The 72,089-nt window shown below is 42.1% G+C and overlaps 1 protein-coding gene and 1 long non-coding RNA gene across 5 annotated transcripts; one reads left to right on the top strand and one right to left on the bottom strand.

Annotated features, from left to right (window-relative positions):
• Positions 1 to 29,126: 29,126 nt before the first annotated feature.
• On the bottom strand, positions 29,127 to 53,848 carry LOC109260897 (uncharacterized). The gene is made up of 3 exons (XR_002077192.2): positions 53,682 to 53,848; positions 32,212 to 32,431; positions 29,127 to 30,912 (listed from the first exon to the last, which is right to left on the bottom strand). It is a non-coding gene; the product is annotated as an uncharacterized LOC109260897 (long non-coding RNA).
• Positions 46,171 to 48,790, top strand: LORICRIN (loricrin cornified envelope precursor protein). 4 transcript variants are annotated; one of them, XM_053900650.1, is made up of 4 exons: positions 46,171 to 46,300; positions 47,574 to 47,777; positions 47,814 to 47,924; positions 48,045 to 48,790. In XM_053900650.1, the coding sequence occupies exons 2-4, from the start codon at positions 47,597 to 47,599 to the stop codon at positions 48,554 to 48,556; spliced, it is 804 nt and encodes a 267-aa protein (XP_053756625.1). In that variant the 5' UTR covers positions 46,171 to 46,300; positions 47,574 to 47,596; the 3' UTR covers positions 48,557 to 48,790. The 4 variants fall into 4 exon arrangements, with proteins under 4 accessions (XP_053756625.1, XP_053756624.1, XP_053756622.1 ...); XM_053900649.1 differs by having other exon boundaries at positions 47,574 to 47,924; XM_053900647.1 differs by having other exon boundaries at positions 47,574 to 48,790.
• Positions 53,849 to 72,089: the final 18,241 nt, after the last annotated feature.

Raw genomic sequence — 72,089 nt, 5'->3', positions numbered from 1 at the left:
CACAAATAGAGTCCAAGCTTTGAGGTTTTGTCAAGTCATTTTGACCTTTGTAAATGTTAAGGTATAGCTTCCCTGGGGTCCCAAGAACAGGACCAGCAAATTTTGAAAGTTGAGAATTTCCTTTATCATTTTTAAGTCCCATCTACTCTAGCATTTGAATCACTTACAGGTTGCTCTAAATATAGGGAAAACAGCTTTTTCCAACCAATCACTGAAGAGACATTTTTCCCAGAGTCCTAGGAACATGCAACTCAGGTGCAGAAAACTGGGTGTTGTATACAGAACAAGTTTTTGCTCAAACACAGGGTAGACCCTGGCAAAGATGAGAAGTGGAAGTCTTCATCTCCCCTCTGCTCCTTGCCTCCTTTTTCTGTCACAGCACTGGAGACAGGTGAGAACATCCTCCCCTACAGTGGTCTGAGGAAACAGTAGTCCAAACTATTCAAGGAGATATCCTAGTCTTCCTGAGTCTTGAAACTTTTATGTTGCACTCCCTAATAATAAAAAAATATTTGTGCATGACCTATAAACATATGAAGATGGTGTTCAGCCTCACTACTCACCAGAGAAATACAAATTAAAACCTCAGTGGAATACCACAACCCACTGGAATGGCTGGAATTAAAACAATGGTTGGTGAAGTTGTGGGAGTGATGTGGTCTGAAGTGCTGTGTTAGGATTCAGAGCTGACGTCTTCAGTACAGAAAGGTGGTTTTATTAAAGCACAGAGACAGGACCCATGGGCAGAGGAGCTGCCTCAGGATTGTGAGGAGTGGCTGATTATATACTTGGGAGTTGGGGAAAGTAAAGACAGGGAAGTTTCCAAAAGGACTTTTATATGTTCAAGATTTGCAGGATCCTGGAGACTAGCTATTGTCAAGCTAAGGTTGTTTTTCCCTCTAACAAAGCACTAACATTAAGACAGTATGGAGTTCCTGGAGGAGTGCTATAATCTTCCTGTCTTAAGTACTTGTCAACTGGCTGCAAGTTATAAGGAAATTTAATTTTATCCTGATTTCTTTCTGCCTTTGTTTCCCACATCAGGAGTACAAATTGGTGAAGCCACTTTGGAAATCTCTTTGGTAGTGATTACTGAAGCTGAGTTTGTGAGTAGCCAATGATGAAACAACTCCTCTCCTAGGCATACACCCTGTTCTAAGGGAAAGAATAACATGGAGTAAACATTGCTAAGAGGGATATTTCAAATGGAGCTGGGAGCACACTGAGGAGGTGGGATTTATGTGTATCTCCTGTCTCAAATTCTCACAATTGTTGCTGAACTCAGCTAAAAGCCAAGGCATCTGTTGCATGTTAGAATGGACAAAAATGAACTTTCTGCCCGGCACTAACCCTAGCAACCAATCACGCATAGATTAGGGTAACTGTATAAACCAGCACTAATCATATTTTGCTGAAAACAATGTAGGTAAATTCTCTCTTTCCTCTTTGAAAGCCCTAACCTCCTTTGTCTTTCCAGAGCACACTCCATTTCAGTCCACTCTATCTCTTCCAGACTGCAATCCTTAATATGATAGGAAACATAGGATAAGACAGGAAGAGAGGGAAAGGTTAGGAACCTGAGGTCCCTGGATGGGGGGAAAACACATCTTGGAAAAATGCTGGGAGCATCTGACCACAGCAAACTCTCTTGGGTGTAAGGTCCCTCTTAAGAATGTAACAGACACCACCTACTCCCCCTCAGGTTCCCCTCAGGAATTTTGCAATCAAAATACCTAAGTATATCATAAAATTTACATTATACGAGGGCAGTAGGACCATAGCCTGACTCCTCACACAATGGAGTCAAGCCAATAAAGAATGGACAACCCAGCACCTAGAGTTATCAAGTCAATAAGGGTAGAACCTGAGAAAGAACAAGAAACAGGAGGCTGGGAAGGGGGGGGTGGGTGTCGACCAGAACTGTATAAAACAAAGACCCTTGCCTATAGTCAGGGTGGGGGGTGGTATTCACTTTCTAATACCCCCTTTCTGCAAAGAAAACTTTTATATTATTCTTTCTAATATTATCCTCTAATAAACTTTTGCCTGCTGTTCATTTTGTGTCTACCTTTTCATTCTTTGAAGTGGCAAGGCAATGAATCCTGAGTATTGAGGTAAAAAAAATCCTGCAACACTGAGACCCAAATAAATGTACACCTTTTATTCTGCAGCTTGCAGTTTTATCTTTGGCTGGTCAATATCCACATATGATCCCTAAAAGTCAGATATTAGAATGTTCATTCTAGTATTAGTCATAATAGCCAAATATCAGAAACTACTGAAATTATAATCAATGAATACACAAATTTTGGTATATTTGAATAGGGAAAGGGCTAACGGTAGGCAGGGATAGATAAGGGACACCCAGCGATGCTGACTGCAGCTGTGGTGGCTCCACCCGGGCCATGCCCTAGACTTCAAGGCCCACCAAAGTGGCTGGCTTTGGCCCTCCTATTCCTCAGCGTGTCCATTGCGCCCTGCCCCCACAGTCCCTGGCTGTAGATGCAGGTGGGTTTGGGAAGAAAAAGGACAAATGCATTCCAGACCTGTCCATGCTAGCTGCCATGAATAGAATCTCACAAATTGTTGTTAAGCTGTGACAAGTAAATGAGATGATTCATTTTCAGAAATACTAAATAAAAGCTGTGCTGTCTAGTTAACAATAGGTTTACAACCTATTGGAAATATGTATGAACAACCCCCACCCCATAGTGGAGTCCCAAACCCTTAGACACATCACTTCCTGGTTCTTCTTCCCCCTCCATTTTGCATATTTATTTTTGCAGGCTTTGCAATGGGCATGCACCAAAGAACAAAGGAGGGACCGAAAGTCTGGGGCATGTCAGGAAATGTACATTTGTTCCAATCAGACTACTTTTTGCCTTACATAGGCATAGGCAACTCTGGGTAAGGCTGTAACCTCTGTAGTACTCAGCCAATGAGGAACCAGAGGAGGGACTTGCATTCTAGGAGATAAACTGCCTGGTGTAACTGCCTTGGGTGTGCCTGTTCCTCAGACACCCACTCTTGCAAGAATGTTGATTAAAGCCTTGCTTTACTGTGCTCTGGGTCTCTGTGTCCCTCCTTTGATTGGGTCAGTGGGCTTATTTCTCATACAGTTCCTGATAGGTCTCAATAAAAAGCCAGGGACAAAAATCCTTGGTGGCAACCCAGTAGAGAACCCACTCACCCTCAAGAGCTTTGTACTTTCCCTAGATAAACTCTATCAACTTACTCATTCTCTTTTGTCCTCAAGATTCATTCTTTGAATCTGTGAGACAAAGACCAGTGTCTCTCCTACCCTCCTGTAAAATATTCATATACTAGAACAACATTATTATAGTGGCCAGTGAATTGGGCAGCAAAGAATTGTGAAGAGTAGAGTGACAAGCAGGAGAGAGTTTATTCACTCTCCAAGGGAGGAAAGGGTCCAGACATCAAGAGAGATGTTGGCCCTGATCCTCTGTTCAGCTGGGCTTTTAACTTAATTTCTTATTTTCTTAAGGGTCTGAGAGTGTTGCATCTGTTCTCATGGGGGTGTGGGGAGGGTGTGGACTCTTGGCCAGGTGGAGCCGCAGGTGGCATGTTTCTCAGCAGGATTCTGTGCGGGGTTCCTCTGGGATGTGAGTTGTGGTCAGGCTAGAGAAGAACATGTTTTCTTCTTGGGGACTATTTTCTGAAAATGTAGGGCCCTGTGACCGAGCAAAATGTAGGATTAGGGTCAAGTACAGGCAGCTGTGAATTTTGTCTGTAAGCTTTCCTGGGGGGTGAGGGGAGCTTTGACTAGATTCCTTTCAAGCATACAGTGATATCACCAGTTGGACCCCAAGACATTACACTTACTTCCTACCTACTTGTACTCACTAACCATTGCCTTACATTTTTCCTTAACTCTTCTTTCTAGCTTACCTCTTGACTCAGGCAAATGAAACCAGAAAACACTCTTCAGGTGATGGTGACTGCCCTGACAAGACCTTCTGCTGACCCAGACCAGCCAGACATTTTGAGCTGAACCCCTGACTCATGCCTGCACAGATGTACCATGGAGTGACCTCTGGAATGACCTAACATTACCTTTACCTCATTATTATGCTAAAATCTCTGTTCCAGCCTCATTTGTGGTAGAGCCCCTCCCTAAGAAATGTGGTGAAAACCTCAAGACAAGGGAAGCCAACCTGGCTATGTGTGCATGCCTAAGATTCCTCATGACTCTGTAACATAGACTGCCCATTCAGAATGAATGTTACCATATATGGGAGACAAGGTGAAAAATGGTACAAAAGGGAACCACCTCCCCCCGCCCCCCGCTGCACTTGGGGCTCATCCTTTTGGGTCTTAGCCCACTGAGCCCGTGCTGGCACAAATAAAGTGGCTTCCTCAAAAAAAGAACCTCAGTGTCCTCACTCTCTGTGTGTGACTCACCACTACATTTCATGAAAGCTCTCCCCAGAGACAAAGATAATGTTTCACCTCCCTGTCTCCAGGCTATGAACCTTGGAGCACCAGGAGAGGAGACCTCACCTGGAGGCAGCAGGCCACTTAATCCATAGGAGACTATCCCCTTCTGGCATGCCAGGGTGAGGGCCCTGGATGCACAAAAGAACTGGGTGAGGCCCAGGAACCAGCTCAGGGAGCACTTCCCATCAGACTGGTAAGAACCCTGGTTTGTTCTTATGCCCCTAGAAGGCATAATGTGAGCTGATCACCTCCTAGAGTCACCTGAGTAGTTCCATAAGGAACAAAACCCCAATTCCAAGGCTCTGAGAACTGGGCAGAGGTTTGGAGTCACTGTGTGGCTTTGTGTGAATGAGATGGACAGCAGAATGGTTCCCCCTGACCAATGGGTTGAAGCAAGTGTTGAGTCCCCATCCATGGTTCTGTGGCGACCTCATATGGCTTAGGGTGGCATCAGACTTCTCAGGAATCTGATCCAGGTCAGGGCTTGATAGTCAACCTGCCAATGCTAAGAGGCACCTGAAATATCTCTGAGAGGAGAGCGACTGGAAACGGAGGAAACAAGTGTGCATCCTCAACAAATCAGTCCCTCCCTTCCCCCTTTTTCCTCTCTTGTGCATGAAAGTTGTCAGGGGCAGGAAATGGGTGGAAAGCAGAGTAAACCGGCTCCCCTAGAGTGTATGTAGAGGAATTTCATAAAGGGATATTCACAAGATTATGGTGTGAAATTAACTCCCAGAAAGTTCCAGACTTTCTGTGAAATTGATTAAACATTGTTTCGGGTGGGCTGGCCCTCCAAGGGCTCACTTGATAAGGAACTAGTTGGCCAAGTGTTCAGGGTTGTTGTAGGGGATCCAGACCACCTTGACCAATTTCCTTACATTGTTGGCAAGGCCTGGTCCTCCTATCCCAGCTGCCTTGGCTAAAAGTCTGTGTTGAGGAGAACTGTAAACTTATGATGCCTCATGTCATGGCTTCCTCCAAATGCCAGCCAAAAACTGAAAAACCATACTTTCAGGAGAGCCTGAGGAAACCCCACTACCATATGCCCCACTGTACCCCTTACTGCCATCTGTGTCTCCAACCTCTCCAGCTGCCAAAACCCCATCAGAGCCTACCCCTAGTCCCAAAGCCTTGCCACCTCTAGCACCACTGGCCTCTCCAGATGGACCGTCTCACCCGGATCACCAGTCCTAACTCCATACACCTCTCCTCGAAGGTGATTAAAAGATCAGGTCAGTGGAGACAGTCCCTCCCTGCAGCAACACTTGGAAGCCCTACAGATACCACTGAGGGAAACTGGGGGACTCGTCTATTATGATCAAGAAGGCCAAATCCAAGGAGGCCAGTGTGTTTTTGTATACCAACCCTTTATCACTACAGACCTCCTAAATTGGAAGCACCATACTCCCTCCTATATGGAGAAGCCCCAGGCTATTATTCAACTAATGCAGTCCATAATTCAAACCCATAAACCTACCTGGACAGACTGCTGCCAATTCCTCTTGACCCTCTTTGACACAGAGGAGCATCACCGAATTACCCAGGCAGCCCTAAAATGGTTACAGAATTGTCCCATTGGGACACTAGACACCAAGCTTATACTCGGGCTCACTTCCCTGGGGAGGACCCCAAATGGGACCCAAATGACTCAAGTGTAGATGGAGGGCTTGCAAGGACTTAATGGTATCAAGAAGCCCTTCTGAATGGCATGAAAGAAGGGTGGGGGGAAAGGCCATAAATATAAGTAAAACATCAGAAGTGCTCCAGGAATCCAAGGAGAGCCCAAGCCAGTTCTATGAGAGACTATGTGAGACATTTCATCTCTACACCCCTTTTGATCCAGAAGTGCCCATTAACCAGCAGATGGTCAGTGCAGCTTTCATAGGTCAGGCCCAAGGGGACATCCAGGGCAAGCTTCAAAAGCTAGAAGGTTTTGCTGGCATGAATGCCAGTCAGTTGCTGGAAGTAGCAACTAAGGTGTTTGTCAACCATGACCAGGCGGCGCAAAGGGAAGAAGGCCAGAAGATGCAGAAAAAGGCAGACATGTTAGCTGTTGCCTTGGTGGAGCAGTTGAAACGCTCCCAGAAAGGTGCCTCACAGAGATGAGGTCGGGGCAAAGAGGGGAATGGCAAGGAGGATCATCTCACATAGGACCAAAGTTACGACAGAACCAGTGTGCTCACTGTCATCAGGACAGTCAATGGAAAAATGAGTGTCCCCTGCAGCTGGGTAATTCTCAGCAGGGCCCCAAGCAGAAGGACCTGTGTGGTCCAGGGCCAGTACCAACCATCATCATGGCGTCATAGGGCCCCCGAAGATGATTTTGTGGGGCTAGTTGCCATGGAGGACCATGAGGAGGACTAGGACAGACCAGGTTTATTTTGTTAGGCCCCCAAGAGCCTATGGTTTGAATGAATGTGGGGAGCCACATTCAACTTCATGGTAGATACTGGGGCAAAACACTTGGTGGTGAACCAACCCGTGGGCCCCCTCTCACACAGATAAACATGTGGGGACCACAGACAATCGGACACACCATCCCTTCCTGCTGCTGTAGCAATGCAATTTAGGCTGCCATGAAGTCATCCAAGATTTCCTGTACCTCCCCGACTGCCCCGTGGCTTTAATGGGTTGGGACCTGTTGAGGAGCTGGAGGTTCAGATTACTTTCATCTCCTGCAGACAAGCTGCTCTGACCCTACAGAAGCTGGAAACAAAGATTATGACTCTCACGATTCCCCAAGGGGAAGAATGGAGCCTCTACAGTCTCACGGAGGAGCCAAAACAGGGACCTGAGCTGCCCTTCAGAGTACTGGGGGTATGGGCTGAGGACAACCCACCAGGACTGGCCTGGAACCTATATCCAATAATTGTAGAACTAAAGCCATGGGCAGAGCCCATCCACCAAAAACAATATTTCATCCCTTGTAAGGCACAGATGGGGATACAGTAGTACCTGGAGAGACTTCTAAAATATGGGATCCTCCAACCCTGTCCCTCATCTTGGAACACGCCTCTCCTACCAGTCCACAAGCTGGGCACCAATGACTATTGGCCAGTCCAAGATCTGCGTGCAGCAAATCAGGCTGCTGTCACCCTGCACTGGTTGTCCTGAACCCATACACTCTCTTGGGTCTCACCCCTGTGGAAGCTGCCTTCTTCACATGCCTAGAATCTACACCTTCTGCATCTACCTGGCCCCCCCAGAGTCAACCAATCTTTGCCTTCCAGTGGGAGGATCCTGAAAATGGTGATGAGGGCCAGTTGACTTGGACCAGATTTAAAAACTCAAGGTTTTAAAAACTCCCCATTTTCAGCACTGCATTAGCCTCAGACCTAAGAGCTTTCCCAGCAGATCAACATGACTGTGTCCTGCTTCAGTATGTAGATGACTTACTGCAGCTTGAAGGTCTCAGGAGGACTGCATGGGAGGAACTCGGCAGCTCCTTACCCTCCTATGGGAAACTGGCTATAAGTTCTCAAGGAAAAAGGCCCAAATCTGTCAAAAGAAAGTCAAGTACCTTGGCTTTCACCTCTCCCAGGGGCAGTGCCAACCTGGCCCAGAGGGAAAACAGGCCGTTTGTTCTATCCCAGTCTCATCAATGTGACGTCAGGCTTGGGAGTTTCTCAGGCCACAGTTTTCTGTAGAATATGGATACCTAACTTCTTGGTCTTGACAAAACCCCTTTATGAGGTTTTGTCTCCCCCCCCCACAAAGTGGGAGAGAGTGGGAACCTCTGTGATGGGAGTAAGTACAGCAAAGGGCCTGTAAAGAGAACAAACAGGCCCTCACCTGGTCTGGGGCCCCCAGACATGTCCAAGCCCTTCATCTTGTACATTCATGAAAGTACTGGCATCACAGCGGGAGTCCTAACCCAGACGTTGGGGTAATGGCATCTCCCATTGGGGTCATGGCATCTCTTCAAGCAGCTTGACTCTGTTGCCCAAGGCTGGCTATCCTGCCTATGGGCACTTGCAGCCATGGCTCTCTTAGAGAATGAGGCTGAGAAATTAACTATGGGACAAGAATTGACAGTCCGAGTGCCACATTCAGTATTAACATTAATAATTCAGTATTAACATTAATAATTCAGTATTAACATAATAATTAATTAATTAACAAGGGACAATATTGGCTAACTAACGCCCAGATGATCAGATATCAAAAAATGCTATGTGAGAACCTGCACATTCACCTAGAAATAGTGCTGACCCTGAACCCTGCAACCCTACTCTCTTTTGGGCCAGGTCAAACAGATCATGACTGCATTGAAGTCATGGATGAGGTATTCTCCAGCCAACTAGATTTGAGGGACCAGCTCTTCAAGGACTGTGACACTGAGTATTTCACAGACAGTGGCAGTTTTGTGAAAGAGGTGGAACACCTTGCAGGATACTCTGTGGTGACCCTGAATTCTATCATTGAGGCCAAAGCCATGTCAAAGGGGATTTTGGCGCAGAAGGCAGAGCTCATCACACTAATTCGAGCCCTCCCACTGGCAGCAGGGATACATGTTAATATATACACAGACTCTAAGTATGTCTTCACCACCCTCCACATACATGGGACTTTATATAAAGAGAAGGGTCTAATAAACTCAGGAGGAAAAGACATAAAATATGGTAAGGAAATCCTCGAACTCTTATATGCTGTGTGGGCCTCTAAAAGGGTGGCAGTCATGCATTGTTGGGGACATCAAAGGGGAGACACCTCAGCTGCACAGGGAACCCATAAGGCAGACCAAGAGGCAAAGCCTGTAGCCTCCAGGGGAACAGCAGAATCAGTGGCTTCTGCTGCACTGTTCCCTAGTCCACTGGCAGAATGGGACCCTAATTACTTACAACATGAGAGTACCTAGTTTAAGCCTGAAAATGGAGCTACTTCTCAGGTGGATGATGGAAATTTGGAGATGGCCAAGTAGCGATTCCTGAGGCCCTGGCTCCAGCTTTTGTCAAGCAGTTTCATTAGGAAACCCATATTGACTGGACAACTCTCGAGACTACATTGAGCCGATATTTCTACATCCCTCGACTCCAGCATAGCTCAAGCAGTATGCCACCAATGTGAAATGTGTGCCTGGAATAACCCATGTCAGGGACCCATGGTCGCCCCTGGGGTGCAGAGTGTCAGGGGAGCCCCATTTGAAAGTATGATAGTGGACTTCACTGAGCTTCCCTGGGTCCGAGGCTGTAAATATCTGTTGGTCTTTGTGTGTAATTTCTCAGGCCGGGTGAAAGCCTTCCCTACTTGCACAGGAAAGGCACATGAAGGGGCCTGAACTCATTTCTTGATTTGGGATCCCTATAACTATGGGATCAGATAACAGGCCAGTGTTCATGGCTGAGGTGGTGCAGCTGGTGGCAAAGGGGTTTAAGATCATCTGGAAATTACAGATAGCATATTGACCCCAGAGCTCCCCAGAGCTCCAGGAAGGTGGAATGAATGAACTGAACCCTGAAGCTGTAATTCAGTAAACTATGTCAGGAGACCCACCTACACTGGGACCAGGTGTTGCCAATCGCCTTGTCAAGAATCAGGTGTAGCCACACTAAGCAGACAGGTTCTCCCCTGATTAAATCCTGTATGGGCACCTTCCCCCCATTAGCAAGGGTATAAGGGGGGGTCTAAATGAGATAAGCAATCTAACCCTAAGGCAACAGATGCAGACCCTTGGCTCTACCCTAACCACCTTACACCATTGGGTTAGGGAGGGACTACCTGTGAGTCTGACCACAGACACTCACTCCTTTATTATACAGGAGATGCTGTATGGGTGAAGAAGTGGAATGTCCAAACCCTAAAACCCTTCAGGAGGGGCCCGTTCAGTGTCATTTTGTCCACCCCTACTGCAGTCAAGGTGGCCGAGGTGATCACCAGATTCACCACAGCAGTATGAAGCCAGCATCTTGAAATTGGGAGTGTGTTACTGATCCATCAACGCTGTGCAAGCTGACCAAACCAGAAGAAGCAATCTACAACTCCAGAGGTTCTGGGAGACTGCAGCCCTGCTTTAGTCACTCTGGAAGCTGACTAATCTATGCACAGCAGAAGCTTGAGGAATCAACCGTCCGATGAAACAAAAGACTGTCCTTATTTGTAAATCTGTTTCCTTACTGTGATACACTGTCACCGCTTGTCCCTTGCTGTTATTGTGATTCTTCCTCTACTCTTCACCATAGGATTGGCAGAGGCTGCCCCAGCTGGCTGGGAGTGTGTTGAGAGGTTTCTGTTAGTGCTCACCTTCCTTTTGTGGATAGGATGCTTCATTGGTATTGGCTGCTTCTAATCCGGACCCCTTCTGTAGACCTAAATTCCTCATCATGTGACTCATGTGTTTGCATAAACCAGGTCAGGCCAGGGAGTCACTTGGACCTTACCATACCATACCCACTTCTCATGCCAAAGAAAAGTCCTGGGGCCCTGCAGACACAAGACCACCTATTCTAACTGCCAATGGGAGATTCAAAACCCTCATAGGTATTACCCTCTTGATTTTGGGAGTTTGCTTAATCCTACCTTGCCTAGCTCCCCTGGTTATAACATCATCTCCAGCCTCATTGAGGTAATGGTAGAAAGGAAAATGGCCATGCATGTGACATATAAAATATATGAAATATATGATATATAATATATATGAAATATAAACCTCTAAACCAAGATGATGCTCTTTGACCCAAAATAGGAGGTCTGTGCATCAAAGGGGGGAATGTAGTAAAGCCCCTCCCTAAGGCATGTGGTGAACTGCTCAAGACAAGAGAAGGCAACTTGGCTATGTGCACGTGCATGAGATTCCTCACGATTCTGTAACATAGACAGCCCATTCAGACTATTTGTTACTATATATATAGGAGATAAAGGAGCAAAAATTGTACGAAAGGCAACCCCCCCCCCCCATCCGGTTCGCTCAGGGTTCAGCCTTTTGCGTCTAAGCCCACTAAACCCGTGCTGGCACAAAAAAAAAAAAAAAAAAAAAAAAAAAAAAAAAAGCTGCTTCCTGGAAGGAAAAGCCTTGGTGTCCCAACTGTGTGTCAGTCACTGCTACACATTTACATAGCATAAAATATATGTATAGGCACAGTTCCTTAAGGCACATGTGTGACCTTATGCCCACCTATATATACAATGACAAGGTTTCCCTTTTTAAATATTTATCCTAAGTCTAAACAAAAGGAGCCCATTCACCCTCTCTTGGGGAGTCATTGCTTTGGAAGCCATTCCCTGATCTTCTTATTTGCTGCAAATAAAAGTTTTCTTGGGGCGCCTGGGTGGCGCAGTCGGTTAAGCGTCCGACTTCAGCCAGGTCACGATCTCGCGGTCCGTGAGTTCGAGCCCGGAGTCAGGCTCTGGGCTGATGGCTAGGAGCCTGGAGCCTGTTTCTGATTCTGTGTCTCCCTCTCTCTCTGCCCCTCCCCCGTTCATGCTCTGTCTCTCTCTGTCCCAAAAACAAATAAAAAGCGTTGAAAAAAAAAAATTAAAAAAAAAAAAAGTTTTCTTTGTGTGACAACTCAAACTGGTGCAGTTTCTGACTCACTAAGGAACTCAGGTTGGTTTGGTTACAATGTGTGTGAATGATATACAGCTGCACACAGCAGTATGGATGACTCTCTTAAATATAAATTAAGTGGAGGAGAGTAAATAGACATGCAAAAACACTAGAGTGAACTCTATGAAGTTGACTTTATGGAGGTCAACAACTAGAATATTGACAAACTTCATGGTTCAACATAAAACATACTGTAAGGTTCCATTTGTATCATTTATGGTGGGGTTTCAGAGTGGTGGGGATTTGGAGCTGATGGCCAAGGCACTGTCGGTGCAAAAAGGTTATTTTATTAAAGCATGTCGATAGGACCCATGGGCAGGAAGAGCTACACTGGGGTTGTGAGCAGTAACTATGGAGTTGGGGGAGGTAAAGGCAAAGGGAGGCCTCCCGGACTTTCATATATCAAAGAGGATTCCTAAGAGAGGACTTGCTATTTTCAAGTTAAGGTTGTTTTCTCTCTAATAAGCTATTAACATTAACATTAAGAAGTAAGAAAAATGTTACTATCTGTATTTGCCTCAAGTATTTGCCAATAGGCTGCAGATTATAAAGGAATTTAATTTTACCTGCCATTTCCTTCTTGGCTTTGTTCCCCACATCACTGTGGAGGGGAGGGTGACATTAGGGGCTCCAGGAAATTGAATCTATAGGTTTCTGGAGATAAGTCTATTGATAAGATTGCCTTTTTCTTGTAATTTACTAAGATATTTGCAAACTGATGGAGACTCATGTCCTGTATGACTGTGATCTCTATCAGTTAGCCATTTCTTTGCTTTCCTTTTTTCTTGGGTAGCCAGGAGTGCCTGAGGAATGTCACACACATCCCACCTGGGGTGGGGGGGGGATTGCAGGGTGTCAGCTTGCCTTATGGTCCCTCATCAATTTATATAACCTACAGAAACTGGCAAAGCAAACCTATACCTTAGAGGTCAGGACAGCGGTTATACTTGAACTGAGGACAGGATGGTAGTAACTGAAAGGGAGCAGGAGGGAGGTCTGTGTCATGCTAATATTCTGTTTCTTACTTACTTAGGGTGGGGGGGCTGCTGGTTACAACACAACCTGGTTGTGTTATCACTGAAAATTTTGTTGAGTTGTGCACTTAGGATATTTATACTTTTCTGAATGTATACTTTAATAAAAAGTTTGAATTTTAATTTCATCATATAATACATATATATAATTTATAAGTAATAGATTTGTACAATCATCCTAATATTTTATGTTATAAGCAAACAAAAAACATAAATAATTTTAAAGAATGAGAAAAAGATAAACACAGAAAAACATTCAAATATTTTGTTCTGGCCCCAGTGGATGGTTTTATGCCTCTTCAGGGGACAAGCAGCCCCTGCTGGAGATTTTTTGTAGTGGAGTCCTGGGTTACCTAGCAACTGCATGACAAGGAGCAAATCTCCTAGTTTCAGTTTCTGCATTGGTAAAATTGAAACATTGATCACCTCTCCACCTTTCTCCTACATGGCTATCCTCAGGATCAAATGAGATATTTATGAAAACACACTGTAAATGGTAAAATGTGAGATATCATTGATTATTACTGTGATATTGTGATTTATAATAAAAAATACATATTTGGTCTTCCTTGTCTCTTACACAGAGCTCTCACTCCTTGTCAGTTTCTGAGTAAGAAAGATCCTAAGGATATCTTTTGTTGTGTTAATAACCTGTGACTTTTGGACCACATCTAAGAATGCCTTTGCTCCCCATATCACTGAGGGGTGATGTTGGGGTTCCAGGAAACTGAGTCTATAGGTTTCTGGAGATTGCCTTTTTCTTGTAATTTACTAAGATATTTGCAAACTGATGGAGACTCATGTCCTGCATGACTGTGAACACTATCAGCCATTTGTTTTCTTTCCTTTCCTTTGTCCTTGAGCAGCCAGGAGTGCCTGAGGAATATCACACACATCCCACCTGGGGAGTGGGGGTGGGGGTTGTTGCTAGCTTGCAGTTTGTCCTCAGTCTGCCCCAGGCTACCTCAGAACTATGCACCCCTTCCATCTGGCTGTTCCTGAGTTACAGCCTTTTATAATAAGCCAGTAATCTAGTAAGTACAGTGTTTATCTCACTCTGTAAGTCACTCTCCCAAATTAATCAAACCCAAGGAAGCGGTTGTGGGAACTTCTGACTTATGGCTGGTGGGTCAGAAGTACAGGGAACAATCTGGACTAGCTACTGGCTTCTGGGGAGGTGGGGAGGGGTACAGTCCTGGGGGACTAAGCCCTTAACCAGTGGAATCTGATGCTATCACCTCCAGGTTGATGGTGTCAGAATTGAGTTAAATTGTCAGAACATCCATTTTGTGTCTGAGAATTGCTTGTTAGTGTGGGAGAACCTGGACCACGTTGGAACAGGGATCCAGAAACAGCATGGAGTTAGCATTAGCAGAGTCACTATTAGCATAGTGTTACATGCTAATAAAGAAGCAATCCTACAACAAATCATTGTGAATTGAGTTAGAAGTAGCTCAAGATTTCAGGAAGAGCTTTCCCCATCACTAGCCTTGGCAAAACTACCTGCCAGGAATGTTGCAATCATTTCTTTTTTTTTAAGTTTATTTATTTATGTTGAGAGAGAGAGAGAGAGAGTGCAAGCAAGGAAGGGACAGAGAGAGAGAACCCCAAGGGGCTTCACAGTGTCAGCACAAAGCCCAATGTGGGGCTCGATCTCAAGAACCATAAGATCATGACCTGAGCCAAAATCAAGAGTCAGTTGCTTAACCAACTGAGCCACCCAGGTGCCCTACAATCATTGCTATACCAAGTAGAGAGCAGAGATAGATTAGATAGATAGATGATAGATAGATAGATAGATAGATAGATAGAAATAGGAAGAAAGAAAATTGTAATACTGGAAAATACTATGTAGCAGATATTTTTGAAGCACTTAATGTATATAAATAAATCTATTATAAATAAATAAATCTATTATAACCCTTATAACAACCAAAAGAAATAGGTCATCTTATTATCACTATTTTATAGGTAAGAAACTAAGGCTCAGAGAAGTTAATTAACTTAATTAGGGTCTCACAGATAATAACTGAGAAATCTGAGCTTCAAATCCAGGTTGCCTCGTTCTGGAGTCTGTATCATACTTAAAAAAGATGTCTTCCATATTATCTTCTAAAGCTGATGCTAACATTTGTAATCACCTCTCATTCAATAAAGCTTAGTCTGATATTAAATAAACTTCCTTCATTAATCTATTATTCAAAAAATATTTGTGGACACCAGTTACATACCAGGCACTATACTTTGAATTGGGTGTGTCAAACTCTGATGGGTATCTGACCCATCCCTGACCCAAGGTTACCTTGGTGTGTGGATATGATGGCCGGGATGAATATGTACATGCATATGTGAATACTTGTTTACATGAATAAGCATGCACCTACCTGTGTGTCCCACTACACTTCAAACAACGTGTATATGGTGTTAGATTTTATCCAAAGTGCAGTGGGAATATGAACTAACATGAGTTGGCTTCTTCATGAGTCACAGCAACTGCACCAGGTGAGCTGTTGCACAAAGAAAACTTTATTTGCAGCAAAAAAGGAGATCAGGGAAATAGTTCCCAAAGCTGTGGCTCCCCAAGAAAGGGTGAAAGGGTTCCTTTTGCTTCGAGTTTCGATGAATATTTAAAAAGGGAAGCCTTGTCATTGTATGTAGAGGCAGGTATAAGGTCACATATGTGCCTTAAGGAAACATTCATATATATATGTATATATATATACATATATATATATATATAGTATGTTATGTAAATGAGGCTGGGTCTCTTCCTGGGGCAGAGCTTTTAGTATTATAATGAGGTAAAGGTAATTGTAGGTCATTCCAGAGGTCACTCCATGGTCCGTCTGTGCAGGCGTGAGTCAGGGGTTCAGCTCAAAATGTATGAGTGGTCTGGGTCAGCAGGAGGACTTGTCAGGGCAGTCACTATCACCTGAGGGATGTTTTCAGGTTTCATTTGCATGAATTAAGAGGTAAACTTAAGCTGGAAAGAAGACCTTAAGGAAAAATGTAAGACAATGGTTAGTGAGTCCTAGCAGTTTGACAGTGTCAGGTCTTGAAGTCTAGCAGGTGACAGTAAGACCCTGAAAGGTTTTTTTTTTAACGTTTATTTATTTTTGAGACAGAGAGAGACAGAGCATGAACGGGGGAGGGTCAGAGAGAGGGAGACACAGAATCTGAAACAGGCTCCAGGCTCTGAGCTGTCAGCACAGAGCCCCGACGCGGGGCTCGAACTCAAGGACCGCGAGATCATGACCTGAGCCGAAGTCGGACGCTTAACCGACTGAGCCATCCAGGCGCCTCAAGACCCTGAAAGATTTTAAGCAGAGAAGTGACATTTGATTTGACTCAAGACCTCAAAACATGACTCAATCTGCAAAATGGATAAAGGAAGGATGATAGAGCATGCCTAAAAGGACATGTAGTTATGAGTAAAGACAATGGATGGCAGCAGCAGAGACAAAGAGGATGGACCTGAGAAGTGTTTTGCAAGAGAAATTAACAGCATTAACAGGTGGATTCACTATGTGGCACAAAAGAGGGAAAAACACAGAAGTACTCCCAGGTTTTTATCTTGAGTAGATGGTAGGGCATTTACAGACAGGTGAAGACTAGGAGATATCTGGATATGTAATTCTCAAGCTCAGAGATGTTTAGGGCAGAAACATAAATTTCAGAGTCGCTGAAATCACCCAAGGAGAAGAACAGGGGACCCTGCAGGTCTCAAGTTTGAACAGTGGAGGAGAAGAAGCCTGTTCAGCCAGCCAGCTAATAAGGAGCATGCAGTGAAGGCAAGTGAAGTCTCAGAAGACAGGAGAATAGAGGAGCGGAAGATATCAAGGAGAATCAGTCAGTTGATTCAAACATCACAGAGGTCTCTGACACCTTTGACAAGACTGGTCTGAGTGACAGCAGAGAAGCCAGGATAGAACGTGGTGCTGAGGTCTAAGGGACAAAAGGGAGATGCCAAGATGAAGATGATCTGTGTGGACTGTTCTTTCAAGGTTCTTGGCTATGAACATGAACAGAGAAAGTGGGTGATAGCGAGATGGAAAATAGGAGTCAAGGAAACTTGAACTGTTTGGTTTTTCTTAGGGTAAGTGACACTAAGAAATGATCCAGGAGAGGGGGAAGATTGAGGATAGAGAGGGAGGAGAAACTGAGGACTGAGGTACTTAAAACAGATACCTGGCAGCCTCACTGTTTAGGTCCCAGCTCATGCTAATTCTTGAGAAATTCTTACATGCCTCCTAGCTGTACACACACATACACGCACACACATGGCTGTCACCATCACCATTATTACCATCATCATCATTCTGTTTTCTATGTGTTGAGCTTATTTTCTTCTTAGCACTTACGTAACACAATAATAATATAGGTAAAAAAACTTTCCTATCCCCTCATCCACCTCCCCTGTGGCAACCACCAGTTTGTTCTCAGTATTTAAGAGTCTGGGTTTTTTGTTTGTCTCCTTTTTTTTCTTTGTTCATTTGTTTTGTTTCTTAAATTCTGCATATGAGTGAAATCATATGTATTTGTCTTCCTCTGACTGACCTATTTCATTTATCATTATACTTTCTGGCTCCATTCATGTCCTTGCAAATGGCAAGATCTCACTTTTTTATGACTGAGTAATATTCCATTGCATATACACACCACATCTTCTGTATCCATTCATCTATTGATGGACACTTAGGTTGCTGCCATATCTTGGTTATTATAAATAATGCTACAATAACCATAGTGGTGCCTCTGTCTTTTGAATTAGTGTTTTTGTTTTCTTTGATAAATACCTAGTAATGGAATTACTGGATTGTACAATAGTTCTATTTTTAATTTTTTAATACTGTTCTCCATAATGGCTGCACTAATTTGTGTTCCCACCAACAGTGCATGAGGATTCCTTGCCCCCCACCCCCACCCCACATCCTCACCAACACTTGTTATTTCTTATATTTTTGGCTCTAGCCATTCTGACGGGTGTGAGATAATATCTCATTGTCATTTAGACAATGGTGATTAATGATATTGAGCATCTTTTCATGTATCTGCTGGCTAGATAATAATTCTTTGTTTGGATGTTTATTCTGATTTTTCCCATTTGAATATGAACTCTAAGAGGACATGGATTTGTCAGTCTTATTCATGACTGTATTCATACCATCAGAACAGTAAGCTACACAGCAAGTATCAATAAGTATGTGTGAATTGAAGGGTTCATGTGGAGAGAGGGGAGGAACACTGGCTCAGAGGTAACAGGAGGGAGGATGGAGAAAAGGCAGCTAGGCTGTTTGACTTGGTGGTGAGGAGACAAGGCAGTTCCCAGCTGAAAGCTTCTGTTTTCTCAGTGAAGCCCACGTTGAGGTCTACAGTCATGGGCTGGGAGTAGAAGCAAGGGAGTATAGGAGATAGAAAGTATAAAGGACTTATCCAGTAGGCAGTACTTGACAGCCATAACTGTTCCAAATCATGGAAGTTCTCAAAACATATTCGACTTTACATATGTTCTTCTCTCTCCTGGGAATGGCCTTTTCCCCACTTGTTGCCAGGCAAACACTTCCAAGATTTAGCCGAAGTATCACATCATCTGTGGGGCTCTCCAGCAGAGCTTCTTCTCCTGACAGCCTGAGCTTTGCTCACCTATTTTGTGTCCCCATTTGTACCTATTCACATAAAAGTCATCCCTTGGTGGTGGTCCCACTGGATGTAATGGTTTGTAGGCATGATAGTCTCCCCGACCTGCCTGCAGGCCCCCAGAAAGCCAAGCCTATCATTTTCTTCCCTTCATCCCAAAGTTCTGCATGGGGACTGCCACACAGTGATGTTAAATACAGTATCTCTGGATTTAGTTGGATTTGTTTGCTGTTCAAAGAAAATTGCAGACCAGAGCTACCTTGGGACATAACAGGCCTTAATGAAAGATGTGTGGCTGTGGGTGTCAGGTGTGGACAAGCTAATGGGCAGGATCATGGCTGAGCAGCCTGCTTCCCAAAACCAGGGGAGAAGCCAACCCTGAAGCCTGGGCTCCATTTATAGGGCTTTCAGGGTGGACCTGGAACTTGCATGAACACTGTGCCCCAGTTATAAATGCAGCCCCACCTGAGCCTTTAACACCATAGAGGCTAAATCAAGTACAAATGGTGAGTGTGCTTCAGGCCATAGATTCCACATGGAGCTGTACCATGAAGTTCACCCTATCCATCCCTGCCTCTCAGCCCCCACCATGTCCTAGAAGAGGGAGCACCACTTCCTTTTTACCCTTTAGAGCCTCATGCATACATGAGGTTTACACACTGTACCCATCACACCAAATGCCATGACACATGTAAACAAACACACACACATCCTCCATGGGCACACACTACACTACACACACATGAACATAATACACATGCACCCACATACATAACACATGTGCACTCACATACATAAACATAACACATAGGCATACACATGTGTATAAAATACACACACACACACACACATACATACATACACATAGCTGGCTCTCCTCCAGAGCCAGTGCAGGTAACTCTGGATGCTGGCACCATGCCTGCCCCCTTGCCCTTTGTCTACTGCTTGAGCCTGAAGCACAAGCCACGTGGCCACAGAGGCAGAAGGAAAATTATGGTTCTATCATTTGGTAATGTACCTCTATCATTTTTGTCCATCACAGCATCCTCAGTTGAAGGTCTGAGTGTCTACAGATTCCATCCAGCATTGGAGGAATCATTCCATCTGATTATCCAGCCCTTACCACCAGAGACCCCCAGTTTAAAGACAGAACACAGCTAGCCTCAGAGAGACCCCAACCCTACCCTCTTGAGCCTCCAGAGAGACACACCCAGTTTGAAGGGCAAGGAAAAACCCCTGGCCTCAGAAGTCCCCCACATGCTAGTGACTGTACAAAGTTTGAGAGTACTCATTTCACATACCTCCACCTCACGTTTTCCAAACTTTTATTTTTTTAATGTTTATTTATTTTTGAGGTGGGGGGGGGGATTCAGAGGATTGGAAGCAGGCTCTGTACTGTCAGCACAAAGCCCAATGCAGAGCTCAGACTGAGCCAAAGTTGGATGCTTAACCGACTGAGCCACCCAAGTGCCCCCAACTTTTTCTTTCAGAAGACATTCTATAGGGGCACCTGGCTAGCTCAGCCAGTAGAGCATATGACTCTTGATCTCAGGGTCATAAGTTTGAGCCACACCAAGGGCATAGAGCTTTAAAAAATTATAAAAATAAAAGTATTTAAAAAAAAAAAAGACTATAAGAAGCATTATCAACAATAGCCAAACTAAAGGGGTGCCTGGGTGGCTCAGTCAGTGAGCGTCCAACTTCAACTCAGGTCATGATCTTGCAGTTTATGGGTTTGAGCACTGTGTCAGGCTCTGTGCTGACAGCTGTGAGCCTGGAGCCTGCTTCAGATTCTGTGTCTCCCCCTCTCTCTGCCCCTCCCATGCTCATGCTCTGTCTCTCTCTGTCTCTCAATAATAAATAAATGTTTTTAAAAATAAAAAAAAAACAATAGCCAAATTATGAAAGAGCTCAAGTGTCTATTGACTGTTAAATGGGTAAAGAAGATGTGGCATATATGCACAATAGAATATTACTCAGCCATGCGGGCACCTGGGTGGCTCAGTTGGTTAAGCATCTGACTTCAGTTCATGGCTCATGGGTTCAAGCCCTGCATCAGGCTCTATGCTGACAGCTCAGAGCCTGGAGCCTGCTTCAGATTCTGTGTCTCCCTCTCCCTCTGCCTCTCCCCAACTCGTGCTCTCTCTCTCTCCCTCTCTCTCTCAAAAATAAATAAAACACTAAAAAACATATTATTCAGCCAAAAAAAAAAAAAAGAATGAAATCTTGCCATTTGCAATGATGTGGATGAAGCTAGCATATATTATGCTAAGAGAAATAATTCAGTCAGAGAAAAACAAATATTATATGATCCCATTCATAAGTGGAATTTGAGAAACAAAACAGATGAACATATGGGAAGCGAGAAAAAAGGGAGACAAACCATAAGAGGCTCTTAACTATAAAGAACAAACTGAAGGTTGCTGGAAGGGTGTTGGATGGGGGAATGGACTATAGGGGTGATGGGTACTAACGAGGCCACTTGTTGGGATGAGCACTGAGGGTTATATGTAAGTGATGAATCACTAAATTCTACTCCTGAAACCAATATTATACCATATGCTAACTAGAATTTAAATAAAAATTTGAAGAAAAAAGACAAAAACATGGTATAAAAAACAAATGAAACACACAAAGAGAAACTTACTAAATTATGCATGTTTAAAGAACTGTGTAAAATCTGGCAAGCATTTTTCCACCTATATGTTGAATACTCAGCTGAGGTCCAACCCAGGCTAGGGTCAGAACACGGATTCTGACATTCCCAGTCTATATATAATTGCAGCTTAATACACTACTACCAACACCATCACCCACATTTACCTTGACCCAATTTTAAACTCAAGAATTTAAATTGCTCTCCAAATCCCAGGTGACATTCCCAAGACCAGATCCACTTGACTGATGACAAAGCTCACTACGTCTGACTCAGAATGAGTTGCCTCATGCACATTTGAAAGAAGAGGACAGTTATGCAACATGTTTTGACAGACTGTGAAGAGGGCCGGATGTGTGGCAGCAAGAAGAAGAACCAGCTGATAATTATCACTGCTTCTACTGGAATAACCAGGTGACAAATCCACCTCGGTGCCCATAGACCCAGATGTTGTGAAAGCCAGAAATGGGTGAGTCTTATTGGCTAATCCATCCATGGACTCACATAGCATAAAAGGATTACTCTGTTTCAGCTTCATCTGGGATCAAAGCATCAGATCCATTTGCTGCCCTCTTTTCTATCTCTGGGGTGGGTAAGAGCCAAGGATATAAATAATGTTGAGCCTCTTACCTGTGAAAAGAAGAGATTGTACCAGATGCCCTCTAGCCACATCCAGTGCTCTAAGCAGGAGTCAAGAACTCTGGAGTGGGAAATCACCCATACATATATGAAGTATATGAAACAAAGGGGGACCTACCCAGAGCACCTTAATATAAGGTCCCAGGAGAGGAAGGCTGGTCTCCAGCTCCACACTGCAGAAGAGTGGCAAATCCCTGGCATAACGAGTGTTTGACAGCTAACAATCTTTTGCAAAGATTGCTCATGAAACTGGCATGGTGTGTTCATTGGTCTGTGCATTCATTCAATACACATCTAGTGGGAACCTTCTGTGCCTGGCTCAATGCCCTCGGAATTCAGAAAATAAGACAAAGTTGCTGCCCTCAAGGGGCTCAAAGTCTACTGGAAGAGGCAAACATATGAACAAAGAAACAAATACAATATGATGAAAGAAATACAATGCTAGAAAAATGTCTAGCTTAGAAGGTGGCCAGAATGAGCAGGTGGATAAGAAAGTTATTTCATAAAAGCAGAGATAATTGAGCTATAACTTAAAAAAATGGACCTGGGACCCCTTTAGCTTGACCTCAAATTCTTGGTACTTATAAGCTATGTGGAAGTCACCTGTGTCCTCAGTGTCATAAAAGGACAGGTTTATAAGATGAGGGTATGCCCACAATGCTCTTATCTAGTTCATAAAGTACTGAACATCAAAGAATCAATACAGTGACTCCAAGTGCAGGTAAGGACCCAAAACATAAGTACGATTCAGTCTCTATAGGCCAATGTCAACCATGAGCTCAGGCCCTAAATAAGTTTCAGGTAAATGCTCAGTCCTTAATGTTTGGCAACATTCAAACCTCAATCTAACTGCAATATCATAGGTGTCATACATCTTCAAACATTGGTGAATATGGCGATGTTTTAGCATCCCCTTAATGCCTATCTAATAATGCAACAACACTTTGGGATATAATAAATTTATGCCTTCAAGCCATGTAGAATTGGAAGGTGAGTGATACAGTTCTATATCATGGTTCAGGTAAGGTCTCAAGGGACCAGGTCTAGACTATAATTACCTCCAGAGCATATGGATCAATAGTAATTGATCATTACTGAAAATAGCTATCTTTGGCAAATTTTCTCTAAAATTCAGTTGACTCAGTAATTCCATGAAGCAAACTTGTACATTCTGCCAAAAATGGTAGGAAACCATTTTGCAGCTAATTCAAAACCACGGGGTCCTGAGAGAAGCCTCTTGGCTCAGGATCAGGGGAATCTTGCTAAGGTATTCCTGTAATAAAACTTTTTGTTTTCAGAACAAATTAATTCTGCCTGTGCTGTGGGGCAGAAGACTGGGGCCTCAGTCAAGGACCTCTATAAGGGTTAGAGCTGAGCCTAAATTCTTCCCAGAGAAAACTCAGCCTTACCAGCAGGTGGCCCCAAAGCCTGGCTCTATACAAACACAGGCCACCTACCATGTAGGTTTGAGCAGTGGTTTGACTTCTCAGTTTTCATAACAGATTATGAAGCCTGCTTCCTACTCCCCTGTTTCCAAATCCTGTATTTGCACAGTGCACAAGCACTTCAGGCATTTATCTGAAATGGTACCTTCTCATTCAGTGCTCCAGAATCTACTAGAAGGCTCAACCAAGAGTAGGGTGACCATAGGCAACATTGTTGTCCATGTATGGTATGGATATCATCCACACCACAGCCCTCTCCAGTAGGGCCTATGCTTCTTTTACCTGAGACTGGGACTCTGAACTTTAAAGATGTCAAAGTCAGAAAACTAGTGAGGAGGTGGAGCCAGGACTTGAACATGGGCAGTTTGTCAGCCTTTACTTCTAACACTGAAAAGAGAGTCAAAGGAAGCTGCTATCTAACCACTCTTGTCCTCTAAATTCTATGTAGGAGACAAGTTAGACAAGTTAAGACTCAAAAGTCAAATGCATTAACTTAGATGCTCAAAAAGTGACCTTCCTTGGACCAAAATGTCATTTGCTGACCTAGGATTTTATGCAGGTTTTAACAAAAGGGGGCTATGGGAAACTATGTATGTTACCACACTCTTACTGGAGACTGGGTGCTCTGGGTCACCCAATGCCTCTTCTGCAAGGTCCCACTGATATTTCTTTTTTAATGAAAAGTTTCCTTTGAGGAAAACAAGACTTCCATAATTTATTCTGATTTTCCTTTTTGCTCTAGCTACCATGACCTAAAACACAATGTTTAGTATAATCATGAAAAAAAAAAAAATCAGACAAACCCAAACTGAGGAACATTCTGCAAGATATCTGACCAGCACTCCTCACAATGGTTGAGGTCATATAAAACAAGGAAAGTCTGAGAAAATACCACAGTCTAAAGACATGGTGACTAATGTGGTATCCTGATGCTGGGGCAGAAAAAAGACATTAGGTGGAAACAAATAGGTGGACAAATTGAGTATGGACATTAGTTGATAATAACACATATTGATATTTGTTCGTTGTGGCAAATGTATTACAATAATGTAAGATGTTAGCAATAGGGAAAACTGTGCAGGGTAAACAGGAATGCTGTGTTATCTTTGCAACTTTTCTATAAATCTGAAGCAATTTATTTTAAAATAACTTGATTAAATAAGTTATAAAGATAAGAGGTTATCTCCATGTTTCTAGGTAGGTAAATAAATAAATAAGAGATAACCTCCATGTTTCTAGGTAGGTAAATGCAAACAGTAAAAATATCAATTCTCCCCAAATTAATTTATTAAATGAATACAATGCTAATCAAAATCAGTATTGTCCTTAGAAGTGACAAATTATTTCAGAGTTTATTTATGGAAATAATCAGATGATAATAGCCAAGAAAACATTTCTTTAAAAATTAGTGAAGAGTGGACTTGTGTCAACAAATATTATTTTATAAAGCTACAAAAAATTTAAAATACAAACATGGGAAAAGAATAGACAGCCAAGAAACAAACCAAAAGATATAGTTTAGTCTATAATAATTGATAATTAAACAAAAAAGTGGGGAAATTAACTATTAAAATTCCAAATTAATTTCATTTGAATTCAAAAAGTAAAAGTAAAAGTAAAAATTATAAAAAAAGAAAAACTGGAAAAATACAGGCAACTTATCTCATGGTAATCTTTTCAGTATGCAAGCATAATAGGCAAGAACAGCAAATAAAATACAATTTCTGTGTCTATAAGTAGAAACAAAATTAAATTGGGGAACCTGGGTGGTTTAGTCAGTTAAGCGTCCAACTTCAGCTCAGTCATGATCTCACAGCTCATGAGTTTGAGGCCCACATCGGGCTCTGTGCTGACAGCTCAGAGCCTGGCACCTGCTTTGGATTCTGTGTGTCTCTCTCTCCTCCTCCCCCCACACCCCCATTCATGCTCTGTTTCTCTCTCTCTCGAAGTTAAACATTTTTTTAAAAAGAAACAAAATTAAATAGCACAAGAAAAACTGAAAACAATACATTTATAACATATGACCAGCAAAAGGTTAATATACATTATTAATAAATTAAAGAAATTCATAAAGAAAAAGATGAACAATTTATCCCAAACCAAAAAAAAAAAAAAATCATGAATAGAAAATTCACTAACAAATAAACAAATACCAACAAAGACATCAAAAAGAATGTTTATCACTAGTAACCAAAGAAGTAAAATTAAACCAACATGTTTGCTTATCAGGTTGGCAAACAATGAAATAATAAGAGGAATGATAATACCCCATGTTGACAAAGGTGTGTAGAAATGAATGCTTTCATACAGTACTTGTGGGAGTTAAAATTGGGACACTCTCTCAGAATGATAGGTTGGCACCCATAAAAACAATAATGATAATGATGATAGCCAAGAATTTTGTGCTTACTGTGGGCCAGGCCAGGATCTAAGGACTTACTATGTATTAGGCCACTTGCCTAATTGAGTCATGGCAACTCAATAAAGGAGGTACTGTTAATATCCACATTCACCAGGCAGGAAAACGCTGGCTAACAGGGTGGAGGTTGAGGGAGGTGGGAGTGGCTAAATTAAGTTCTTAAAATAAGGGAACAATGGAACTGCTCTATCAACTGACTTCCTTTCATGAATGATTTCTCTGTAGCATAGGATGCTATTTGATAGCATTTTACCCACAGTAGAACTTTCAGAATCAAAGTCAATCCTCTCAAACCCTGCCGCTGTTTTACTAAGTGTATGTAATATTCTGAATCTTTGTTGTCATTTCAACAATCTTCACAGCATCTTCACCAGGAGTAGATTCCATCTCGGGAAACCACTGTCTTTGCTCATCCATTACAACCCACTCCTCCTCCATTCAAGTTTGATCATGAGAAGGCAGCAATTCAGTCCCATCTTCAGGCTCCACTTTGGCATTCTCTTCCTATTTCTACCACATCTGCAGTTACTGTCACCACTGAAGTCTGGAACCACTCAAAGTCATCCATGAGGGTTGGAATCAACTTCTTCCAAACTCCTGTTACCTTTTGACCTCTTACCATGAATCATGTATGATCTTAATGGTATTAGGATGGTGAATCCTTTCCAGAAGGTTTTCCATTTACTTTGCCCAGCTCCATCAGAGAAATCACTATGGCAGCTATAGCCTTAGGAAATGTATTTCTTAAATAATATGGCTTGAAAGTTTTTTCACTTTAAAACTTAAAATTACTCCTTGGTCCAGGAGCCACAGAATGGATGTTTTTAGCATCATGAAAACAAGATTAATATTATTGTATATCACCATCAGAGCTCCCGGTTGACCAGGAGCATTGTCAATGAATAGTAACATTTTCAAAGGAGGCTTTTTTTCTGAGCATTATGTCTCAACAGTCGGCTTAAAAATGTTTTGTAAACTATATTGGAAACAGATGTGCTGTCACCCAAGCTCTATTGTGCTATTTCTAGAGCACAGGCAGAGTAGATTTAACATAATTCTTAAGGGCCCTGGGGTTTGTGGAATGGTCAATGAGCACTGGCTTCCACTTAAAGTCACCACTGCATTAGCCTCTAATGAGAGAGTCTGCTTGTCCTTTGAAGCTTAGAAGCCAGGCATTGACTTATGCTTTCTAGTTATGAAAGTTCTAGATGGCATCTTCTTCCTATACAAGGCTATTTTATCTACATTGAAACCCTGTTGTTTTTTGTAGCCACCTTTGTTAGTGACCTTAGCTAGATCATCTGGATAACTTTGCAGCTTTGACATCGGCACTTGCCTCTTGGTCTTGCACTTTTATGTTATGGAGGTGGCTTCTTTCCTTAAACCTCATGAACCAACCTCTGTTAGCTTTAAACTCTTCTTCTGCAAATTCTTCACCTCCCTCAGCCTTCACAAGAATGAAAAGAATTAGGGCCTTGCTCTGAATCTGGTTTTGGATTAAAGGGAGTGTTGTGACTGGTTTGATATTCTATCCAGACCACTAAAATTTTCTCCATATCAGCAAATAGGCTGTTTCACTTTCTTACCATTTGTGTGTTCACTGGAGTAGCACTTTTAATTTCCTTCAAGAGCTTTTCCTCTGCACTCACCACTTGGCTGTTTGGCACTAGAGACTTAGCTTTTGGCCTATCTTGGCTTTCAACATGCCTTACTAAGTTTAGTCATTTTCTAGCTTTTGATCCGTGACTCTTCCTTTCATTTGAACACTTAGGGGCCATTGTAGGATTTTTAATTGGCCTAATTTTAATATTTTTGTGTCTCAGGGAACAGTGAGGTCCGAGGAGAGAGACAGAGGCAGTGGAATGGCTGGTCAGTGGAGCACAAACACAAGTCAGAACACATATTTATGATTGTTTGAAATTTTTATATGGACGTGGTTTGTGGTTCCCCAAAACAATTATAATAGTAACATTAAAATCACTGATCACAGATCACCATAACAAATATAATAATAATGAAGTTTAAACTATTGTGAGAATTAAGCAAAATGTGACACAGAGACATGAATTGAACAAATGCTATTGGGAAACAGTGGTACCAATAGGTTTTTTTCCATGCAGGATTTCCACAAACTTTCAATTTATAAAAAATACAATATCTGCAAAGCATAGTAAAGCAAACTGCAATAAAACGAGGTGTGCCTGTGTCTGAAGAACCAAAGAAAGTGTGAAAGGCATCCTACTTTCCTTAACTCAGAGGTGTGGCTGCCTACAGAAATGCCAAGACCCAGGGTCCTGATGCAGCAGGAGACATCAGGGTGGGGTAGGGTTGCACCATAGCACCATCAACCCACTCATTCTTACAGCTGAGCACTTAAGAAATCCCTTTTTCTTGTCACTGAAACATTGCAGAAGAAAGGGAGCACCTGAGGGGCCAAGGTGCCCTGCTAAGCTCTGTTGCCAGTCAGTCATGTCCTGGGAGCAGTTTTTCCAGAAGTGATGATGGATTTGTGTTGGTCCAATCATTCCCTTGTGATGAGAGTCACAGGCCACTTGTCCTTGCCAGCCCTTGGAGGTCTCACCTGCTGCCTCCACCTTGGGAAGAGGGAACTGTTGGGAGAACATTTAGCTCTTCAGGTCCCTCACACACCTCCTCCTCAGAGGGATATCTGGCCATCACCTCACATACCACATGGGGCCCTGCAGGGCCACTTTACCACAGAAGGCATCAACTCTGGGCACTGAAGCTTTCTGCAGCCACACAGAGTGATGCCCCATTCAGGAACTCAGCATAATAAACTCTGTAGTCACTTCCCTGGCCTTTGGGGACACTCCTGGCAGCAAGGGAGTGCTGAATTGTGCTAAATGAATACTGGCACTCACACACTACAGGTTCTGAAGCCACTTTCTCAACTTCTGTGAGCCTTCATTTACTCAGCTGCAGGGTGGGAGTAACAATGATGCCAAAATCACAAGTTATTTTAACGATTAAATGAAACAATTCTGTAACTACTGATCAGGGTAAAGGTATTCTCTGATTTATTTGTTTGTTCCATGTGAGACTATCAGACCAGCCAATGTAGTCAGTCAAACTTGGTCATGGTTACAAGATCCACCTTCTAACATTTTCCCAGGCTGCTGCCAGCCCCTTCCTGGACCCCATTCTTGTTGTGCTCTCTCTTCCACAAGTCTGCTCCCACCTCAGGGCAGCCCAGCTTTTCCTCAGGGTGCCAGTATTTTAAGAAATACCTTGTGCAATTAAGATTTAATCAAGTTTTTCTTTCTAAAAACAAAACAAAACAAAAACCAAACAACAACAAAAAAAGACAAAAAACCTTTGGTGGCTGCCCATATCCTTTAAGATAAAAGTCAAAACTCCTTGACATGGCTTTCAGCCTCCTTCATGATGCCTCACCCCTCCCTCCTCACGTGCACCACACCACACAGCCATCCTTCCTGGTCCTGCAGTGCCCTGCACACACCCTGCTGTGTTACACCCATGTCTTCTCACACGCCTCTCCCTCTGCCTCAAATTCCTGCCCACACTTCTGTTCCTATGACATATTCTGGAAGATTCTAGATCCCACCACACTTTGTATGCACCTCTAGACTATGTTCCTGTGTGTCACCCATGGTGCAAACATGCATCAACAATTCTGTCCTCTGGAGGTCAAGGGCTGTGTTTTCTTCATCTTAGTAACCACATCTTCTACCCCTTAGTAGTGTTTAGTGCATTAATATATGCCATTCCCTCCAGAAGGGAATTGATTTCATAGTCTGCTTCCAGTGTTCCAGCATCCCAAGCCAGCTGACCTGTCCTCCTCAAGGGCCAAGTATAGGCCTCCATTATTACTCTCTCGTGTGCATCCAGTGCAACTCTGCTCCCCACCCACTGGCTTCTGCCCCATCACAAATGAGAATTTATGTGCATCCACACTTTATATTTAACTATATGTGTATGTATCTTATCTGTGGGTAAACACCAGGGTGCTAATTATGGCAACTTTCTCAAACTTTAAGCATGTAGTTTGTGGCTATGGAACAGAATAAACTAGATTGGCCAACCAAGGCTTGAAACCACAATTCCATATCATTTTGTTAAGACAAATGAAGTGAATTCCCCAGAGATAAGCTTTATCACATTCTGAGAGTAGTAAAGTAGTGATGGTAATAATAATTCTACAGCCCTAATTATCACCAATTAATCCTAGAATAACGCTAACATCGATTGCATGTTTTCTGTATGTTGAGCAGAATACTAAGGAATTTTACATGTACTGATTCAATGTTCACACCTGTACAAAGGATCCACCACTTATGGTTGTGTGACCCTGAGTAATTATATTGCTTCTTTTTGCCTCCGATTTCCTAATGAGTAAAGTGGGGAGAGTCATGCAGTCATTACTACCTCATAGTAATTAAATAAATTACTGTATATAAATGCTTAGTAATCTTCAAAACATGACCCCCTTACCCTCAAAATTCATCTGAACCTGAAGTTATCAGTCTTAACCAGTAGGGTCTATTACTTCGGAGCTGCTAATATGGCTCAGGCTGCCCAAGGGAATAACTAAAACCAACAGGTAGAAGAAAGAGAAAGCAGACTCATAATTTTCTAATAAAGCCTTTAAAATTATAAATGCAGCAATTTTACATCTTCTCTATCTTTGAGAAACTATTCTTCATGTGTAAAAGGAAGCATATATAAAAATACGCGTGGAAGCCTTATTTGCAAGAGTGAAAAATCAAAGCAATCTATATGGCCATCAATTTAGAAATGGCTAAATAGACTGTGGCAGAACCAATACATTACTAAGGAATAGGGACAAGCAACAATGTGACTTTATGCCTCTCTACAGTATGTGCAGGGCACATACTGATCTAAGTGCTTACATAAATTAATTCATTTAATCCACACATGAACTTAATGGGTATAGGCCCACTATAATCCCTTAACAAAGGAGGAGACTGAAGCTAAAGGAGGGTCAATAATTTAGATCATGCAAATAACAGATGACAGAGCTGTGATCTGAATCCATGCAGTCTGGCTCCAGAGTGCATCCTCTTCCCCATTCTACTAATCTGTTGAGTGAAAAAACAAAAAAAAAGCAAGGGTCAGACACAAAAAGTATGTGTACACACAAATGTACACACAATGCAATACTACATTGTTCCTAAATATGTACATAAATTCAAGAGAATGACTTACTAAAAAAATCATAGCAAATTATAACATTGGCTGCCTGTGCAAGGCAACAAGACTTATGAACAAGGATTGGAAATGGTGTCCAGGAGGAATTTTACCCTAATCTAAATTTTACCCTAATCTAATTTTACCCTAATCTTAGCTTTTGAGAAGACAATGTATTTCAGTATTGTAGAATGATTAGAAACTTAATATAAAAATGGCTAGAAGGAACCAGCTACTTCAAGTTAAATGAGTTCCCTAATCCTAAAAGAATTGGTCATTTACAGCTTAGATTGCCACTTTTAAGGAATTCTTTAGAGAGGACCCAAGCATCAGTGAGTGAGTGGGATGCAAGGCCACCTACTGGCCCAATCCAGGTGGTTGACACCTTAGGCAAATAAACTTAACATGCTCCAAATTACTCATTATCTTTTATCATCCAACTTCTCATCCTTCTTGTCTGCCCTAGCTCCATGAAACACCTTGCTTATATTCACCAAGATTAAATTCTAATTCCTTTTAATTTCTGTCCATTTTTCTAACTTCTTTACCCACGCTACGTAACTTTAACTATTCTTCTACAGACTTTTAATCATTCAAAGATGACTATTCATTAACCCCTAAGTCTTCTCTTCCACATGCTAGTTGTAATAGTGGTGGTGAAAATAAGTAGTGATGGTGATGGTGATGGTGGAGGTGGTAAGGGTGGTAACGGTGAGAATGAATCACAGTGGCAGTAGCAGGGGTAACAGTGATGGTGGTGGACATAGTGAAGATGGTAACTGATGGTGGTGGTGGTGGCAATGACTGTGGTGTCAGTAGTAAAGAAGATGGTTGAAGTGACGATGCTGATGACAGTGGTAGTCCTGCTAAAGGGAGTAGATGTGATAGTGGTGATGGCAGTGGGAATGGTGGAAATGGTGACATTGGGGATGACAAAGTTGGTAGAGGCAGTGGAGCTGGTGGAGGTGATAGCAGCAGTGATGATAATGAGCAGAATCAGCAGGAGTAGTAGTGGGGAAGGTGGTAATGATGATGCTATTGAAGCACTTTAATATTGAAACTACTAGCACTAGTATTGAAACAATGCAATATAGGCATGGTGGCAATGGCATTGAAGATGATGGAAATAGATATGTTGAATTCAAACTAGGCACAAAGCAAAAAGCACCTCTATATGTAAGGCTGGTTACCTGGCTGCTTAGACCCAAGTCCCTCCTGCTTTATTGCTGCCATTTGGCAGGACGGGCAGAGGGGAAGCACATGGACTGAAGTTAGAGCAGCAAAGGGGATGACACTTCCCAGGAGGGGTGGGCTGTAGGATAGCACTTTCTCCTTCCCAGCCATAGCAGTTTTTTCTGCACCTCAGCCTCCACGTCCACTTCATTTAGGGTTTGTCCAGGATGGCAATTTCTGTGTGCATTTGAGAGAAAGAAAAATGGGAATACAGAGTAAGGTAAGCCCACCAAGGGAGGCTTTTCAGGTGTTTCTACCATGGGCTAGACTTGGCCAGACCTGTCAGAGCCTGGCCCTACTAGTTGTCATTTCCTGTGGGGAGAGGTCAACAGGCAGAAGTGTGAGGTCACATTCCAGTGGTGTTGGCAAGGCCCCACCAGCCACACCTGGCTCAACACCCGCACAGACATGGAGCCCTGCTGAGGGACACTTGGCCTGTTTTGCAACAGATGGAAAGGTGAGCAATTAATCTCAGGAATCAGAACACAATTTATTCTAAAGGAAAAAAATGCTGTGCCTATAACATCTTGTGCAGAGTAACCACAACAGCCATGGCATCTCTGGAATTCAGTGGCATTTCTGAGACTCATTTCAGCAAAGGCAACATGTAAGTTGGACTCATACCAAGTTAATTCCATCCCCATCATCCAAGAGTTTGGCTGAAGCACCTCTATTATCTCAAATTTGATTTCCTGAGGGATTAGGCACACTAGGCAGCAATTACCATCACCTTGTTCTCATCTCTTTTTGTGCTTTCCCCTGAAATTACTGGCTTGCCAAGATCTGACATTTACTGAGCAAGGCTCAGGGTTAAGTGTGGCATCCATATATCCTGTCTGTAGCCAAGTCTTAAGTAGTGATGATAATGATGGTGGTGGTAGTAGCATCAGTGAAGGCTCCAAACAAGGACTGGTGACCCACTCACCATGACAAGCTCATCTTCCAATGAAATAGCATCCTTCTAGAGCCCCAAATGCCAATCATCCTTAAAATCTTACTCTTTCCTCTTCTTCCCCTTCTCTTAAAGGTCTGGTTACCTGCTCCCTCGTGGGTACAATCACCTTGGTTATGACATTTCTCCACATCTATAAGACACCACTTCATAACAGACACTGCACTGAGTACTAAAAATTGGATGCTCAGTAAGTTTCAGTTCTACCCTCAATTTCTTAGCCCGGCAAGGAAGATAGACATTAACAAATAATGTAAACACAATATGGCAGGTGGTTTTTATTTTTATTTTTTTTTTAATGTTTATTTATTTTTGAGACAGAGAGAGACAGAGCATGAACGGGGGAGGGTCAGAGAGAGGGAGACACAGAATCTGAAACAGGCTCCAGGCTCTGAGCTGTCAGCACAGAGCCCGACGCGGGGCTCGAACTCACGGACCGTGAGATCATGACCTGAGCCGAAGTCGGCCGCTTAACCGACTGAGCCACCCAGGCGCCCCAGGTTTTAAAAATATAATAGGGGTGCCTGAGTGGCTCAGTTGGTTGAGCATCTAACTCTTGATTTTAGTTCAGGTCATGATCCCAGGGTCATGAGAACCTGTGCCAGGCTCTGTGCTGAGTGTTGAGCCTGTTTGAGATTCTCTCTCTTTCTTTCTCCCTGTCTCTAGGATGGATGGAAAGATAGATAGATAGATAGATAGATAGATACATAACTCAGGCCATTTTAGGGGTTCAGAAAGGGGGCACATAACCTAGTGTTGGAAGAGGCCTCTTGGATTGCATAATATCTGGCTTGGCTGAGAACCTCCTTTCCATTCCGCCCAAAGCAAGGTCAACTTAGGGGTCCCAAACCCTAGACATCCCCTGTTGAAGAGAGCCACAATAATGTCCCCCATTCCATTACAGAAGCTAAGTAAGTAGGCTTTAATTCCAGCTTCTAAAGGTCCTGAATTTTCTGGGTTCCTCAGAGGTCTCATCCCAGAGGAGGATTTGTGTGTGTATGTTTTGCCCGTGCCTAGAGCGATGGGTTACAACTACACACCTCTCAGAAAACACTTGCTGATGCTGATGTTGATGTTGACTTATATCCCATAGGATAGCATAGTCTGAAGAGCATGGGTTCTGGAGTCAAACAGACCTACCTATAATTCTGGCTCAGTTACTTTTCAGCATGTGACCTTGGACAAGTTCTTTATATTCCTCAGACCACACTTTGTCATCTGCAAAATGTGGGTAATAGGAATACCTGGGCAGCTTAGTCAGTGGAGTGTCAAACTTCAGCTCAGGTCATGATCTCACAGTTCGTGACTTTGAGCCCTGCATTGGGCTCACTGCTGTCAGTGCAGAGCTTGCTTTGGATCCTCTGTCCCCCTCTGTCTCTGCCCCTCCCTTGCTCATGCTCTCTCTCAAAAATGAATAAACATTTAAAAATAAAATATGGGTAATATTCTCACAGTACGTGGTAAGGTTCAAATGAAGAAACACTAAAATAGTGAACATAGTGCTTTTCACATAGTATGTGCTCAACAAATGGTCATTGTCAACATTGGTAATAATAGCATTAAGTACTGAATGAGTGACTCAGAGAGAAACATGGGAGAAAACTGGACAAAAGGGACAAGGCCAGCCAGAGCCCAAGCCCAACATTAGCCTTAGGGAAGGCAACACCACTGGAGAAAATCTGCCCTGGAAAGATTTCCCCTGATCACATCTCCACCCTCAGCTCCCCAATGACACCTGACATTTTACCATAAGAGCTACATTCTTCCAAATATAATTCTGACCCTCACAAATCACGTGCCCCCAGATGGAAACCCTCTTTGAACTAATATCAGATGTGTACACTCTGTTTTAAATGAATTGTACAATCTTTCCTTGAGTTTGACATTTAGTCAAACACCTATTATTTTCCAATAGTATTTCCAAATAATAGATCTTGTTTAATCCTCACAACACCCTCAATACATAGGCAGATAAAGCCTTTTATACCTAGAGATGTAGCCCTAAGAAGGTTAAGTAATGTATATGCGGCCCCACAACCAGTGAGTGGTGAAACCAGGACTCTGCCCCATGTCTCCTGACACCTGTTCTGTCACCAAAGTCTTTCCACAATGCAGAGACGTTTCTGAGGATGATCTGGGTATAGAATGGAAGAGTCTGGGGGCTCCAAAGGAATGAGTACAACTCAGAGGACACACTGCCTGCTTCAGGGTGACTCTGGCCTGCCCCTGAAGGCAGAGCTCTGGGTCAGCTCCTGAGTCTTAGTGTTCCCCAGGTCCATGGTGTTTCAGTAGGACAGAGATGGGCCTGCTCTCATGGTTGGAGCTCCCCCACCCACAGCTGAACTTGAGGTCCAACTTCTACACCAGTCTATATTTCCCAGGAACATGTTTGGAACCCTCCAAAGGAAAATAGCAGGGCCCGTGTTGTAACTTAGGGTGTCCAAACTCTCAGTAAATTCACATATTTCCTTCACAGTTTTCCCCATATCCATGTCATCCTTGTACTGTTAATACTTTTCTCTAGCTCAACTCACTGTTTTACTTAGCCAAATTTATTTCAAAGGTATATTACCACAGCATTACTTTATTTTACTTCATCCTACACAATAATATCCATAAATATTATAAATCTGAAGTGCTTGTTCTAGTACACATTAAAAGTAGTGCAAAAGTATAGATAAATATTTCTAGAAATATTTCAAATTTTATTTTATTTATTTATTTATTTTATTTTTTTGTTTGTTTTTGAAAGAGAGAGTGTGAGGCAGGGAGGGCAGGGGGAGAAGGAGACACAGAAGAAGGCTCCAGGCTCTGAGCTGACAGCAGAGAGCCAAATGTGGGGCTCAAACTCATGAGCCATGAGATCATGATCTGAGCCGAAGTCAGACACTTAACCGACTGAGGCAGGTGCCCCGAGAAAATATTTCAAATATTATAAAACTATAGCCTTTGTAGTCTATTCATGGCATGAAGAGATGAGTAAAGTATTTTGACAGTTTATCAAAGTTAGCAAATGAATGAAAATATTAAAACAATTAGGATCTTTTTGAAGGTCAAAAGTAACATTTGTTTGCCTTTTTTTTTTTTTAAGTAAACTCTACCCTTGATGTGGGGCTTAAACTCACAACTCTGATATCTAGAGTCACATGTTCTATTCACTGAGCAAGATGGGCACTCCCAAAGATTTCCCCACCCCCTTTTTAAAAAGTAACTCACAACCTTGAGATCAAGAATCATGCTCCATGGACTGAGCCAGTGAGGTGCCCCTAAAGTAACATTTTAATAACAGTTTATCTATTCCTTTTGAAAATTATCATCCACTTACATATTTACATGTGTGTAATAAAGGTTTTCTACCTTCATCCACAATCTCAAATGTGAAGATGTCATTTTCATTTTTTAAAGGGAGAGATAGGGAGGAATATTTTTTTTCTATTCATTCTCAAATACAAATAAGTGATTATATTCCCAGATTGTTTCCTAATCTTTCCACCTCAATTAGAAATATTCATTCCGTGATCCAGTGTTGAAACTTGGTTCTTTCATATACTAACCCAATAACTGTAAGGTTGATATTTCTTTATACTTTTTACTTTAAGGTAATGTCGAGTGACTGCCCCAAAGTCCAAAACTGTTTAAGGAAATAACTCAGAAATCGAATACATGGTCCAGCACAAACCTTAATATTTTCATATGGGAGGGAGGAAAGTAGTACACAGCTATTACAATAAGAAATGCTTGTGATTCACCAGTGGAAAGCACACCTCACATTATGTAACTCCTTTGTAATCCATATAGGATCTAGCAGTGATTATGAGGAGTAAAATATCTTCATTAATCATGGAGAGCAATTAAATACCATGAATAATTTAATCAGATATTAATATCAATCTATTTGAAATTAAATCACAGCAAAAATCCACAAAACTAAAACCTTCAGAAAACTTCTGAAATTATATAATGTCTGATTATTTCCTTCTTTGGGGGCAAATGGGTCTTATAACTTCATGGAGTTGCCAGAATTAGACCAGAGAACCCAAATTTGGGAAGAGAGAGAAAGTCAATATTCTGTTCAGACTCAAACCAACGTTGTTATAAAGCTTGCAACAATTCTCCTGCCCTTCCTACCTTCTTTTTCTCTCTTACTCTCTTCCTTCCTTCTGTTCTCCACTTCATTCTTTCCTTTTTTCTTTCCCTTCAATAAACACTGACTCAGTGCCTGGTGTATCCATAGGCTCCAGGTTTACTGAGAGCTGCAATGCCACCCCTGCCCTCCAGGAGCAAACAATCTTGTCTGGGAAGTGAAAATAGGACAGAGACCTAATATGTTCCCCACCCAGGCTAAAACACAATGTCCAGGCCACTGACAATTCTAGACGTGGGCTAGATTCTACCAGCATCCACTGCATGTTGTGCCAGGCATGTGCTGGATGCTTGGGATGCAAGGAGCCCCCAGTGTGGTGGGGGCAGGATTACTGTGCTGCAGATGAGGTGCTCCCTCAATCAGATGGGGTGTTGGGCAAGGTTTTTTGGAAGAATGATGTCTGATGGAATATTGAAAGGAAAATAGAAGTTAGACAAATCAAGGAAAGGGGGCATTAACAGATGTAGCAAAAGCACAGGAAAAATACAAAGTTATTAAACACAGCCTAGATCAGTGGCAGAGAGGGTCATTGAGTTTGTCTGAAGCAAAATGCTTCTACAAGGGAATAGTCAAACATAGGCAGTACTGAACCACAAAAAGCCCTTTGGACTAAGAAATCAGGGCTTCATCCTCATGTGGAGACACTGAAGACTTTTAGCTGAAGCATGACCTTATTGGGCAAATCTACTACCATGGCTAGAGAAACAATGGAAAATGATGTGGGCCAGTTTGACATGTAATACCGTTACTGTGGACACTGAGGGCTGGCTGACAGCAATTCCAGGGCCAACATTCCCAGGAGAGAGGGAACAGGTTCTATGAAGAAGAGTCTGATGTGAGGAAAGATACTGAAGTCTGTGGAAAGGAGACAGAAACACATATACACAGATATATATACACACATCACACACATATATGTGTACACATAAACATGGATACATGGACATATGGACACACACCCCACACAGACTCAAAGACACATACACATATCACACATGCCTACACACATGTATAAGCATATAATATGTACACACAAACATGTGTGCACATATATACACAGACAGGTACACACATTATACATGTCCATACACATCATTCATTCACACAAGCATCACACATGGACACATACACATCACACGTGTGTACACACATCACACATGCACACCTAGCCACATACACATGAAAGAAAATATGAGAACCAAAGCTCAAATCTGGAGAAACCTATCTACAGTTTTCACTATTTTCCAATCCCAACTCAAAACACCTCTTCCAAGAAGGCTTATTCAGTGACTCCTTTTCTCTGCATCCCCTTATCCCATGGGCACTTGGCTACTATTGCCCTAAGTGACTTGTTTTTCAAATGCCCCATTAAACTGCTGACTCTTCCTCTGCCCCTTACTCCTACTCTCCCACACATACACTAAAAGGTTTGCAACAACATGAATGGAGCTAGAGAGTATAATGCTAAGCGAAATAAGTCAGTCAGAGAAAAACAAATACCATATGATGGAATACTCATAGATGGAATTTAAGAAACAAAACAGATGAGCAAAGAGAAAAAAAGAGAGAGAGAGAGGCAAACAAGAAAACTATAGTTAAGAAACACTCTTAACTATAGAGAACAAAGAGATGGTTCTGAGAGGGGATGGGCAAAATAGGTGATGGGGACTAAGGAGTGCGTCTGTGATGAGCACCAGGTGGAAGCAATCACTGTGTTGCAGACCTAAAACTAATATTTCACTGTAGATTAACTATGCTGGAATTAAAATTTTTTTAGAAGGTATTGTTTCTGACTGCACATTCCCAAGGGAATCCTGGCCCTGTGAGGAATAGATGGAGACAAAATGAAAACATTTGATGGAAAATAATGACTCTGTGGAGTTAGAGTCAAGGGGAACTGAGGCACTAGGTTCTGCACAAAGAGTCATCGGAGATGAGAACTAAAGGATTGGGGATTGGTTCTCATGCAACTAACCTTTCTCCTCACTTACTATGAAGCCACTCTGTGCACATAAAGGAAGATAAAGATAATTAGCAATCTGTCAGGGAGACAACAAATACCCACTGAAATTCAACAATGAGGTCTTAAGGGTAAAGAGGTTACAGGGCAGGCGGAAGTAAGATAAGGAGCGGGAAAAGGAGCACAGCCACTAAAACTAATGGAGGGCCATGGGGATATGTGCATGATGAAAATGTCACATGGAAAATCAGCACCCAAAATGGAGAGTTTATATGAAAGGAAGGTATAAGTAAGAAGGAAAAAGAGATGAAAGTACTAACCAAGACTTAACACTAATTGTATTTAAATACTGGAATTAAATGTAACTTGTTTTCTCTGCTTTACTTTTCAAGTTATGGTGAGGCTACTTGGTTTTTGTTTTGTTTTTCTTTGTATTTTACAACAGAATGATTTACTAGAAAGTAAGGGGCCAGTTCCACCACAAGGGGATTCACTTCTAGGGAACATTCAGGAGATAAAATAATCCTTCCTCTGAGACCCAAAGTGATCTTTGCTAATCATAGAAGGATCTAAGGCAATAGTAGCTTGCCCACATGTTTCTCTTAATCCCCAGCAATTATATCCACCCTGGGTAATGATACTCTGCAAAGGTTACTCATAGCACAGGCCAACTTTCCTCACCCAACCCTCCTGCTAAATCCCTCCCTCCTCCTCCACAGCAAGCTTAGTGGGGGGAAACGCTCTTGGGGAAGAAAAGTACCCAAAATGCCTCTCACTGGAACAAGGCTAGCAAACAGGGAGGTATGAGAGTTTCTAGGCTCTTTTCCCAGGGGCCCTTGATTCTTGTCATCCCACCTAGTTTCTTCCCTATTACTACCTCTGATCCTCATTTCTCCTTCCTCTCTGTCCAGAGTGAGGCCCTGGGAAGGAGGGACCAAAAGAACACTGGACAGAACTCAGACTGACTTGTATGCGTGGAGAAATTGAAGTTGGGGGAGGGGCATGGGAAATGTGAGCCCAAGATCACAGGTTTAGAGCACAAGAACTCCCAAGACCCCAATACCTCAGAAGAGAAAAGATTCTAATCCTTAACCTTCAGAACAGACCAGAGACTGGGAAACCTCAGAAGTGCCCCCGGGTGCTGCTTCAGGCCCCTCCAGAAAGCTGACCACTGGACCATGGGTGATTAGTATCTCTAGGAAAGCATGATCCAAGGGATATTCTGAAAAATAAGAAAGGGAGATGATAGGGGAATCAGGCACCTTGAATGAAAGATGGGGGGTGGCAGGGGAAAGCAGCTTGCCATGACCAATCTATTTAAAGTAATTTCCATGGAAAACTAAATCAGATTGTATTTTCCCTGGGATATGAGGCTAAAATTCTCATCTCCTTCACTGATGAACAAGTACATATCAAATACTCTGAGTTAAATGGAGAAATGGAAAATTAGGAGCATCCAATCTTGCCTAGATGCTGCTCCTAGTCCAGGAGAGAAGGCCCTAGGAATCCACACCAGATGTGAAAAATGGTTCCATAGCCCTTCACCTTGGAACTCTCTGAGCATATGAAGGGACCCAATGGAAAAGTCAGTAGAGGCACACAAACCAAATTGTGATTATTCTTACATTTCTAAGCAATCAAAAGGTTTGCCATAAATCATCCACCCAATTTCAACAGCTTCAACTGTTGAAATAAGGTATAGTTTGAAGAATGAACAAAAATTAAGGATAACCAGCAAATGTGAGGAAAGAGCTTTCCTGGTCAAAACACAGGCTGGATCCAGATTCTGGTCTTCAGTAGTAAATCCCCTTAGCTGTCTTTGAGTCAGAGAGGTCACATCCAAAGCCTGCTGTAGCCCCAGGGAATTCCTGAGAGACCCATGTAAGAGTTAAAATTAGATTTGAGACCAAAATGGAAAGAGCACTTACCTTGCCTTGATTTTCAATGACTCTCAGTAAAGGAGAGGTATATTGGTGCTGGTCATCTAAAGCAGCATGCTCCTGAAAGAATTTGAGTTAAAGCTTTAGGCCAAAGAGCCTAGAAGGCTGTGGGTCTGAAATGTTTGTGCTTTATCCTTCACATCGTTTTGATTTCCAGATTTTATTTGACTTGGGAGTCAGTTAAAGCAACGATGCATTATCTGCCCATGGATAATCAGTGGATTAACAGTGGACGGGCTGAACCAACATTCTTGGGCCACCAACTACCACCAGGCACAAAAGTCCTGAGAGGCCTCCTCTGACACAGCCTATCTTGGAGCAGGACAGGGCCCATAACTGCTGTTCACTGTTCCTCCCTGCTTGTAAAGTTTATATGTGAGCCCTCAGGCTATGCAGCAGCTGCCCACCTGTTGAAGGAACTCAGCATCAACAATTTCCTTCCAGGCCCAGAGGCTAGAGCACTCAGACCCAGGAGTTTACCTGAACATGTCAGCTCAATACTTTTACGGTCTTTGTAACTACTTCCTGGTCTCACTGCCAACACCTGGAGATAATCTTGTCAGGAGAAATCACAAAGCCTCAGCGGAGTCTGCAGTGGGAAAAGCTTAGAATGGGAAGGCCAGAGACCCAGGCTCTAGTCCCGGGCCTATTGTGTGGCCTTGGGAAATAGTTTGGCTTCTCTGGCCCTTGGGTTGTTCATCTACCTCCAACAATGGTAAAGGTCTATCAGATGACCTCTACCTCCTCTTGGCTCCTACAGTCCACTAATTAACAGAACTGTCCTTGAGCACCTGGGAGCAACCACAAGAGTGAGATCTGTTCCCTGCCTCCTAGAAGGTGTGAACCTGAGCCTGCCTGGGATGTCATCCCCTCATTCTGCCCATATTGATTCAAAAAGAAGAGGCATGTAGTACTTGGAAAGAATGCAAAATTTGGAATCAAAACAACTGAGTCTGAATCCTGGCTTTGCCACTTAAAGGTTGGGGAAATGTAAGCAGTTCCATTAGCCTCTATGGGCTGATTGCTTTATCTGGGAAATGAGGATGACATCACTGAGCACACAGGACCCTTGTGAGGAATAGACAAGACCCATATGTAGCAGCAGTCCATAAACACCAGAGTCTGTCCACACCAGAAGTGTCTAAGCCAAGCAAGTGCAGTCCCTGGGCACACTGCTCATCTTGCATGCATCTACAAGCTATTCAGGAATGTTGGAAAAACTCTGCTGTGGGCCTCCTTCTCCATGCAGGGATGAGCTCCAGAAGCACGCAAAAGAGAGTCATTCAAAAGTCAACACGTCCAAATAAAGCTCCAGGATGCTATAAACTCTCTTTGAATCTTAGGATGCAAAATAAGGAACTAATGGGGACCCAGCTGTCAAGGACAGTTATAAGTTGAAAAAAGGAGACAAGGCTACTGGATGTGTCATTAGCAGGCTGTAACTGGTACAGTAGTTCCTTAAGGGATTGGAAAGGGAAAGTGGCAAAGAAAATGGAACCAGTGGGTGGATGGACCTAGGGAAGCTTCCTGGAGAAGGAATTCTAGCAGCCATGAACCACTAGAGAGCTGTCCTTCTCCCAGTTCTCTAACAAAAACAACCACCTCTTCAAACTGCTGACCCAGGAACGTTGGAGAGAGGATAAATATGTACCCTGGAGCGGGGAGGGGGGGGTGCGGCGGTTCTGAAGCTCTGAGGCACCTCCTGGGCAGGCCTAGAAGAGGAAACTTTCACAGTGAATGTAAACAATGTTACGTTTAGGGCTTCCAAGCTCTATGCCTGCCCTGCCAATGCTCCTGAGCCCTTGCCCTGTGTCTTTTTTTATTCTTTACAAACCACCTGTTGCCCTTTAACCCTCAGTTAGGTAGGTTGTCAGCACTCAATCATGAGGAGGCATGTGTGTAGCTTTAGACACATAAAGACTGTAATGAGTAGGCTTCTATCAGGCTGGGGGCTCCCCATATTCAAGAGCTGTGATCTCCCGTCAGACTGAGGATTGCCTGGGATAGGGACCATGTCCCCCCCACCCCCCACCAGAGCTGTTAGTCAACAGGCATTAAGAATTCCTTTCAGGGGCACCTAGGTGGCTCAGTCGGTTAAGCTTCTGACTTCAGCTCATGTCATGATCTCACAGTTGGTGAGTTTGAGCCCTGCATTGGTCCCTATGCTAACAGCTCAGAGCCTGGAGCCTGCTTCTGATTCTGTGTCTCCTACTCTCTCTGCCCCTCCCACACTCACGTTCTGTCTCTCAAAAATAAATAAATCTTTAAAAAATTTTTTTAAATTAAAATAAAAGAAGTCCTTTCATTTCCACCAGGATTCTGTGAGCAGCTATTAATTCCTAGCACCACACTGAGCACTGAAGCATTTGCTTTCTGGTCCATCCCCTCTAAGGATACAGGTAAAGGCAAGAACAAAGATGTGATCTGTGAGGCTGCAGAACTCAGGTGTGCTAGCACACATTCAAGGTAAGTATATAAGGGTTATAAATCTTAAAAATATGACATATGAAGTCAAAAAACTTCAAATACCCAAGTGTAATAATTCTACAAACTTCCATCATTTCCTCACTGATTTGATGAAATGTGATCATCAATTGCTGTCCACACAGTATCTCATTACTTCTGGTCTCGAGGGATAAAATGGAGAAGCAAGCTCATATGTTCACCTCAGGCAAGGTTAACTTAATGCCTACAAGATCTAGCATTGCTGTCAATACCATGTTGCATCAGCCTCTTCTACAAGTTAGCAAAGTAGAATGTACTAGTTAGAAAGGTTTTCTTATTAAATGCTACCTAGAATAGCAAAGGCAGGCATGGAATATCCCTCTCCAAAATCCACCAAGGAGATCCGTGCACAGCTTTGACAAGGTTTCTGACTCTATTAATGTTCAGTGTAGTACCCAGTACACTGTGTTGGCTGGATCAATGCATAAAGCTCCAGAATCTCAAATCTTATATATAGAAAGAAAGAAAATATCATATCTTTACATACTCCAATTGACATGGGCAATTTGAAGATTATTAGCTTTAAGGGATTACCTGCACTTGAGGCTTCCAAACTTGAGAATTTCATATAGTAACATTTCCCTCTCTTCTGTGATAGACAATTTTTATAGTTTGACAAGTAAGGACTTGAAACAAACTACAACCTCCTGGAGTTTCCATCACTTTTAAACAAAATGATATTTTTAACACACACAAATGTAGGAAGGCCATAATTTCAAAATAAAAGACTTTTCTTCTCAAGAATACACTACTGAGGGGCACCTGGGTGGCTCAGTCAGTTAAGTGTCCAGCTTCGACTCAGGTCATGATCTCACAGTTCGTGTGTTCGAGCCCCACGTTGGGCTCTGTGCTGACAGCTCAGAGCCCGGTGCCTGCTTCGGATTCTGTGTCTCCCTCTCTCTCTGCTCTTCCCCCACTCATGCTGTCTCAAAAGTAAATAAACATGGAAAGAAAAAAAAAAGAGTATACTGCTGATATCCTTTTACTTACATTTTCCTCCAGACTAGAGAACACACAGTAATGGGCCAACATGGGCCCACAGGTCAGTGCTGGAATTGTACATGGTCTACACCCTCTCTCTTTCTCCAGTGCTTCCCAGCTAAATAAAACCAACCTTTGTTATACCCATGGTAGTCATCTAGTTGGGGCTTATTTCCCTTCAAAATCTCACTGGTGCCTCAGCTTCAAGTTGAGAAACATGCTTTCTCCAATAGGTCCTGGCTTCTCCCTTCTGGCTAGTCTCTCAGGAGGAGAGCATCTGGGTTTGCCTGGGTTCATGCCTTTCAAACTAAAACTGGAGCCACGGGTTTCTGAAGGCCACAGTCTAATCAGGACCACTTGATCCTTAAAACTCCACCATAATTAACAGTCAATTTATTATTGGAGCTGTCATTTCAACACACAGATGGGTGGAACAAAGTTCAAATGCCATAATTTAGACAATAACAATTGAGTTCCAGTGATGAAAGAAGCGGGGGAGCATGCCATTCATACATAGAGGTGATGCTACTGATCCAGGGTCAATGGGGAATTTTTGAGTCATTTTCCCACAAGAACTTGCCTCAAGTTACCCATGGACTCCCTTCTGGCCTTGGTGTCCAGGGGTAGGCCACGTTGGAGGTAAGACTGTGCTGTAATAGGAGAAAACAATAAAAACAAAAGCATCACCTTCTGCACTTTATATAACTATTCCTGCTTCCTGAGTCTATGAAACAGGTATTATTCTTATTTGATAGACAAGGTCACTGAGCATCAGAAGCCTACTTATTCAATAGTCAACAAATAACTACTAAGTGCCTCCTATGTCAGACACTGGGTAAGGTGCTGTGACTTTGTCCAAGGTGACACAGCTGACAAGTACCATAGGGAGCACCCAAACCCAGTCACTTAACCTCAAGTCCCCTCCATTCCACGGCTGCCTCATAGGCTGAGGACACTGTTGCCACATAAGACCTCAGGATGTCAGGGCCAAAGGCCATGGTGGGAAGGACCACATGATCCTTCCTTGCTCCTCTGCAAGGAAAGTGAGTATCAACGATCAGAGGAATAAATCTGCAGAAATAAATAGATGTAGATACCCATGTTCCATTAGTAATAGCCCTGTCTATGGTGTAGACTCTTGGGCCAACTCTTGGGCCAGTTATAGCCCTGTCTATGGTGTAGACTCTTGGGCCAACTAAGAGTCTGAGACCTAGTCCTCAAGCACGGACCTCTGTTCACAGCATGAACCCTTTGTCATAGGTTGTGGAAACAATGTCTGCCATCCACTCTAGCCAGCCATCCCTGCTGCCACACAGTTGCATCAGAGAAGGGGCCAGTCACACACTATCTCAAGAATGCCAAAATCTTCATGAATGGGCCACCCTGTGCCTGTAATCAACAGACAGGTGGGGTGACAGCCATGGGTCACATAACTGAGGCCAAACATGAGAGGCTGGCCCAGATCAATAGATGAGTCAGGGCTCAGAGTATAAAACCTTGGGAGCTCCAGTGCTCCTAACATAAGCCAGCATCTCCTCTCCTCACTCAGCTCCTGGTGCTTCAAGTAAGTGTGAGTTCTCCTGACTCTCATCTTCCCAGCTAGTCTTCCCCAGGCCTGTGCAGGCTAGGTGGACTAGGGGACAGATTGGCAAGACCTCTGACCCCTTTGGAAACTATAGGACCTCTGACTTTCCAACTGCATTCATGTTTAGAGGGAATTCAGGCAGGAAGGCAGTGGGGGCTGAGCTGTTGTTGTGTGGATTTGTGTCTCTGATCTTCTGGCCAGAATAGGAACTCCACAAAGACAAGACTACCTTCTATCTCTATGGCACCCCTCTAGGAGCAGGCAAGTGATGGGCACAGAGTTCTATCTATCTCTATGGCACCCTTCTAGGAGCAGGCCAGTGATGGGCACAGAGGGACATTTTGCAGACTGCTCCTATGAGTGGGCAGGATGGACCTTATGCACTGGTCAGGAGAATAGGCTGAGTCTTAGTTCCAGAGAGTAAGGGAGAACAAGGAGAGTAATGCAGACAATGCTGCAAATAGTGGATATTTGGGGAACCTCAGGAACCCAGTGCCAGTTTTTCAGAGATGTTCTGAGAGAGAAATGGCATGAGATGCCATGGCACAACATCCTACTATTAATGGCCCCCATCAACCAAGCTTGGCTGTAAGCAAAGCCTACATCTTCTGGTCAGAGATTCTTATCCAAAGGACCACTGGGTCCTTTCCCCTGTGTACAGACAGGACCAGACCAGGGGGAGACTGCTTTTTCCGATAACTAGCTTCCGGATCATGACTAGGCTCAGTGGGACAGACCAAGAGTTTGAACTAAGAGCTTTTGCAGAGAAGGGGGGGGGGTGGGCAACAGCCCTCTGACATTCGGACAAACCTTCCTATGTTTTGTCAGGGATAGGTAAAATCCTCCACCCTAGGTGGAGGTTTGTGGGAATTTCTATTTGCATTCAGAGAATCCGTGTTGGGATTGGAGGAGGCATGAGTGATGAAGTGCTCGAACTGTCTCATTTTTCAGGAAGTGAGGATAGAGGTGGGACTGTGGGTTATTTGCTTCCAAATCACTCAGATGCCAAAGGCAGAGCTGGGAGAGAGAAATGTGAGCAGTACCTGGGCTATTTACTGCTTGGTAAAGACTTTCTGAGGGGGAAACGACTAATCCCAGGAGTCCCATATGAGAGTTCTTCCCGGTCTAAACAGAGGGCATCAAGCCCAGCCTGGCCGTGCTGCCCTGGAGGATGATGGGCGTTTCCACGGCTGTCCCTGCCTCTTCCATGCTCTTGCGGTTGGTCCAGTGATGCTCCCCGCTCTCTTTCTAGGCTTCTCTCTCTCCTTAAACAAGATGTCTCACCAGAAAAAGCAGCCCACCCCCATGCCCCCAGTGGGCTGCGGGAAGACCTCCGGCGGGGACGGCGGGGGCGGCGGAGGCGGCGGAGGCTCCGGTTGCGGCGGCTACTCTGGAGGCGGCGGAGGCTCCAGCTGCGGAGGCTACTCAGGAGGAGGCGGAGGCTCCAGCTGCGGGGGCTACTCCAGCGGCGGCGGAGGCTCCAGCTGCGGAGGCTACTCAGGCGGCGGCGGCGGCGGCGGCGGTTCCAGTGGGAGTGTCAAGTACTCCGGAGGTGGTGGCAGCTGCGGGGGCGGCGGAGGCTCCAGCTGCGGAGGCTCCAGCTGTGGAGGCTACTCCGGGGGCGGTGGAGGCTCCAGCTGCGGAGGTGGAGGCTCCAGCTGCGGGGGTTACTCCGGGGGCGGGGGGGGCTCCAGCTGCGGAGGTTACTCTGGGGGCGACGGAGGCTCCAGCTGCGGGGGCTACTCCGGGGGCGGCGGAGGCTCCGGGCAGCAGGTTCAGTGCCAGAGTTACGGAAGCATCTCTAGCGGCGGCTGCGGCGGGGGCTCTTCCGGCTGCGGGAGCGGCGGGGGCTCCTCCGCCTGCGGGGGCGGCGGGGGCTCCTCCAGCTGCGGGGGCGGCGGGGGCTCTTCCGGCTGCGAGGGAGCTGGCTACTTCTCCTCGCAGGAGACCACCCAGACCTCCTGCATGCCGCAGCAGAGCTACGGAGGGAGCTCTTCCTGCTCTGGGGGCGGCGGCTCCTCTGGAGGCGGCGGCAGCTGCTTCTCCAGTGGTGGGGGGTCGTCCTGCGGTGGGGGCGGCGGCTCCTCCGGGGGCGGCGGCAGCTGCTTCTCCAGTGGTGGGGGGTCGTCCTGCGGTGGGGGCGGCAGCTCCGGTGGGGGCTCCGGAGGTGGCAAGGGCGTCCCGATCTGCCACCAGACCCAGCAGAAGCAGGCGCCTACCTGGCCAAGCAAATAAGGCCAGTTGGACGCCGCGGAGACTGAGGAGCTAGAGCCGTTTTCCGTGGGCGCCTATGGGCTCAGCGCTCTCTTGATATTGCCGAGGTTCCCAAATGCTTCGTGTGTTACACCCAGACGAAGCCTTAGAGTTCTGGGGCTGCTTCTTGTTCTGCAGGTTTTCCTCTTTGGTTTCTGTACAACTACCTCCCAACCCCAGTGCCTCCTCAGTCAATAAATTTGCAATTCATGAGAATTTCTGGGTTTTAGTCACCTTTGTATCTTCCAAGTCACATTTCATTCATTTCCTTTCCTCCGTTCACTCATCCGTCCATATATACATTCATTCAACAAATACTTATTTTTGGGGGGGAAGGGGGTCAGCAGAGGAGGGAGGAATGACTGGCAACCAGAAGCAAAGATGTGAGCTCTCTGTTTTATTGCTTAAGATGGTGAGGTGATCCTCAAACACAAAGATTCTGCGGACAGATTTCCATGAACATCCCCTAGTGGGTTGGATTGCCACTCTGGGTCTTCTTCTTGAGCTCAATGCTTTTTAAAGACAGGTCTGCCCTGGGGAGATGCTGTCTCGCATAGTCCAGAACTTGCTCTGCAAGGTCTGAAGGCAGGGTGGCTTCACATGAGGAGCACTAGCGTATGCTACCCAGACTCACAGGAGAAAGAATAATTGTATATATGTGACTCTCTACAGCGTGTGAGATGTTTACTAGGTACCTGTAGGGAGAGGAGGAAGTACAGGAGCTGTTTCCTGGTCTCTTAACGACGCTTCACCTAACTTAGGAACATACAGCGCAAGTGTATGCAAAAAACATACCAGTACCAGAGAGGTCATGGGGAAACACAGGAAGCATACCAATTAGCAAGGAAAAAGCTCTAATTGCTCTGTTAATTGCATAGGTCTCAAAAGAGATGTAGAGTATCAGTCTGGCCAAGAACTCTCCAGGCCCCATTTCATATCTTGATTCTACTAGCTCTAGGTAAATGTTAACTTATTGATTTACCTGGAGCAAAACACCTGCTACACCAAAAATCCAAAGTACTCTCCTTACCCAGTTATTGCTGGAGACAAAAAGACAAATTATCCCTCCCCAGTTCTTCCATTTAGAGAGTCAAAACAGGTAGCAGCTTTAAAGACCCAATAGTCCAACCACTGCATACTATATACACATATACATATGTATATTTTTTAAATAAAAGTAAGACGTTTAGTTCTGTATCAGATGGAGTAGATGCACTTCTTATCGCTCCAGCTAAATGTAACTAAAATATCTGGGCATAATATATTTAAAAAAACATAAGGACAGTCTAAAAGGTGGAGAGAAGAAGGCAGAGTAGCTAGGGTCCTCAGAACTTGAGGACTGACACTGTCTGTGGTAAGTTCCCTGGGTTTCCTTTTTGCTTCCTATTATCTTAGATTGGGCACTGCAAAGTCTGCAACCAAGAAATGCCAACAGGTGCAAACAAATACCTCCCACCACATCCAAAGGACCAAGAAACATGACCTAGAGAGGCAGAAATCTTTTATGATAATATCCACCTTACTATAACTAACCACCCTGGAAAAAAAGAACGAGAAGATTGGACTTCTCCTTTCCAGTGGTAAGGCGATAACACCCCCTATGCACACACTTCCTTCACTGGTGTAGTATTAGCAGAGACCTGCTGTAATGTAAGATTTGAATAAGATCCAGGGTCTCAAAACATAATGCCTGGAATGTCTAGCACACAATAAAAAATTACCATACCAAGAACCAGGAAAATCTCAACTTGAATGAGAAAAGACACAATCAATACCAACACTGAAATGAAACAGATTTTGGACTTTAAAGATATTATAAAAATGCTTCCACAAGAATTTACAAACACACTTGAAAAAAATAGAAAGTCTTGGCAAAGAAATGGAAACTATAAAGAAGAATTAAGTGAAAATTTATAATAAACAACTGTAGAATTAAATTTTAGAATTGAAAAATATAAAATTCACTGGATGTGTTCAGTAGCAGAATGGAAATCACAGAGTAAAGAATCAGTGAACTCGAAAATAGGTCAATAGAAATTATCCAATCTCAATGACAGAGAGAAAATAGGCTGAAAGAAAAGAAGAAGAAGAAGAAGAAGAAGAAGAGAGCTTCAAAAGCCTGTGGGACAACACAAGAGCTAGCACTCATGTAATCAGAGTCCCAAAAGGAGAAGAGAATATGGGGCTAAAAAATTTAGAATAAATAATAGATCAAAATTATGTAAATTTGGTGAAAGACATAAATTTACAGATTTAAGAAGGTAAGTCAACTTCAAACAGGATAAACCCAAAGAAAGCCACACCAATACATCACTCTATAAAATGAATTTAAAATGAATGAAAGACTAAAAGTTAAGACCTGAAACTATGAAACTCCTAGGAGAAAGCATAGGGATAAAGTTCCTTGATAATGGTCTCAGCAGCAATTTTCTGGATATGACAACAAAGCATAAGCAACAAATGCAAAAAGATAAATAAATGGGACTACATCAAACTAAAGTGCTTCTCACAGCAAATGAAAAACCAACAAAATGAAAAGGTGGCCTACAGTATGGGAGAAAATATTTGCAAATCATATAACTGACAAGGGGTTATAATCTAAAATTTAGAAAAATAACTTACAACTCAACAGCAAAAAAAAAAAAAAAAAATTAACAACTTAAACACTGGCAGAGAAGCTGAATATACCATTATCCAGACACACCAATGGCCAACTGGTACATGAAAAGGTACTCAACATAACTAACCATCAGGGAAATGCAAGCCAACATCACAATGACATATCATCTCACACCAGTCAGAATGGCTATACTCAAGAAGATAAGAAATAACAAGTATTGGCAAGGATGTAGAGGGGAAAAAACAAACAAACAAAACCTAGTGCACTCTTGGTGGGAATACAAATTGGTACAGCTGCTATGGAAAACAGTATGGAGGTTCCTCAGAAAGTTAAAAATAGGATTACCATTTAATCTAGAAATCCCATTTCTGGGTATATATCCAAACTGAAATCAGGATCTTGCAAAGATATCTGTATATACAATGTTCACTGCAGCATTACTCCCAATACCTAAATGTCCATCAATAGATGAATGGATAAAGAAGACCATGTATATGTGAATATTATTCAGCCAAAAGAAAGAAGGAATTCCTGCCATTTGCAACAACTTGGATGGAACTTGAGGGCATTATGATAAGTGAAATAAGTCAGATAGAGAAAGACAAATACTGTATAATATCACTTATATGTGGAATCTAAAAAAGACAAACTCAGAGAAATAGAGAGCATCCTCATGTTTATCAGGAGTTGGGGGGATGGAAAAAATGAGAAGATATTGGTCAGAGAGTACAACTTCCAGTCATAAAATTAACAAGTTTGGTGGTCTAATGTAAGTATGTGATTATAGCTAATAATCTTGTAACATATACTTGCAGGTTTCTAAGAGAATAGATCTCAAATATTTTCATCAGAAAAAAGAATAGGTAACTATGTGACAAGATGGAGGTAGTAGCTAATATTATAGTGGTAATCATTTTGCAATTTTTAATGTATCAAATCAACATGTTATATAACTTACACAATGTTATATGTCAATTATATCTCAATAAAGCTGGTAAAACATATAATAAAGATGCTTATAAGAGTTGTACACATAAAAGCAAAAGAGAGAGACAAAGAAATGATGTTTATAGCAGCACTCTCAACAATAGCCAAATTATGGAAAGAGCCTAAATGTCCATCAACTGATGAATGGATAAAGAAATTGTGGTTTATATACACAATGGAATACTACGTGGCAATGAGAAAGAATGAAATATGGCCTTTTGTAGCAACGTGGATGGAACTGGAGAGTGTGATGCTAAGTGAAATAAGCCATACAGAGAAAGACAGATACCATATGGTTTCACTCTTATGTGGATCCTGAGAAACTTAACAGAAACCCATGGGGGAGGGGAAGAAAAAAAAAAAAAAGAGGTTAGAGTGGGAGAGAGCCAAAGCATAAGAGACTGTTAAAAACTGAGAACAAACTGAGGGTTGATGGGGGGTGGGAGGGAGGGGAGGGTGGGTGATGGGTATTGAGGAGGGCACCTTTTGGGATGAGCACTGGGTGTTGTATGGAAACCAATTTGACAATAAATTTCATATTAAAAAAAAAAAGAAATGAAACCCACACCAAAAACATTATAACCAAACTTCTGAAAACTAATGACAAAGAAAAAAAATCTTGAAAGCAGGTAGAGAAAAATGACACATCATCTACAGGGAAACTGTGGTTTAAATGACAGTAGATTATTCATCAGAAACCAGGAAGGAAGGAAGGAAGGAAGGAAGGAAGGAAGGAAGGAAGGAGACAAGGAAGGAAGGAAGGGAGGAAGGGAGAAAAGAAGGAAGAAAGGAAGGGAGGGAGGAAGAAATCATGAAGGCCAGAAAGAAGTGGCACATTTTTCAAGTGCTGAAAGAAAAAATTGGCAACACCAAATTCTATATACAGTGAAAATATTCTTCAGGAATGAAGGTGAGATATAGTCTCAGATGAAACAAAACAAAACAAACCAAAGATTGTTTCCAGCAGACTTACTCTCAAAGAATGGCTAATAGAAGTTCTTCTAACAAAAAGGAAATGATCAAAGAAAGCACCTTAAAAATACCAGGAATGAAGAACAATGCAAAGTATAAAATTATGAGTAAATTTAGGACAGTATCTTTCTTCTCTTGAGTTTTTAAAAATAATATTGAAAGTTGTACCAATAACCAAAACATTGATGTAGTTCTCAATGTATGTAGAAATATTTAAGATAATATAATTGGGGAATTTAAGTAAAGGACCAAAATGGAGATAAGGTCTACCTTTCAAAATGTCAATAGCAATAGTCTGTGATAAGTTATGTTGTATACATAATGTAATATCCACAGTAGCCACTAAAATAAAAAACTATACAAAGAGATACAGTCAAAAATATCATCATAGGTAAATCAAAATCAAATTCTAAAAAAAAAAAGAAAGGTAAAATTTTATGGTAGTATAGCATACATTTTCAGATGGTCTCTAACTTACAATGGTTTGACTTAAAATTTTTTGATTTTACAATGGTGTGAAAGCAATACTCAGGAGAAACCATACTTCAAATTTTGAATTTTGTTATTTTCCTGGGCAGCTCCTGGTCAGCCACACAGTTATAAAGGTAAACAAATGATACACTTACAACCTTTCTGTACCCATACAACCTTTCCATTTCCCACTTTCAGTACAGTACTAAATACATTACATGAGATATGCAAACCTTTATTATAAAATAGGTTTTGCATTAGATAAATAATCTAATGCCCAACTGTAGACAAAAGTAACTGTTCTGAGCACATTTAAGGTAGACCAGGTTAAGCCATGTTGTTTGGTAGGTCAAGATGTAGTAAATGCATTTCAACTTAAGATGTTTTCAATTCACAATGTGTTTACTGGGATATAACTCTGTTACCAGACTTGGGTCCCTGGTCCTAGCAAAGGTAGAAATGAGGCTGGACCCAAAATTTAAAAGCACAGGCAAAACTTTATTGGGGCTTATGCTGGAGCACAAAGGAAAGAATCTTTAGGCTGACTCACTGAGGAGAGGTCAGGGAGGATTTTTTAAAGAAACTTAGGTGGGAAAAGTGTGCCATCTAAGCATGTAGAAGTGGGGATTTATTAGCACCTGTGCACTTAAACATCATGCTTCTTCATGAGTTGCATGTCAAATTAACATGTTAAATCTCCACACCTGAGAGTGACTTTTACTATTATAATGAGGAGAAAGTTGGTGAAAGTTCAGCACTGGGGTCCATCTTGGTGCAGACTGGTTTGGACTGGTCTTGGCTTGCTCCTTAGCTGGTATTTTGCTCTGCAAGAAAAGTGCTAAGGGCCACCAGGCAGCAGGAGGCTTTCCAGGTGCACAGGGCCTTGCTCCCAAGGTTCCTGACTGTTTCAACCCTGCTAAAAGTTGAGGACATCTGTGTACAAATGCACAAAATAGAAATGACAGATTAATTTTTACCAAGTGAACTCACCCCAATAACTAAACCTTATCCCTGTCTTAGTCATTAACTATGTCAGATGTATCATTATTCTGACTTCTAATATTTTAGGTTAATTTTGCTTATTCTTGAAGGTTATATTAAATATAGTCCTGTGGTATGCATTTTTTGTGTCTGGCTTTTTTTGCTCAATATTATCTCTGGGAAATGTGCTTGCTTTGAGCAGTAGCTTCTTATTTTTCATTACCATTTGGTTTACCAGTGTGTAAATATATCATAGTTTGTATTTTCTATTGTCAGTAGAAATTGTTTTGTTTCTTTTTGTTATAGCTTTGAGACACTCAAGTCAGTGATTAGTTTTCCACAAATCAAATCTTTTTTTATTATATTTTTACAAATCAAATCTTAATATTCTGTGTTTTCATTACCACTTATTTCAAAATATTTTATATCTTCTGTGATGTTTTTTTCCTTAGCCCATGAGTTATTAGGAGTGCTTTACCTAATTTCTAAATCTCAAGGGATTTTCTAGATATCTTTTTAAAAAATTTAAATCCAAGTTAGTTAACATACATTGTAATAATGATTTCAAGAATAGAATTTAGTGATTCATTATTTACATATAACACCCAGTGCTCATCCCCACAAGTGTCCTCCTTAATGCTCTTCCCCCATTTAGCCCATCTCCCCCACCTGACATCCCACCAGCAAGCTTCAGTTTGTTCTCTGCATTTAAGAGTCTCTTATGGTTTACCTCTCTCTCTGTTTTCTTTTTAATGTTTATTATTTTTGAGAGAGAGAGAGACAGAGTGTGAGCAGGGGAGGCAGAGAGAGAGAGGGAAACACAGAATCTGAAGCAGGCTCCAGGCTCTTAGCTGTCAGCACAGAGCATGATGCAGGACTTGAACCCACAAACCGTGAGATTATGCTGAGCCCAAGTCAGACGCTCAACCGATTGAGCCACCCAGGCACCCCCTCGCTCTCTGTTTTTATCTTATTTTTGCTTCCCTTCCCCTATGTCCACCTGTTTTGTTTCTTAAATTCCACATATGAGTGAAATCATATATTATTTCCCTGACTGACTTATTTTGCTTAGCAGAATACACTCTAGTTTGTAAATAGCATTGCAGTGCACATTGTTGTAAATAGCAAGATTTCATTCTTTTTGGTTGTCAAGTAATATTCCATTGTATGTATACACCACATCTTCTTTATCCATTTATCAATGGACATTTGGGCTCCTTTCATACTTTGGCTATTGTCCATAGTGCTGCTATAAACATTGGGGTGCATGTGTCCCTTAGAATCACCACTCTACCCTTTGGATAAATACCTAGTAGTGCAATTGCTGGGTAGTAGGATAGCTCTATTTTTTTTTTTAATAACAATCTTTTTTAAAAGTTTATTCATTTATTTTGAGAGAGAGAGACTGCAAGTGGGGGTGGGGGTGGAGAGAGAGAGACAGAGAATACCAAGCAGGCCCTGCACTGTTAGTGCAGAGCCTGATGTGGGACTTGAACCCACAATCCATGAGATCATGAACTGAGCTGAAATCAAGGGTCGGACGCTCAACCAACTGAGCTACCCAGGCACCCCTGGGTAGTTCTATTTTTAATGTTTTGAGGAACCTCCATGCTGTTTTCAGAGTGGCTGCACCAGTTTGCATTCCTACTAACACTGCAAAAAGTTTCCCCTTTCTCCACATCCTCACCAACATCCACTGTTGCCTGAGTTGTTAATGTTAGCCACTCTGACTAGTGTGAGGTGGTATCTCATTGTGGTTTTGATTTGTATTTCCATGATGATGAGTGATGCTGAGCATCTTTTCATGTGTCTCTTAGCCATCTGGATGTCTTCTTTGTAAAAGTGTCTATTCATCTCTTCTGCCCATTTCTTCACTGGATTATTTGTTTTTTAGGTGTTAAGTTTGATAAGTTCTTTATGATTTTGGATACTAACCCTTTATCTGAAATGTCATTTGCAAATATCTTCTTCCATTCTGTCAGTTGCCTTTTAGTTTTGCTGATTGTTTCCTTTGCTGTGCAGAAGTTTTTTATCTTGATTAGGTCCCAATAGTTCATTTTTGCTTTTGTTTCCCTTGCCTCTGGAGACATGTCAAATGAGAAGTTGATGTGGCCAAGGTCAAAGAAGTTGTCACCTGTTTTCTAGGATTTTGATGGCTTCCTGTCTTAAATTTAGGTCTTTTATCCATTTTGAGTTTATTATTTTTTTTTAAATTTTTTTTAACGTTTATTTATTTTTGAGACAGAGAGAGACAGAGGCATGAACGGGGGAGGGGCAGAGACAGAGGGAGACACAGAATCGGAAGCAGGCTCCAGGCTCTGAGCCATCAGCCCAGAGCCCCATGCGGGGCTCGAACTCCCGGAATGTGAGATCGTGACCTGAGCTGAAGTCCGACGCTTAACCGACTGAGCCACCCAGGCGCCCCTGAGTTTATTTTTGTGTATGGTGTAAGACAGTGGTCCGGGTTCATTCTTCTGCATGTCACTGTCCAGTTTTCCCAACACTATTTGCTAAATAGATTGTCTTTTTCCATTGGATATTCTTTCCTGCTTTGTCAAAGATTAGCTGGCCATATGTTTGTGGGTCCATTTCTCGGTTCTCTGTTCTGTTCCATTGATCTGTGTGTCTGTTTTTATGCCAGTACCATACGGTCATGATGATTAGAGATTTGTAATACAGCTTGAAGTCTGGAATTGTGATGCCTCCAGGTTTGGTTTTCTTTTTCAATATTACTTTGGCTATTCAGGGTCTTTTCTAGTTCCATACAAATTTTAGAATTGTTTGTTGTAGCTCTGTGAAGAATTCTGGTGTTACTTTGATAGAGATTGCATTGAATATGTAGATTGCTTTGGGTAGTATGAAAATTTTAACAATATTTGTTCTTCCAATCCATGAGCATGGAATATTTTTCCATTTCTTTGTGTCTTCTTCAATTTATTTCATAAGCTTTCTCCAGTTTTTAGTGTATGGATTTTTCACTTCTTTGGTTAGGTTTATTTCTAGGTATTTTATGGTTTTTGGTGCAAATGGGATTGATTCCTTGATTTTTCTTTTTGCTGCTTCATTATTGCTGTGCAGAAATGCAACCGATTTCTGTACATTGATTTTATATCCTATGACTTTGCTGAATTCATGTATCAGTGCTAGCAGTTTTATTTTTTAGTGGAGTCTTTTGGGTTTTCCACATAAAGTATCATGTCGTCTGTGAAGAGTGAAAAAGTTTGACTTCCTCCTTGCCAATTGGATGCTTTTTATTTCTTTGTGTTGTCTGATTGCTGAAGCTAGGACTTCCAACACTATGTTGAATAACAGTGATAAGAGTGGGCATCTCTGTCATGTTCCTGACCTTAGGGAGAAAGTTCTAGTTTTTCCCCATTAAGAATGATGTCGGTCTTTTCATATTATGACATTTATGATCTTGAGGTATGTTTCTTCTATCCCTACTTTCATGAGGGTTTTTATCAAGAAAAGATGCTGTATTTTGTCAAATGTTTCCTCTGCATCAATTGAAAGGATCATGTGGTTCTTATCCTTTCTTTTATTAATGTGATGTATCACGTTAATTGATTTCCAATTCATTAGTTGAACCAGCCCTGCATCTCTGGAATAAATACCACTGGATCATGGTGAATAACTCTTTGAATGTATTTTTGAACCCGGTTGGTTAGTATCTTGTTGAGAATTTTTGCATCCATATTCATCAGGGAAATTGGTCTCCTTTTTACTGGGGTCTTTGGTTTTGGAATCAAGGTAATGTTGGCCTCATAAAATGAGTTTGGAAGTTTCCCTTCCATTTCTGTTTTTGGAACAACTTCAGAAGAATACCTGTTAACTCTCCATTAAATGTTTGATAGAATTCCCTTGGAAAGCCATCCAGCCCTGGACTCTATTGGGAGATTTTTGATTACTGATTCAATTTCTTTACTGGTAATTGGTCTGTTCAAATTTTCTATTTCTTCCTGTTTCCATTTTGGTAGTTTATATGTTTCTAGGAATTTGTCCATTTCTTCCAGATTGCCCTATTTGTTGGCATATAATTGCTCATAATATTTTGTTATTATTATTTGTATTTTTGGGGTGTTGGTTCTGATCTCTCCTCTTTCTTTCTTGATTTTATTTATTTGGGTCCCCATACTGCTCCACCATCTTAACTCCTTCTAGATATCTTAATGTTACTCATTTCTAATTTAATTTCATTGTGGTAAGAAAATATATTCTGTGTGATTTCAGTTCTTTAAAATATATAGAGATGTCTTATGGCCCAACACATGATCAATCTTGAAGAATGTTTCATGTGCATTTAAAAAAACTTTTTAAAGAATTTTAACTCTTGGATGTTTAAGTCAAGTTGGTTATTGGTTAATAACATTGTTCAGTGTTCCTAAATCTTGACTGATTTTTGTCCACTAGTTCTATCAATTCCTGAGAGAGAGGGTGTTAAAGTCACCAACTGTGATTGTTATTAGGTACAAATGCATTTAGAATTGTTACATCTTCCAGGTGAAACATTATGAAATGTTTCCCCTTACCTATCATAATCTCTTGTTTTGAATCCAGCTTTATGTGATAGTTATATAGTCACTCCATTTTCATTATACTTACTCTTCACATGGAATCTCTTTTCTCATATTATTACTTTCAACCTCTCTGTATCTTTATATTTAAAATGTTTCTCTTATAAATAACATATAGTAAGGCCATCTTTTTTAATCCAGTCTGACATTCTTTGTCTATGATTGTTCCCCCGATGGTAATGTGTTCCTTTTCATTGCAGACTTCTTAATTTTTTTTCTCTTCATCTTTGGTTTTCAGTAGTTTGACTAAAATAGACTGAGGTATGGTCTCCTCTTTATTTGCCCTGATTGGCATTCTCTGAATTTCTTTATCTGTGGTTTTATGTGATTCATTATTTTAATGAATTAAAATATTATCTCCTCAAAGATTTATTCTTCCCCATTTTCCCTGCTTCTGTTCTTTTTTTTTTTTTTTTTTCTGGCATTCTACACACTTTTTAGCTAATTTGATATTGCCCCACATGTCTTAAATACTATTCTGTTTTGTTTATTCTATTTTCCTCTTCTATTTCAGTTTGACTAATTTCTATTTCTTTTTCTTCAAGTTCCCTGATTCTTCAGCTGAAGAGAATATGTTCTATTCTTCTTAATTCTATTTTGAATATTATATTGTAGTTTTCTTAGAACATTTTCCACGGAAACCATGTTTTGTTTTGTTTTTAAACCATGTTTTTGGAAACAAAGGGCACTGATATTCTGCTTATTATTCAACTTGTAAAAGAGCAGAGCACTTGGCAATTCTTGTAGCGTCTGAACCATTTTTCCCAAATGTAAAGGACAAATACATCCCATAACTCTAGAGAAGGGCAAGTAATATTCTGCATCTTGCTAAATATTTGGCTTATTTCATTTGACATAAGTTTTTATGGCAACCCTCTATTACTATAAAAGTGTATGTTCTCTACAATTCAAAGCAGTAAATGCAACTTGTGTACAATATTTCACTGTATTTTTAATTTACATTTCTCTGATGAAAAATAAAGTTAAGGGTATTTTCATATATTTATTAGATATGTAGGTATCCTCTTTTGTGATTTGTCTATTCTTATCTTTTGCTCATTCTATTATTGAATTATAGAGTTTTTCCTGTTGATTTTTCAGAGTTTTTAAACCTATTTTTAATATAAATAACCATTGTCATTTCTTATTCCATGTCTGACAATTTTAATATCTGATCCATTTATGGAGCTAATTCTTCTGTCTCTAGTTTCTGCTGATTCTTACTTTTTGTAAGAATTCTTACTCATTGTATCTTGTCTCTTTCTACATCTTGTGATTTTTTTTTACTGTGTCATGCTCAATTTGGTAGGAGCTTTAATATGTAGGAATATTTTGAGACTGAGGCTGAAGCTTAGCTCTATGGGAAATAGGTTTAAGAATTCTCTATCCTTAGGGGTGCCTGGGTGGTTCAGTCGGTTGAGCATCCAACTTCAGCTAAGTTCTCACAGTCTGTGAGTTCGAACCCTGCATCAGGCTCTGTACTGACAGCTTAGAACCTGGAGCTTGGAGCCTGCTTCAGATTCTGTCTCCCTCTCTCTCTCCGCCCCTCCCCCGCTCATGCTCTGTCTCTCTCTGTCAAAAATAAACGTTAAAACATTTTTTTAAAATAAAACAAAAAGAATTCTCTACCCTTACACCAATGGGTTAACAAGGTTTAGGGTGGAAAGCCACCTCAGGGAGAAAGTGCCCAGGGCTAGTCACTAAGTAGAACAAAGCATAGAGTGAAAAGCTGCTTCCACATGACTAAATCATCCCAGAACAGCTAGAAGCAGAAAGCTGTCTTAACAGGATGAAAGCTTCAGAGAACAGCTGATATACACATAGTAATGGAATCTTGGGTAACTTATTGTTTTCAGGGTAGCATGCTCCATTTATCTTAGTCCTTAGAAAAGTCAGACAACCAGATGAAGTACCTGCAGGCAATGGCCTTCTGCTTGGTCCTCAGATGTTGTTTTGTCTTGACCCTAACCTCTAACACCACATGCCTTCGCCTTCCAGACTCTATCTCTCACATATGAGTTAATGATTACTATTTTATTGTTTCTTTCTGCACGTCTATCATGTATGTAAACTTTCAAGATCCTAATAAGTTTGGAGAAAGGACCCTTACTCAGGGCTCTTGTCTCCCCAATAGACATTAGCCTGTCTCGTATTCAATTCTGTGTCTGCTCTCTTGGTGGACAAGAGAGAACTCTAGACTCATAGTCTGCGACACAGCTCCGCCCGAAAGAATGTATACCAGTTCTTCCAATCCCCTGGAGGGACTCCTAACATGTAATCACTTTCAATTTTTCAATCACATTGATAGCATGCATTCATATCACAAACTCACGTGAATTCTAGCTGGTACTTACAAGTTCTGAAAGGATTTTTTTTCTTGATACTACCAATTTTCAATAAAATATTTTGTTCTCTTCTGCAGGATCGGTTTATTTCTCATTCACCTTTATACTGAAGGAGTAGTCCTTTGGGATCTATGATGGTTAGTTTGAAATATTTACTTGGCCATGCTATAATACTCATTTCATAAAGCACTCATCTATGTGTTGCTGGAAAGGTATTTTGTAGATATAGCCATTATCTATAATCAATTGACTTTAAAAACAAGAGATAACCCTCCATAATGTGGGTAAGCCTTCTTGGGAAGGAAAATTTTTTTCTTTATACTTAAAGATTCTTCCAGCTAGTCCAAGAATTAAATTAGTTACCTTAATAACTAGCAAGAGAAAAAACACACACAAAGTGTAATTACATGCATATGGAAACCAAACAATAAACTTGAGACCCAAAGAAATGACCAACTCATGTAACATTTATACATTTTAGACAAAAAGACATAAATCTCTGAGGAATTGACAGTACAAATAAAACTTTATTTGGGAGCTTCAAATAGTAAGAAATCCTAAACAGGATTTGGGCCTGGGGTAGTAAATTAGTAAAAGTAAAAAGGTTATTTAGACAGCTTTCTTGGCCCTGTATTCCCTATTTCTGATGATAAGGATGTCTCTTTACCTACTGGTACAGAAAGGGTACTTTTCACATGGGAGATCTATTTCCTGCTTTCTGGAGACAAAGGAGGGTCATAATGTTCTTCCTGCACTGGCTGTTTCTTAGGTAACTTTAACTCAAAATAATCAATATGCCATTGTGGCCTTTCTTGGGGCAAGCTGCCCTAGGCCCCTAGAGCTCATTCAATCAGTTAATTGAGCAAAAACTGAAATTTCTTGGGAAAGATGGGATTCTGCCTTAAGATTGTCATATAGCAATCCTGCCTGAATTTTCTGTCCTATAGATTTCACACTTGCCAGCCCTGACAATCACATGAGCTAATTCCTTAAGATAAATATCCCTCCCTCTCCCCTCACCCACCTTTCTCACCTACTTGTTATCTTTCTCTGGAGAACCCTGATACATTTATGCTATTGTCAAAGTAGATGCTCAGTACCTCCGTGGTTGAGCAGAAACCTTTAGGGCAAAAGCTAGCTTTGGCACTCAAATTTCTCCCATTTCCTGCTTTCATTTGATTTTTAATATTCTGCGGGTTTCTTGGTTTTGTACCAGTTCAGGACTACACTTTGATAAGTTTTTCTTTTAACTGTTGCAAGCATTTTAGTTGGCTCAATTCAAAGGGTCATTCAGAGTATATAATCTGACATACTGACAGATATAAAGAAGTTTATTGGATGCAGCTATTATCTCCATTTGCAGGGAATCTGAGACTTAAAAGAATAACATGCCTAAATTCACACCCAGAACCACTAAGCATATTTCCTGTGGTTGAGTAATTAAAAATACCAAAAAAATTATGAGATGACTTTGTCAGGGAGGAAGAATTCTTGCACCCTTCAAAGTCTCTCTAGCTGGACTAAAAATCAAATTGACATGAGGCAGATTCATAGAAGAAAATCAGATTTAGTAGCATATGTACAGGGAATCCCATACTGAACATGGAAATTCCAAAGACAGTCAAGCAAATTAAGGTATACATGTAATCTAAGCAGAAGTGGGTAGGGGTTGGGAACTTTTATCTTCAAAGGGAAGGAATGCAATACACAGGACAACAAAAAGAAGAGAAGATATTTAATAATTAGATGTTTGCCCTGCCATACAGGTGGGTCACTCAGATAAAACTTACCTCTGGTAATGCCCATTATTCTGGAAAAGACCCTCAATTTAGATTCTCCTCTTAAAGGAGGGGCAAAAGTTTCTCTTGAGCCCACAGGATCTTGATTGCCTTCAGCTCAAAATAATCGTCATGCCTAAGTGGCCCATCTTGGGACAGCCTGGCCTTGGCCCCTACAACTTCTATCAGGATGAGTAGAAAAGAAGGTAGGAGTCCTAGATTTGTGGTTGGAGGAGATGGGTTCCAAATCTAGTTCTGTCACCTATCCTCAATGTCTTTATTACTGAAGAGTTGAAATATAGAGACCATGCCTGATACTATTTAATGCTTGTTTACTGAATGACATGAGGGCCCAAGAGGATCCTGTGTTATTTTGAGAGGGTGTGAAAGGTTATTGGAGAAGAATATGTACAGTCATTATTCAGAAGATTTTATTCTTCTGATCTTTCAAGGCAATGACAATTCTCATTTAGAAATCTTCCTGTTATTTGGTTAAAATAGCTTCATTTTTTGAACCAGGGAGTTTCCTCTTTAAAAAACATCTGAGGTCTCTCACTACCTTGACTGTTGGAGTCAGAACTAAAGACTTTATGAAAACTTTTGCAAGAATTTGGTTCTTAGGCAACATGGCTACTGGAGTTTTTCAATTTATGGGAGAAGCTAACTTAGAAGTCTTTCCTGAATTGTACTAATTCTACCCCACACATCAATTCTAAAGCCACAGCCCCTGACTCCATTTGTTTTGCCTCCATTTTCTGCTGAAAGCAAAATCTATTTTCATTGACTATGGATAAAAGAGGATGAACATATACACACATATACACATACATTCACACAGCTCAAGTTCAGCTCTTCTGGTCATTTTTTTTTCTTCACTGTGTCTATTCATTTGGAATGCTTTTACCTTTTTTGGCTACTCTTCTCTTGGTCTCTTGCCCTGTGTCCAGAGCTCTCATTTCAGATACACAACAATGTAATAACAACAATGACAATTTACAAAGCACCTTCCATGGCTGCATCCTATTTGACTTTTTACTCCTGTGAAGTAGAGTGGAAATTATGCCATCTTATCAATGAAGAAACTGAGGCCCAGAATAGTTAAACTCATTTAGCTAAGGTCACTGCTCAGGGCCAGAATCAGATCCAGAGCCCTGGGTGAGGTGATCTGGGAGACCCAAATCTCAGTGAAAATTCAAATGATTTAGATGAGGTCATGAGAATGGACCCTCATGATGTGATTAGTGCCCTTATAAGAAGAGATGTGCTCTCTTTCTCCTTGCTATGTGAGGACACAGCAGGAAGGCAGCTGCCTGAAAACCAGGAAGAGGCTCTCAGTAGAACCCAATGCTGCTGGCATCCTGATCCAGGATGGCCAGACTCCAGAACTATGAGAAAATAATTATCTGTTGTTTAAGCCTCACAGTCTATGGTATTTAGCCCAAGATGACCAAGACATAGAGTTTTTGACTACTCAGTAGATAACTAGCACTTATTTGATAAATACATAAACAAAAGCTTTCTCTAAATTCTGCAGCCAGACCCAGAAGAAGCAGCAGCACCTGGACAGTTTCCTTCAAACTTACCATATAATGGAATATATATATATATATATATATATATATATATATATATATATATATAATGGAATATTACTCAGCCATCAAAAAGAATAAATCTTGCCATTTGCAACTATGTGGATGGAGCTAGAATGTATTAAGTGAAATAAGTGAGTCATAGAAAGACAAATAGATGATTTCACTCATGTACGGAATTTAAGAAACAAAACAGATGAACATAAGGGAAGGGGCAAAAAGAGAAGAGGAGGAAATAAACCACAAGAGACTCCTAACAATAGAGAACAAACTAAGGGTTGATGGAGTATGTAGGTGGGAGATAGGCTAGATGGATGATGGATATTAAGGAGGGCACTTGTGATGAACACTGGGTGTTGTATGTTAGGGATGAATCACTGAATTCTACTCCTGAAACCAATACTGCACTGTGTGCTAATCAAAATTTAAATAAATTTAAAAACTGAAAAATTTAAGCCAAAAACCCCTAAAATAAAATGAAATAAATCATTGTTTTTGAAAAAATCTACTCTCTCTGCTCCTGAAGAAAGCATTTCAAGCTGGGGATTTCCCTGTTGCTGGAAAGTCTCACAATATTCGTGTGTGTGTGTTTAAAATTGTTTGACCTACCAGTGAAATGTGCCAGAAAGAGCCCAAGATGTGCAGTAAAATAATTGGATGTGGGGACACAAGGTTTGTAAGCCTGTTTGGCCTTAGACCACTCAACCTATCTGAGTCTCTGTAAAATAGGGGCAATAAAGTCCATCTCACATGACTGCCATGGCACTCTTAGCTATAAATCCCTATCAAGATGGAAGTCATTGTTACTGCTTTATGATATCAACCTACTTGAGAGTCCCTGACTCAGTGCGACTGCTTCCTGCATCCCACACTGGTGAGCACAGACTCTCCTGCCTCCTACTAATAAGCAGCAGCCCTGCACCTTCTCTATATGTCATTTGGAGCCAAAGTTTGGATGTTTCCTTCCTAGACCTGCAAGTGTTTTCCTACATTCAACACTTTACAGGTACCCTTGTGGTATATTCTGACAAGGGCTCGTTGGTCTTTGTCATAGGTTCCGCAAGAGAGTGGTAGAGTACCCCTGTATCTCTACTGGACATCAGACTAGAAAAAAGTACACTGGCTTTGAAGTCAGATGGGCTTGTTTTCCTGTTCCCTTAGTAGCTGGGCCATATTGGACTCCTCATTGGCATTTATTGAGACCCACTTGGTCATCACCTTTCTGAAGCCACTTGCATTTTAAAGAAAATACCAAAATATTAAGAGAAACAAAATGTGTTAATTAAGACCAACAAACATTTTCATACTACTAAAAGGATTGTCATTCCATCACTGTTGTAAACAGAATGAATTTCCCACAGCAACTATCTTTTAGATGCAGATGAAGAAACTGAGGTTCCAAGAGATTAATCTATCTTAAGACACCAAGCATATTTTTATTTCTATTATTTTTGTTGTCTATTTTAACATCACCTTAGGATCAAGCAAAACCCCATCATGGTAGAGGAGGAATGGATGGGGGACAGGGGTTGGAGGGAAAAATCAGGAAGACATTCCCACGGACTAAGGCAATTCTGCTTCAAGGAACCTCCAGCAGACTCCCAGATCTTTTGCTGGGATCTAACTCAGCCTGGGCCCCTCACACTCTAGGATCATCCATGCAACTGTAACCTGAGGGCATCCTTTTGCCCTTATTCATGAGCTCATTTTCTCACTTTCCTGCTCACTCACACAAGCTATTAAGCAACTACCATATTCAGGAATGGGTTCGACCGTGAAGACACAAAGGTAGATGGACACAGGTCCTAGCCCTTCTGGAACTCAACTTCTAGTGGGAAAGCAAATAGATAACAATACCATTAGTTTATGAACCATGCCACAGATGTTTATTGATCCCTTATAGGCTGGAGGATCATCTCAAAATAATACAGAATGTCACCCTCCTCAAAGCCCACAACTTCACAGGTGATATTGGGAAATAAGGCAAAATCCTAACACAGAATGAAAAGCAAGAGTTTCCAGGGTCTCAAATCAAGGACCTCTGTCTTAGAGGATGGAGGAAGGATAAATAGAAGATGTGATGTTTGTGCTGGGTTTTTAAGTGCCATCAGGTTATCAGGCAGAGGAGCAAGGGAAGGAACACCCAAGGAGATGGAACAGCATGTTCAAAGGCAGACCTGAGAATGGGTCTGGTATATTCAGGGAAGAGGTGTGTTGGCTCAGATAAGAGAGAATCAAGGGAATGAGGAAGGAAGGGAGGGAGATCTGAGAGCAGAGAATGAAATGCCCGGTATCCCAAGATAAGAAGTTTTCATATCATACTATGAGTAACAAGAACCCAACAAGAGCCTGACAGATCAGGCTTTTTTGTTTGTTTGTTTGTTTGATTGACTGCTTTCTTTGTTTTAAGAAAGGTTGCATCATCAGCACTCTGAAAAATGAAGAGGCAATAATGGGACTAATGAAGTACTTGGCTGAGAAATGATGGAATTAACTGAGGCATGGGAAAGGAAAGGAGAGATTAGAGTCAGGAGACATTTCTTAGCTCATAACCAGAAGACTACAGCTAATTGCTTGTAAGCACTTCATCTGCATTATCTCGTGCAGTCCTCATAATAACCTTGGGGCTTAGATGTGGCTTCAGTGTCAGTCCAGCTCCAAACTATAAGTCCTGAGCCAGTATCAGTACTGCCTTCCATACTTGGTGTGGATGAAGAAGAGGAGGAAAGAGAGCCATGGAGTTTTCCACCTTGGAAAGACTTTGGGGGAAACGAGGTACATTCACTGCTGGACACGTGAGAGCTAGGACGGTCATTGCTCTCAGTCCATTGCACAAATGGATCTGGAGCTCAGAAAGGGATCACCATCTAAGGAATTGCAAACTAAAACAGTGATGAGATACTACTACATATCTATTGGGATGCCTAGAATCTGAAAAAAAACTGAGCTGGAGAGGATGAGGAGCAACAGGCACTTTCATTCACTGCTGAACGCTTTAGAAACACAAAATAGTATAACTCTTTTGGAAGATAATAATCTCACAAAGTTAAATACAGTTAAATACATATTAGCTAGCAGTCATGCTTCTAGGGACCTATCCAACTGATTTGAAAACTTATGTACAGACAAAAACTTATAGCAGTTTTATCCATAATCTCTAAAAACCAAAAGCAACCAAGATGCCCTTTGATAGGTGGCTATGTCACCTGTGGTACATCAGTTATTCATCAGTTAAAAAGAAATGGGCTTGGGTGGCTCTTAAATGCATACTGATAAGGGGAAAAAGCTAGTCTGAAAGGGCTGTCTACTGTATGATTCTAGTTATATGGCATTTTGAAAAAGGCAAAACTATAGAGATAGTAAAAAGATCAGTGGTTGTCAGGGGTTCAGGGTTTGAGGAGAGGGTTGAGTAGGTGAACCAGAGAGGATTTGGAGAGAAGTGAAACTATTCTGTGCGATACTGCACTTGTGCTTTGTCAAAACCCTTTGAACTTTATGTTAGCAAGAATGATCCTAAGTGTATGCAATTAAAAAAAAATAATTTAGGAGGAAAGAAAAATTCCAAAATAGAATGCATAATGTAATTTTTAAATCTAACTGTATTACAAATGGATGAAACAGCATCACTGAGTGTGTGTGTGTGTGTGTGTGTGTGTGTGTGCATGCGTGTGTGTGTGTGTGTGTGTGTGTGTGTGTGCGGTGGAGGAGGCCAGTAAGGCTGGAGTGAAGTGAAAGAGAGGAGAGGTAGTAGCAGAGGTAGCTGGAAGCAAAACAAGGAGCCAGTTTGTGTAAGATCTTTGAGGCCTATAAGAACTTGGGCTCTTACTCTGAGCGAAATGGGAAACCATCAGAGGATTCTGAGTAGAGGAGAATTGTGATCTGACTTGGATTTTAATAGATCTCTCTGGCTTATGTATTGAGAATAGGTTCCAGGGCTGAGGACAGCATATTTAGCAGATCAATTAGGAGACCAGCGCATCATTTCAAGTGACAGATGGTGGTGACCTGAACCAGAGTGGCAGTAAAGGAGGTGCTGACAAGTGGCTGAATGCTGAATGCACTTTGAAGGTAGAATCAGACAGATGAAGAAAATGAGAGAAAGGAAGGGGTTGCCCAAGGGCTTTGGCCTGAGCAACTAGAAGCATGGTATTTCCCTTTACTGAGCTGGGGAAGACTGGAAGGAGCTGTTTTAGAAGTTCTATCAGGAGCTCGGTTTCAGGCATGAATGTTTATGATGCCATTAGATATCCAAATGGAAAAAAGCACAGATTTAGAATTGGAACTTTTGCTCAAAATAGATGTTTTGGCTATAAATGTAAATTTGGGAGGTAAAGTGATAAGTTAAAAAGGCAGATCCCAAAGGAGTGCAGCAGGAAATCAAGGGAAGGTGTAGAAGTTGGACCTTAACGGAAGTTGGACCTTAACGGAAGTCTCTCCCCCCAGAGACTGATGTGAAGAGAACTTTGGGAATGGGGTTGCAGGCATATTTGCAAGGTTGCAGGAAGGTGAGAGTAAGAGGGTGGGGAGGGAAGCCTGGAGAAGGAAGTGGAATGTGGGGCTGTTTGTGAGGGCCCAGGAAGCAGAAGCCAACTAAAGCAAGCAGATTTGCCCCAGGGCAGTGCTGGGAACCTATCAGGATGGCGGGCAGGGCTCCTCTGTGACCTCCATCTCAGGACAGGCCACCTTGCCACTGGTCATCTGATGTGCCAAGAAGTTTTGTGGCCACAAGTACAAGATGCCGACACGCGATCACCGTGATACGCCCTTGCAGCAAGTGCCCCAACAGGTCTGCACGCGTCTCCTACCATTCTCCCTTCCTCCCTGTGCCTGTGCCTGCCAGGACCCATGTGCTGGCCTCAGGTGCTCCAACTCCACACCCACCAGGGCTTGCATGCACTCCCCCCCCACCACAGGCCCGGCCAGGAAGCCAGCCTGCCTGCACCCTCTCCTGGTCACACTGGGGCAGGATTCTAGCTCCCTTCTGCTTTGTTTCTTCAGCCACCTTCTACCCTAACCTCTAAGGGAGTCAGAGCACACACTGGGACCCCTATAACTGGAAAATACCTGGGTAACCTAATTCAACCCCACTGCTGCAGAGAAGATACCAAGGATATTCATTCATTCCACAAATATGTGTTGGGCTGCCATTATGTGCTACTGTACCTGACACCATCTCAGGAGCTAGGGATACACTGGGGAGGTCCCTGGCCTCATAAATCTAATGTCTAGTGAGGAAAACAGTTATAAAATGAAAATCGCAGAATTAAAGATATAGTTCCTGGGGCGCCTGAGTGGTTCTGTTGGTTGAGCGTCCAACTTTGGCTCAGGTCATGATCTCACAGCTCGTGGATTCGAGCCCTGCGTCGGGCTCTCTGCTGACAGCTCAGAAGAGCCTGGAGCCTGCTTCGGATTCTGTGTCTCCTTCTCTCTCTCTCTCTTTCTCTCTCTCTCCCTCTCTCTGCCCCTCCCCCACTGGCACTCACTCACTCTCTTTCTCAAAAATAAATAAACTTTAAAAAGATTAAAAAAAAAAGATATAGTTCCAAATCAAGCAGTGTTGGAAAGCAGCAAGTTCTGAAAGAGTATGTGGTTAGTGGATGGTAGGGGGAGATTTCCTCTCTGAAGACATGATATTTAGACCAGGAACTAAAGAATGTATAGAAATTGGCCAGGCAAAAAAAATGGAGGGGGGTGTGGGAGAACATTCCAGACAGAGAAGGCCCTGAGAACCACAGCCCATGACCAGTAGGACCCTGTCTCAACTCATGTCACTTCCTTAGTGTATCCCCCCTCCTCCTATCTCCAGATGAAAACTTCCATAAGTTAGGTTACTCAAGTGTGAGAATATGTGGTATTTTATACTTCTGCTTAGTTGTAACATTGCAAGTTCTTCCTCTTTTCCCTTTTAAATACCAACCCAGAGAATTTCATTACCTAAATTTGACAGAATAACAAAGCGAAAGAGTTCAACAAGTATCCTTGGCTTCACTGGGCTAGAATCCAAACCAAGATTCTCTGATTTTAAGTAGCCATGTACCCTTAATTTCCTCAAACACCAGAAGTCTACAGATCATGAAGCTCTATCCACCCTCCACAAGCTACACATCACTCAGAAAAGTCCTTGGACCTGTCATATCTGGCTTACTATATATACATACACTATTCCCTGTGTGCCTGGGTCAGTAACAGGCTGGAATGCCCAAAGACAACTTGAAGAGTTAAGGGGCCACATCCAGATCCATGGCCACCAGACCAGAAGATGCACACCTAATACATACCAGAAGATGCATACATGAATCTCATGACATCATGACATCAGACGTCTCATGACATCTCATGACATCAGAGAAGAAGGGAGAATAGTTAAGAATGGAGTTAAATTTAGTAAAAAACAAGAATAAAAATTCCATATCTGGAGTTCATAAGAATACTGATATAAAGTGAAGTAATGTCTATGGGTGCTCCATAATGAAATGGACTAATTGATAGGAATGAAAAATGGCATTGTCACACCACACACACACACACACACACCACACATACCCACACACACCCACATATACACCACACATACTCCACACACACATACCACACACCACACAGATACAACACACACAACACATATGTATCATACACACACCACCACACATACAACACACACATACACCACACATATACACACCACACACACACCACACATATGTACCACACACATACCACACACACATATACACAACACATACACACACCACACATACACTACACACACCATACACACATATATACCACACACACACACAGACCTACATACACCACACACACATATATACCACAGACACCACACACACATGCACCACACACATATCACACACATCCACATCCACACACCCACCCCCCACACATCACACAAACCACACACAGCACACCTCACACACACATACACTTTAGCCACAATTTGTGTCTCCCTTTAGCACTTGCAGAATTATAGGGAGTGAATGATCAATAGCACTTGCTATCATATTTGTAGTTTCTGCAACAAATAGCAGAGATTTGTGACTAGCAGATGATTAGCATCCTCAAGGTAGATTTCTATACAAGGCAATGGTGGTGCAGGGAGAGGGACCTCAATCTAGGTCCTTGACCACATCTCCTCAGTTATTCATCTGGGAAATGGGAGCACAGTGCCCTCCTTGCA

The sequence above is a fragment of the Panthera pardus genome, unplaced genomic scaffold (genome assembly GCF_024362965.1).
Source record: "Panthera pardus isolate Hobbes unplaced genomic scaffold, ASM2436296v1 HiC_scaffold_120, whole genome shotgun sequence".
Taxonomy (NCBI): Eukaryota; Metazoa; Chordata; class Mammalia; order Carnivora; family Felidae; genus Panthera; species Panthera pardus.
This window is presented reverse-complemented; position numbering and strand designations above follow the sequence as displayed.

Coding starts and splice junctions, on each gene's coding strand:
- LORICRIN (XM_053900647.1), top strand. CDS start 47,597: ATGTCTCACCAGAAAAAGCAGCCCACCCCCATGCCCCCAGTGGGCTGC.